This window comes from Rhinolophus ferrumequinum, chromosome 15 (genome assembly GCF_004115265.2).
Source record: "Rhinolophus ferrumequinum isolate MPI-CBG mRhiFer1 chromosome 15, mRhiFer1_v1.p, whole genome shotgun sequence".
In the NCBI taxonomy this organism is placed as follows: domain Eukaryota; kingdom Metazoa; phylum Chordata; class Mammalia; order Chiroptera; family Rhinolophidae; genus Rhinolophus; species Rhinolophus ferrumequinum.
Window position 1 is genome coordinate 46026250 of NC_046298.1, and position 70331 is coordinate 46096580.

At 45.3% G+C, this 70331-nt stretch overlaps 4 protein-coding genes and 1 non-coding gene across 10 annotated transcripts in view; 2 read left to right on the forward strand and 3 right to left on the reverse strand.

Annotated features, from left to right (window-relative positions):
- The first annotated feature begins 2668 nt into the window (after window positions 1–2668).
- On the forward strand, window positions 2669–14652 carry ZNF175 (zinc finger protein 175). Of its 2 annotated transcripts, none has more exons than XM_033127335.1 (5): window positions 2669–2865; window positions 4523–4777; window positions 5799–5940; window positions 6195–6290; window positions 11793–14652. In XM_033127335.1, exons 2-5 carry the CDS (start codon window positions 4628–4630, stop codon window positions 13619–13621), a joined length of 2217 nt encoding a protein of 738 aa, XP_032983226.1. In that variant the 5' UTR covers window positions 2669–2865; window positions 4523–4627; the 3' UTR covers window positions 13622–14652. The 2 variants fall into 2 exon arrangements, with proteins under 2 accessions (XP_032983226.1, XP_032983227.1); XM_033127336.1 differs by having other exon boundaries at window positions 5814–5940.
- Window positions 14653–25707: 11055 nt separating this feature from the next.
- LOC117035650 (U4 spliceosomal RNA) lies at window positions 25708–25850 on the reverse strand. Its single transcript, XR_004425223.1, has one exon. It is a non-coding gene; the product is annotated as a U4 spliceosomal RNA (small nuclear RNA).
- A 3644-nt stretch (window positions 25851–29494) lies between these two features.
- On the forward strand, window positions 29495–33777 carry LOC117034451 (cytoplasmic tRNA 2-thiolation protein 1). Of its 4 annotated transcripts, none has more exons than XM_033127351.1 (5): window positions 29496–29713; window positions 29811–30170; window positions 30355–30457; window positions 31141–31685; window positions 33163–33777. In XM_033127351.1, exons 4-5 carry the CDS (start codon window positions 31178–31180, stop codon window positions 33696–33698), a joined length of 1044 nt encoding a protein of 347 aa, XP_032983242.1. In that variant the 5' UTR covers window positions 29496–29713; window positions 29811–30170; window positions 30355–30457; window positions 31141–31177; the 3' UTR covers window positions 33699–33777. The 4 variants fall into 4 exon arrangements, with proteins under 4 accessions (XP_032983246.1, XP_032983242.1, XP_032983243.1 ...); XM_033127352.1 differs by having other exon boundaries at window positions 29814–30170; XM_033127354.1 differs by lacking the exon at window positions 29811–30170.
- A 19534-nt stretch (window positions 33778–53311) lies between these two features.
- On the reverse strand, window positions 53312–63253 carry LOC117034442 (sialic acid-binding Ig-like lectin 5). 2 transcript variants are annotated; one of them, XM_033127341.1, is made up of 11 exons: window positions 62885–63253; window positions 57851–57970; window positions 57535–57609; window positions 57072–57455; window positions 56578–56856; window positions 56265–56309; window positions 55787–56041; window positions 55416–55694; window positions 55123–55222; window positions 54225–54306; window positions 53312–53669 (listed from the first exon to the last, which is right to left on the reverse strand). In XM_033127341.1, exons 3-11 carry the CDS (start codon window positions 57569–57571, stop codon window positions 53475–53477), a joined length of 1656 nt encoding a protein of 551 aa, XP_032983232.1. In that variant the 5' UTR covers window positions 57572–57609; window positions 57851–57970; window positions 62885–63253; the 3' UTR covers window positions 53312–53474. The 2 variants fall into 2 exon arrangements, with proteins under 2 accessions (XP_032983232.1, XP_032983231.1); XM_033127340.1 differs by lacking the exons at window positions 57851–57970; window positions 62885–63253 and having other exon boundaries at window positions 57535–57807.
- A 5741-nt stretch (window positions 63254–68994) lies between these two features.
- The window catches only part of LOC117034446 (sialic acid-binding Ig-like lectin 14), a 3969-nt gene continuing 2632 nt past the window's right edge, over window positions 68995–70331 (reverse strand). The window contains exons 5-7 of the mRNA XM_033127347.1: window positions 70084–70331; window positions 69844–69979; window positions 68995–69708 (exon numbers count right to left, since the gene is read on the reverse strand). The exon at window positions 70084–70331 is cut by the window's right edge and continues 10 nt beyond it. Of these exons, the coding sequence (XP_032983238.1) occupies window positions 69672–69708; window positions 69844–69979; window positions 70084–70331 (421 nt within the window). The 3' untranslated portion in view covers window positions 68995–69671. The remainder of the gene's footprint in view (window positions 69709–69843; window positions 69980–70083) is intronic.

The window sequence follows — 70331 nt, forward strand, 5'->3', positions numbered from 1 at the left end:
GGTCCAGCTGCCTGCCACTTGAAAAAGTTAAAAATCGAGAGACATGGTTGGCGGAAAGAAAAGCAGGTTTATTCAGAATGCCGACATTCTGGGAAGATGGTGGACTCTTGTCCAAATGTGAGGGGAGTCTCGGTTTTTCTTGCTGACACAGTGAAGAATCAAAGGTCAGCAAGCTGATTAATATGCAAGCAGGGTTTATTAGTTATACATTCTCAGGGAAGAGAACGGGCCTAGCTGAGGTGGGGGAGAGGAGGAGAGAAAAAGAGAAAAGGGGGGAGAGAAAGGAAGAGAGAGAAAGGGGGAGAAAAAGCCGGCGAGAACAAGGGCAAGAGAGCTCAAGTGCCAGAGAGAGAGCTGGCGCAATAAAAAGCGAGAGAGCTCCTGTCTCTAGAACTTATAGTTTGCTGGGTGGGGTGAGAGTTCCATATTGATTTGGTGGGAAAAGGTGGTGTGACCTCCTAAGAAGAGTGGAGGTCTGTTGACTCAGATCCTTATCTTGCTCCCACTGCCTGCCATTTGTGGTTGTGAAAACAGTTCCGTGGCTGGAGGCAGTAAACCCTCCTTCCTACATTTTCCTACTCCCGCCCCTCCTCCTTCTCCTACATTTTCTACCTAACACAAAGGCCACCTCCCTGCTCCTTGACCAGTCAGAAGGTTGTATAGGTACACAAGAAGAACAAAGGAAAGGGGGAGTCGGTCAGGTAGGACCCACAGCTGACATCTAGGGTTTCCGGGAGGGAATTCCCGCCAGTTCTCGGGAATTTTTTTCACTTTTCCATTCCTGAATCCCAAGAAAAGTTGGTTAGGAAATCGGGAAAATCGGCTCCTTGAACACAGGTAGTTGGTAGTATCGGCCGTCACTTTGTGGAAACGATTCATCCATAATGGAGAACAGAAAACAGTTTATATCTCAGGATTCGAGAAGGGGAAAGCGAAAAAATTTCCTGAGAATGGGTGGGAATTCCCGCCCGGAAACCCTACTGACATCTTTCCCTGGGTCTGGTCTGTTTTAGGATAATGTTATCTCTGGACTCTGGTCTGGGACTGGCCACCATGGCCTGGGGCTTTGTGTGTATTCCGGTGTCCGGGTGCCTGAGGATTAAGAAATTGCCCTTTCCAAGTTAGGATTTTGTTGATTAAATAGATTAAGGAGGTATGGGTAGCCTTGAGAAAGGGAATAAAACAGAGTTCTTCAGTTAATCAGTGAAGGGAGAAACAAAGAGGATGTAGCTGAATATCAGGGTGGATCAAATTGCAAACTAAATCTAACTACAAGTGGCTAAATAGCGAGCTATGCGGGAAGTCAAACTGCAAACTAGCTAAGTCTAATTACATACTGATTTACCTAATTTCACCCTTACACAGCCAGGGGGAAGAGATGCACAGGGCAAGGTATGGGGAAAAGGTTCAGGGCTTCCATGAAGCACACTACTCTCCCAAACCTCCATGTGTTCGCCAACCTGGACGCTGTCAGAACCCAGTCCTTTTGGGTTTCTATGGAAGCTTTCTTACATAGGAGTGGTTGATTACGTCACTGGTCTCAGGCAACTGATTCAATCTCCAGCCCTTTTCCCCTCCCCAGAGGTGAGGGAGGGTGGTGTGGACTGAAAGTTCCAACCCTTTAATCACAAGGTTGGTTCCCCTGGCAACCAGCTCCCACCCACCCTTGCTTTCCCAAAGTCATTCATTAACATAATAAAAGATGCCTTTATCTTTCTCAACACTTAGGAAATTTCAAAGATTATGGGAACTCTGTGCCAGAAGACCAAATGTTTCATATTACGTTTCTTACTACAAATCATATTATCACAAACGTCTACCTTACTCAGTCTCTCTGTCTGTGATGCAAACCAATATAATGTGACTACAATGCAAAGAAATAACAGGCAAAATTGAAAATTTCTCAAGAGATTCAGGATTTCATGAAATCAAAGGTGAAAGGGATGTTTGGAAAATGTGCCATAATCATCGATTTGGAAGGATCCAGAAGAGTCAGACCCATTAATACAACAAGAAAAAATCACCAAGAATGATGGCATGATGATTCAAAAGAACAATCTGAACATCAAAGAATGACCAATGGTCCTTAGGAAAAATGTTGAAATCCTCAAAAACTTTTGCAAACAACGACCTTAAGCAATTTTTTCTTGAGCACATCATAGATAGGAACCTAATATTTGTTGAATGGATGAAACAGAATAAATATATTTCTCATGTAACAGCTGTTTTGATTATGTAACAGCTCTGTTTTAAACATTTTGCATGTGATAATTTACTCAATCACAACCTTAGGAAACTGAAATATACATATATATATACACACACACACAAGTATGTGTGTGTGTGTGTGTGTGTGTGTGTTTATACAAAACACACAAGTATATATACATAGGTATTTAATAGTTCCCCTGCCAACGTGGGACAACATGAACACTTCATTTGTGAGATTGCAAATTCAATCCCTGGCTGTACGGAATGGAAGTTTTTTGAAAATGGTGGCTTCCGTTGTCATAATCCCTACGGGCGCGGCCATGTCGTTTGCCTGACAATCTGAAGAAAAATGAACCGGGGAATAGAAATACACTGTAATACGCCATGATAACTATTGGCAGTTGTGGCTTCAAAGGTTCTAGTGAGCATGCGCACAGTTCAATCCAACCTGGAAGTGGCCCAGAGAGGCCATTTCGCCTACGTCGTCAATTGGTTCTTAGCTGTCTGTCGCATGCAAGATGTTGAGGTGATTTGGAATATTAGCAGTGGGGATTCTGTGGGGTTAGTGAGGTGAAATCAGCTTGGTGTGAGTGACACAGTGGTTAGAGGACCAGTGATAGCGGTCGGTGGAATGAATGATGTCGGATCTGCGGGGTAAGTGATGGGAGGGAACCTGTGGGGTGAATGACGGGGTTCTTAATGAGGGGGGCTGTGGGCTAAGTGGCGTTTTCTAACTTAAGTTGGGAGTTTGGCTCGTTAATTTTCACTCTATCTTTGCATATTTTCTGTATGTGTGTAAGTAGTTTTGTAGCTTAAATTACAAGTGTACTTTAATATCAGATTTTATATTGTTGGCCCATGAAACTTGCTCATTTGAGGACAACAAAGGTGCATCTTAAGAGAGACTTAGTAGATGGTACTGGGGGACAGTAGAAGGCAGTGATTGATTGGGAGCAGGAGCTTCAGGGATTGGAGGACACTGAGGGTCACATTGTAACACTTGAGTCTGGGGCCGATTGGGAAAGTGGGGTGCTAAGGGTAGCATATGGGAACCAGTCGATCAAAAGCCTAGAAGGTCAGTGATGGGGGCTTGTGAGGGTGCCTGCATTGTTTTCTGGGCATTGGGTGTTGGGGTCCTTCAGGAATGGATGGTTGGGTCAGTGTTGGCCTCTCCTTGGCTGCCTGTGGACATGGTAAAGGTCAGTGATTGGCAGTTGAGCAGATTGATGATGGTTTTCTATTGGGGTGCATTACTTTGAGCCCCAATTGTTGGGGACTATTTTGGGTCCTGTGGAAATCACACTTCCTGGGAAACATTTACTGGCTATCCAGATGCTAATGATTTCAGGAGCCTGGCCATGTCAGTGGCTAGGAGGCATTTTGTGACCTTCTGACAGTCCTATGGTCCACGCATTGGGGATTTCTGGAGGTCAGAGCTCAGTGACTACATTTGGGTGTGTTGGGGGCGGGGGGCGGGAGGAGAGGGGAGTGGTAATTCGTTGTGGACAGGCCAGAAATGGTAAGTGATTGGGGTCCTGGTGCGTGTCTGCAGGTTTTTCAGGTCAAGGTGAGGTTGAGTACAGTAAATTTAAATTTTATCTTTGTCAAAAAAGGCTGGGATGTCTCGGGTGTTATGGATGGGCATTGAAATGTCCAGAAGCTTGGACATACCAGATATGGCGAGTTCCAAATGGAAATCGTGTTTCTGGAAGCTGACCATATAGGGGACGACATTGGATAGTGGCAACGGTGTGCACTTCAGAATGAGGCAGACATGGGTCTGATTCCCTTTGCAGACTGAGTGACCGTAAAGCAGACTATGTAACAGCGTTCATTCCTCATCCACAAAATGAGTATAATAATTATACTCGTTAGCTGACAATAATTTTACTCTTTAGCTAATTATACTCTTTGTGTGAAAGTTAAACAAGGTACCTGATACCTGACTTGCAACCTGCTGATTTTTATTCAGTGTTTACCACATACCAGGAAGGTGCTGAAGGCTTAATAAAACCTCATGTCGTGTAAGTTGCCCAATGCCCAATCCCTATCTTCTTCCTTATTTTGGAAACTATAAAGTAATAGCGTCATATTCTCACAGCTAAAAGGTGGCAGGCAGAGCTGCAGTTAAACCTTCATTAAGTTTAGTCCAAACTCACGATCTTTCACTGATTAATAACTAGAGTTGGATTTTTCTGAACTATGCTTATTTCATAGTATCCTAGCATAGTGACCTTCACCTACGGGCCCTCAGAAATACTTGTGTGGAGCAAATGTTAGATGAGTGACCATGTGGTCTTTGCCCTTCCAGGGCTTCTTGGTGTCTCTGGTGGGTCAAGCCACATCCTCGAGGCTATAGGACCTCCCGTCATAGCCCAGCCTGCCTCTCCCCAGCAGCTCTGATTGGAGCCTCCAGATGCTCACGCAGCTTCAGGCTCCTGGGAAAAGTGGAGTTGTCTGCAAGAAAGACCACGAGTTGAAGCCCAGAGGGGACATGCCTGCTGATGTGAATTTGTCCCAGAAGCCCCAGATCCTGGGTCCAGAGGAGCAGGATGGATCATGTGAGGTAAGCAGGAGCCCCGGGACAGGTGTTTAGAACTTCTGGGCAGACACAGGAAGCAGCAGATTCTGGACTTCCTGTGCCTGACAGTGAAGGTGTGTCTTAAGAGGTCCTTAGTAGTTGGTACTGGTGGACATTTGGGGAAATGGTCCGTTGCTTGGGGGACTGTAGAAGGCAGTGATTGATTGGGAGCAGTCTGGATCTTCCAGTCACCTCATATTCACAGGCCTTCTGTGTTATAGAGGAAACAGAACTGACGATGAAAGAGGCAGCCAGTAAGTTAGAGAAGAGGGTCAGCCCTGGGGCAAATGAAGAAGAAAAGGTGGCCCCTGGTCTGGGTGGGAAGCCCCAGCCCCAGGCAGGGACGCGCTCACTCCGTCCTGCTCAGCACTGCACCGCTGGTCTTCGCATATGCTCTGCTGGTTCCCATCCGACTCCGGCTTACCTGCTCCGTCGGGTTGGCTCTTTCCCCTCTGTCCTCATAGTTTATCGAGTGACAGGATACTAAAGCAAGAACTGGTGCTTAAGGACTGGTGGGTTTTCCTATTTTAAAAGATGGATAAAAACGCCAGAGAACAGTGTTTCCAAATTATCCACAGATACTAATATTTGATACTTAGAATGAGAAAGCAGGATTCTTGGGTATACTCAAGATTTCCTGAAACTCTAAGGTACTCTGTGTATTTCATGACACTTGATTTGTGTGTTTTAAAATAATAATGAGTGGCCATAGTAACAAACAGTGCATCCTTGTCTTGCGATAGGTTTATACTCAAGTTACAGAGATGTTCTACTTCAAGAAGGTATAATAAATGCATGGCTTTTTACCATTGTGAACCCATATATTGTGAAAAGATTATCTATTTCAATTGTGTTTAAAAAATAATCTCAGCCTGACAGAAACATTTTATAATACAAAACATTAAGAGAAAGAAACATCAACACTATTAAAATAAAATTAAAAAATTAACAATAAGTCTCTGTAACTTCCCCATTAACCAGTGATGATTAATTCACATTGAGCTAGGGTATGTTGTTACAGGGACCAGTGTCATTTGAGGACGTGACCATACACTTTAGCAGGGAGGAGTGGCAGCATCTGGACCCTGCCCAGAGACGCCTGTACCAGGATGTGATGCTAGAGATCTATAGCCACCTCTTCTCCGTGGGTGAGCACACCTGCCCTGGGAGTCGTGGATGGGCCTCGTTGAGGAGAGTTCCTTCCTTCTTGTGGAATGCAGTGGGGCGTCTGCAGTATGTAATTGGTTTGTCTGCAATTGTTCATTCCTTTTGGGCATCTTGGAGTATTACTTTGTTCTTAGTGAAAGATGTTGACGTTTCTGATGAGCCCATGCAAAGCTTCACTGAATGGCCTCTACAGCCCAAGACCACATCCCAATCCGATATCCTTTCTCATTCACAGAGTATCACATTCCCAACCCAGAGGTCATTTTCAGGATGGAAAAAGAAAAGGAGCTGTGGCTGGGGGAGGCTGAACTCTCACATCAGAGGCATCCGGGTGAGTGACTGTTACCCTGGCAGGTGTGCATATCATTGAGGGGCCGTTATTCGACTGACCACACTCATCCATTCTCACAGTAGTGGACACTTAGGTCGCCTCCTAATCCCCGTTTCTACAACTAATGCCGCTGTACATTCTTGTACATGTCCCGTAAGGATGGGTGTCACAGTTTCTCACAGGTAGGTACTCTGGAGTGGGATTGCCTGGAGTGGATAGAAATGTACGTACTTTGACTAATAAACCGTATTCCTCTTCAGATGAACTGCACAGTCTCCAACCCCATGCGCTGTGCGCAGGATTCGCATTTGCACACCTTGCTGCCACCACTTAGCATGTACCACATTTGTCATGGATGGCCCATGTGATGGGTAAAAGGGCTATTTCATGTTTTAATTTCATTTTTCTAATAACTGAGCAGTTACAGGATTTCATCAGACCTGTTATCTGATTAGGTTTTCAATGTGTTCATTGCCTTTGTTTTATTACTTTACTCCTTTGTGTCCATGGAGTCTTCTCAAGGCCGTTTTTTCCTTTTTATTTGCCCCCTAAAGTTGTTGACTTTTCTTTTCTTTGCTGGATCTCCTTTCTCTTTTATCCTCTAATTGTGTTGTCACCAGCTTGAGGCCCTGTACTTCCCTCTGGTCATCGCTTCATGTAGGAATTGTCTCCGAGGGCCTTTGTATTCTGATCATTAGGCCTCATATTTTTCTGATGATCCTTTATCAACCCCTCCAGTCCTGGAGCCTAAACTGTTCTATTACCCTATTTAACTGTGTGGTGGACAGTTCCCGTGGGATGACTCACTTCCTTTATTTTAGGCAGATCAGAAATTGGAATTATCACACAAATCTGAAATTCTTTTCACCTTATACATTTTGTTAGGTTCTTCTGTCTTTCTTAGTAGCTCTTCCAGCTCAGTCTTCTAGTTTATTATTTTAGAAATCCCACCATTTTTTCTTTTTGCACGTATAATTCAGTTGCCCCTTTTTCTTAATTTCTTAATTCCGGAATTAAGGAAAACCTCCCTGTTTTCTCAGGCTTAGATTATTCTGTTCCTCATGTGATTTATGGATTCCCATCATGTATGAGTTTAGTCAAGACGCTATTGACCGATTTTATTACCACAAAGATTAATATTTTGTTTATTTTTTTTATCAAAACAGATTTTGGTGCAAAATACAGTTATGCAAAAATATGGTTATTTCCTACTGTGTAGGATTAACACTTTTCAGTGACATTTTCATCATGGCCACATAGTTCCAATTTAAAAACATACCTGGATAGTTTTCATCACTCATCCTCTACTTCATTGTTTTCATATATTCTTTAATATCTACTTTCTCTATATATATATATCTAATATATACAGACAGTATACGTTGTCTATAGGATGATCGTCTCTGCATATAGTCTGTTGATTATTTTGTACTCTCCTTACTTAATTTTCATTATGTCTGTGTTAAGCATGAGGAAACCATTCAGGATATAATAATTATAGAATTTTTTTTTTAAAGATTTTTTTATTGGGGAAGGGGAACAGGACTTTATTGGGGAACAATGTGTACTTCCAGGACTTTTTTCCAAGTCAAGTTGTTGTCCTTTCAATCTTAGTTGTGGAGGGTGCCGTTCAGCTTCAAGTTGTTGTCCTTTCAATCTTAGTTGTGGAGGGCGCAGCTCAGCTCCAGGGCCAGTTGGCCATTGCTAGTTGCAGGGGGCGCAGCCCACCATCCCTTGCGGGAGTCGAACCGACAACCTTGTGGTTGAGAGGACACGCTCCAACCGACTGAGCCATCTGGGAGCTCAGCGGCAGCTCAGCTCAAGGTGCTGTGTTCAATCTTAGTTGCAGGGGGCGGAGCCCACCATCCCTTGCGGGACTCGAGGAGTTGAACCGACAACCTTCTGGTTGAAAGCCCACTGGCCCATGTGGGAATCGAACCGGCAGCCTTCGGTTCAATTCCCACATGGGCCAGTGGGCTCTGAAAGCACAGAGCTCCAACCGCCTGAGCCACCGGGCCAGCCCCAAATTACTGAATTTTTGAAGATAGGCAGAAAATAATATTTTATTCTATTTTAGAAGGATAGTTTAAATATCTGCTGAGTTAAATTCAAAGGGAGGGAGATTATAATTGGATAGAGTGGGTAATAGTATGACATGTTAAAATCATCAGCCTGTTTGCATTAATCACGTCTAATAACTGGGGGGCATAGACAGTGACTGCTTTTGAAGATCAGAGAAAATGGTGTCACCTCACAGGTGCAGTGACGTAGGGCAATAATTTTAAGGGCACAGTATTTGGAAATGTTCCATGAAGCAATTTTGAATTGGAACGAAGGAGCAGGCAAAGTAAGCTTAATGGGGATAGAGGACATAAGTATATGGTTGGATTTGAGAATAAATTGGACTTTTTTTGAGTCAGCATTGTTAAGCTGTGTTGGGGAGTTACAGATAAGCTTTTCAGCACAATTCTGATATTTTACAGTGAACATATTTGGCAGTGATTTAAATATCAGGTTCAGCAAGAATTTTATGATCTAAATAAAGTGGAAGGTTAAAAACGTTCCAAATCTATACCTGGGAACCCACAGTGTGAGATCCTCAGAATAAATGAAAACCAATGGTTGGGTAAAATTACTACATAAGAATGAAAAATGAAACAGAAAACCAAATAACCAAATTAAAAAACAAGTAAAAGAATTGAATAGCCATTTCTCCAAAGATGATACACAAACAGTCAACAAGCATATGAAAAGCTGCCCAACATCACTAATTATTAGGGCAATGCAAATCAAAACCACAGTGTGGTATCACTTCACAACCATTAGAATAGCTACTATTGAAAAACAGAAAATAACAAGTGTTGGTGAGGATGTGGAGAAATTGGAACCCTTGTTCACTGCTGGTGGGAATGTAAAATGGTGCAGCCACTGTGGAAAATGTTATGGCGATTCCTCAAAAAATTAAACATAGATTTACCATATGATCCAGCAATTCTGTTTCTGGGTATATATCCAAGAGAACTCAAAGCAGAGAGATTTATTTGCATACCCATGTTCATAGAAGCACTATTCACAATAGCCAAGAAGTGGAAGCAACCCAGTTGTCCATTGATGGATGAACGGAAAAACAAAATGTGGTCTATATATACCGTGTAATATTATTAAGCCTTAAAAAGGAAAGAAATTCTGACACCTGCTACAAGATGTGTGAACCTTGAGAACGTTCTAAGTGAACTAAACCAGTCACAAAAGGATAAATACTGTGTGATTCCATTTATATTATCTAGAGTAGTCATATTCAGACAGACAGAAAGTAGAATGGTGGTTGTAAGAGACTCTGGGGAGAGGAAAAAGGGGAGTTGTGTTTAATGGGTGTGGAGTTTCAGTTTTGCAAGATGAAAAGGTTCTGGAGGTTGCTTATACAACAGTGTCAATGTACTTAACACTATTGAACTGTAGACTTAGAAGTGGTTAATTTTATATTGTGTTTTTAGTTAAAAATGTTAATGATAAAATTAAAGAGCATTCTCATTTTTAAAAAAGCAAAATATGGATGAGGTTTTTTTTTTTTAACATGACCAGGGTCTGGAATACAGTTTATCCAAGTGACTGAAAGACAAAAGAAACAACATATGGTCATATCATGCTCAGTGTTTAAATCTCTGGTGGGATAAAGTAATAGTAAAATTCAGCCACTTTTTTTTTTTTTTTTAATATGCTGTGTCTTGTGTTCTACACTAATAAATTGGACGATCTGTGACTCCCATTCTTGGCAAAAAAACCAAAAACAAAAACAGGAAATAGTAGGTAGCATAAAGCTGAAAGTTATAACAAAGAGAGCATGGTCTGATATAATAATTTCTCTCCTATAAGACAGTTCTAAAAGGCAGATCAGCAGGAAGCCTTACTTTCTCTATTCACTCGGGTTTTTCCCTTGTCATTGCTGCACTATCCTTTATGATATTGTTGAGGTGCATGATTGAATGTGCACTGCATCCAAAGCCAGGTTCTCCTAGGCAGAAGAGGGGTGGAGGGTATTGAGAAGCTGTGGTCTACCACCCTGGCCCAGCAGGTGTACATGATGTTGTATGCATGTTCCATCAGCAGGAATAGTCTCACTGTCACATCTGATTCCAAAGGAAATTGTGAACTGTTACGTAGCTTGGCAGCCATGTACCTGGCCACAATTAACTTCTATGGAAGAAGGGTGAAACATTCTAGGGGACAGTTTGCTTGTCCAGTCTTCCAGTATACCTTTCTTGGGGCATGCATATATTCCTAGGCTCAAGAAAACAAATTTCAGCTTCATGGAGAGTTGAGTTTGGGCATAGGTATTCTTTCACTGCTTGGTTACGTCAGGATTGACACTTGAACAGTTTTCCAGAAGATCTACAGAGCTGATGGATTTGGTATTTTTTCTAACAATTGGAAGAAAGCTGGGAGATTAGTGATAATTTAGATCTGAAAGCTAATGAAGATGATGTTTAAAATAAAACAGCCAGTTATTTTTACTAGCAAAAATTGGTTTATTTGGGACTAGCAAGGAATTGCAATTTGGGACAAGCCTGCTCTTGCAAAAAACTATAGGCAAGTCCAGCAAACAAAAGAGAGGAACCTTACTTAATAGAGAAAAAGGAGGAAGTTGAGAGGAGTGCTTTGATCAGAAGTCCATTGGAGGAAAGCAAGAGTTCAGGGTGGTGATGGCTTCTTGTTGGCAGAGTTGCAAAGGTTCCCACTGGCTGGGCTTGTTGCTGGGCAAGGAGAAAATCTTCCTCCTGCTGGGGTAGTAGAGACACTTCTTGTTGGGAACGCAAAGTACATCTCTTCTTGTTGGGGTCTCTTCCTGTTGGTGTCTATAATTTACACTTTCTCCTGTTGGGATGTGTAATAGACATTGAGTGGTAATGTGTGAAAGTGCCTCCTGGCCTGTCAACTCCACTTTAAATGAGATTTCCTTTATTCAGTTTCACAAAGACCTACACTCTGAGCCTCCTCCTTCAAGGCTTAACTATTCACAGATGTTGTCCTATAACACTTGTCTGTTTTATCTCTGATCCTTTAGTCATCCCACGAGGTCTAGGTATCGAGACTGCCTACATAAGTGGAGCCAAGATGCCTTTGTTCAAATCTAATTTTCCCCATGAAAAGTAGTTTTGGGTGAGCAAAGTAGTTTTGGCCAATCATTCAACCATTCTGTGCCTCCTTTTCTTTATCTATAAAACAGGGATAATGAGTGTAGTTACCTCATAGGTTGTTGTGAGGATTAAATGAGTTTATGTGTGTATCACATAGAACATTGCCTGGCAAATGATAAGTGCTATACAGATAAGTGATTGGCATTTAATAAGGGCTGTGTGACTGTTAACTCTCATCACCATCACCACCAGCATTGTCATAAGACTCAGTTATTTCCCTGTGCTCAATCTCAGTCAGACCACATGATTTCTCCTCTATCCTTTTCTAACTATTCATTGTGTCTATGGCATCTTTTTCTCCTTTTAGAAGAGGAGTCTGGGCTTGAAACCCAACAACAAGAAATTTCTGAAAAAGCTTCATTTCATAATGATATGGCGGGCAAAGTCACAAGAAATGGTTCTTGGTGTTCCATTTTAGAAGAACTGTGGAAAGATGCTGACCATACAGAGAGAGACCAGCAAAATCAAAATAAACCTTTGCATCGTAGGGCCTTCCTCAATAAGAAAAATTTAAATACAGAGAAAGACTATGAATATAAGGACCCTGGGGAAATCATTCATGTAAGGCCCCACCTTGTTTCTTCACAAAAAAGACCTCACAAACATTGTTTGTTTGCAAAAAGTTTGAAGTCTAACCTAGAAGTAAATCATCAAAATCAAAGCAATACCACAAAACACCTTGATGAGATTGTTGGATCTGGTCAGCTATTCACCCATGTCTCTCCCATTGCTAGCTGCAAGAATATTCACAGTGCTAGCTGCGAAGGTAATCAATATACAAAAGTCCTCAGCTATAAACAGTCACTCACACAAAATCAAATTCATACTCGGGAAAAACCAGATAAATGTACTGAATGTGGGAGGGACTTTACCCAGAAGTTACACCTCCTTAGGCAACAGAGATTCCATAGTGTAGAAAACCTCCAGGAATGCAGCAAATGTGGAAAAGCCTTCACTCCACAATCAAAACTCAGTGTACATATGACAGACCCTACAGTTAACATACCTTATATATGTAGGGAATGTGGAAAAGTCTTCATTCAGAGGTCAGAATTGATTACACACCAGAAAACTCACACTAGAAAGAAGCTCCACAAATGCCATGAATGTGGAAAAGCCTTTTTCCAGATGCTATCTCTATTGAGACATCAGAGAACTCATACTAGAGAAAAGCTCTACAAATGCAGTGAATGTGGGAAAGGCTTCTCCCAGAATTCGACCCTCATTACACATCAGAAAATTCATACTGGTGAGCGGCAGTACGCATGCAGCGAATGTGGGAAGGCCTTCACCCAGAAGTCAACACTCAGCTTACACCAGAGAATTCATTCAGGGGAGAAATCCTATGTGTGTATTGAATGTGGGCAAGCCTTCATCCAGAAGGCACACCTGATTGTGCATCAAAGAAGTCACACAGGAGAAAAACCTTATCAGTGCCACAGCTGTGGGAAATCTTTCATTTCCAAGTCACAACTCGATATACATCATCGAATTCATACTGGGGAGAAACCTTATGAATGTAGTTACTGTGGGAAAACTTTCACCCAAAAGTCACACCTCAATATACACCAGAAAATTCATACTGGAGAAAGACACCACGTGTGCAGTGAATGTGGGAAAGCCTTCAATCAGAAGTCAATACTCAGCATGCATCAGAGAATTCACACTGGAGAGAAGCCTTACAAATGCAGTGACTGTGGGAAAGCCTTCACTTCCAAGTCACAATTCAAAGAACATCAGCGAATTCACACTGGAGAGAAACCCTACATATGCACTGAATGTGGGAAGGCTTTCAACGGTAGGTCAAATTTCCATAAACATCAGATGACTCATACTAGAGAAAGAACTTTTGCCTGTTACACATGTGGGAATGCCTTCATCCAGAAATCAGAGTTGATTACACATCAGAGAACTCATATTGGAGAGAAACCTTATGAATGCTGTGTCTGTGGGAAATCCTTCAGTAAGAAACCACAACTCAAAGTGCATCAACGAATTCACACAGGAGAGAGACCCTATGTATGTTCTAAATGTGGGAAGGCCTTCAACAACAGGTCAAATTTTAACAAACACCAAACAACTCATACCAGAGACAAATCTTACAAAAGCAGTTATTCCGTGAACGACTTTACCTAGAAATGAATACCTAGTATGCATTCATGTATACATAAATGAAACAAACTCTGCATTTCTTGAAGAAAAAAATCTCTTAAGAGTCAGATTTAATTGTATATCATAGAATTCATGCTTTAGAAAAGCTCTAGGAATGTATTGCATATCACAAAGTTACACGTTGTTTTATGCGAGTAAAATCACTCAGAAAAAAACTTTCAAGGATGAGTGAAATTGTCCACATTTGTACTACCCTTGTAAAGGATTATAAAATTCATCTGGGGAAGAAACCCTGGCAAATATATTGAGAAAAGTGTTTGTATGGAAAGTGGTACAAAACAGATTGTTACCAGGTTATTTATAAGAAAGTTTGTAGGAAATTATATTAATGATAACCCCGTTTGATAGGGGAGATCAATATTTTTAAAGTGCCAGCAAACTGAATTATGACAGCACAATATTATGTATGTATAGATATTTATATGGTCAGGTCAATATATATAGTCCATATTTGTACTATAATATATATGTAATGTATATATGCGCACACACACACACACACACACACACACACACCCTCAGTTCTGTAGTGTTTGCTACAGAATCTACTGCAGAACAGGAGGTGTGGATTATATATTTTTAAAAGAATGTAATTGTATTTATCAAATTTATTCCCTACTACTTGATATTTAAATCCTAAGATTGCACAGTCAATAATTATTCATTTCTTTATGTATACAGACACATGAATGTACATTTCTGGTAAATGCATAAATGTTACTCTGTAGTGTATACTGGTCTTCATGGTGTAGTTTTTGTTGTTGTTTTTTCCTTTGTTCATGATTAGCTTAGCCCTACCCACCCCTTTTCTTTTCACCTCCACCATCTATGGTGAGCCTCTCCGTAAATAAATAACCAGTGTCAACCTTTTAGTATGGATTCTTTCTTATTTTTAAGTAGGTTCCTGTCATATACACCAAGAGTCAGCAAACTGTGGCCTTCAGCCCAATCTGATCGGCCATCTGTTTTCTTAAATAAAGTTTTATCGGAACATATTCATTTGTTTATGTGTTGTCTGTTGCTGGTTTTGTGCTCCAGTGGCAGAGTCGAGTAATTGTGGCAAAGACCATGTGGCCTACAAGCCAAAAATATTTATTTTCTGGCCCTTTACAGAAGTTTACCAACTTGTTATCCACACACACTCATCACTATGCTCATAATCACACACCTGTGAAGGACCAACCTCTCCTCTTTGTTTTGTAAATATTGAGTCCTCATACACGTGTGTGCATCTTGTTCTTTTCACACTGCAATACCGCTGTTCAGCGGCTGCATGGTGTTCTGTTATGTGGACATGCTGTAATTTATTCAACCATCCTCACATTTTGTATTCATTCTTTCCTCCCACTGTTTTTCTCTTTTTTTTCCCACAAGAAGCAGAATACCATAGTCTTTAAGTGGACAGGCCCCAGAGCCAGGTTCCTGTATTTGATTCTGCATCAATTGGGCAAGTTAGTTAACTCATCTGTACTGGTTTTCAAAAGGAAGATTATAATGTGCCTACACCCCACGAGTCATGAAAAGTAAGTGTGTGTAAAGTACTTGGAACCGCGTGGAGAGAACCAGTGCTTGGTGGGCTTGAGTGGGACCCTGAATGAATGGAAATGACAGGATGGGGATTAGGGATGGCAGAGAGAAGAAGCGAGCAAAATAAACCAATAAGAAATTCCCAGGGATTCCATTCTAGCCTCCAGGTACCCCTCAACTTGGCAGCGGGGCTCCTGGGGCTGAGAAGTTGATGTCCACCGTGACGTTGGTGTAGAGGAGCTGCAGCTCCTCCGAGAGCAGTCTGTAGCCCACTGACTTCATGCCATTGTGCCACCACCTTCGTTGGGTGGGGGCCAGGGGGGAAGGGTAGGAGGGGCAGCCATGTGAGCCCAGGTCTCCAGGACTGTCCAGGACCAGACACCCCTCCTCCAACCTGGACTCACCTCTGGGGGTTCTGCTTGTGTCTGGAGTCCTGCCCCTCCTCCAGCATCTGGTGGCAGCCAAAGAGCAGGTGGGGCTGTGAGAGGAGCATCCCATTTAGTTTAAACCTTAAAGGGGAGAGGTAAGGAGGCCAGAGGCCTGTCTCCTCTGATAGTGTGCCCATCCCACAGCCCAGCCTCTCAGGCCAGGGCAGCCTCTCTGCCACTCCATGGAGGGACCTCCAGCTCCCTGTGCCAGGCTCCCTAGAGCAGGGCCCCCCACCTGGCAGCAATGTCGTCCTCATGATGCCAGCCCCAGGATGTGTTGGGGAAGCCATTTATCCTCGGGTAGTAAATGGCGCAGGGCAAACACCCTTCCAAGGTGGCCTCAGTAGGGCAGTCTGGAGAGGCAGAGAGAGTTGGAAACACAAGGAATTTCAAGCAACTGGCCCTGGCCCTCTGGCTAGGATCTTCAAGGTTAATTTCTGGGTTCGCCCTTCTCCACTCACCCCTGTGATAACCTCTCACCTGACCCCTAGGGTGTCCCCTTGTCTAATCCTGGGGTAGCCCTTTCCCTGACCCTTAAGATAACCCCCCACTTGCCCCTGGACTATCCACTCCCTGAGTCATCTGACAGGCCCATCTTGTGACGCCATTGATGGCCCATTCCGGACCCCTAGTCAGTCGCTCCTGTCGCGCGTTCCCCTTTGCTGACCCCCATTAACCTCTCTGCCCACCACGTCACTAAGCGCATCCTGACTCCCTCATTATTAACCAAACCACCCCCACCTGACACCTACATCCAAGAGGATGATTCTTCACTGTCTACGAGACCTTCGCCCAGGCCCCTTCGTCCCCTTCCTGCCTCAGCCCCAGGGACCGGGGTCTGCACCATACAAATGGACAGGTACAGGGAAGGGCAGGACCTGGCCAACGGTCCCTCTCCCTCCACTTGTAGTTGAACGTCTACGGCCACAGACACATGGGCGGGAAAGATGTCACAGATGTAGAGGTTGCAGTCGTCCTCTGGGAGTAGGTTCACCTCATGGAAGAAGACAGTCCTAGTCCTCCTCCTGCATCGCCTCCCAGAACCCCACGTTGCGTAGCTTGCCCCGGTGAAGTGTTGTTCACCTGGGTGGATGGAGATATTCCGGGCTGTCCTCACCAGCAGGCAGTAGTGTTCTCCCACCTGCCAGGCCAGTCCGCTCTCACCTTTTCAAGTGCCATTCTCTCACCTGGAACCCCTTCTTATACCCACTGTGGAGCTGCAAAACCACACTTGTCCAGAAAGGTTCAGTTCAAAGGTTACTTCCTCCTGGGAAACTTTTCTTGGATCCCCACCCCCATCCTAGGCTGAGTCAGTAGCTTCAGCTTCTCAGCTCTCCCTCTTCAGCCACCTTCTAGGTTCTCAAGGAACATCACCTTCAAGAGGCCAACGGAGGGAGGAAGAGGTTAGGAGTGATCAGGGACCAGCTGTGTTGCTGTTTCTGCTCCTACTAGATAATGACTAGGTCTGATGCCCAGGAACCAGGCTTGCCTGTCTTCCTCCTCTTCTTCTTCCTCTACCATCATCATCTTCATCACCACCACCTTAATCATTACCATCATCACTTATTATCATCACGTTCATCATATTTGTATTACCATCGTATTTATCATCATCTTCAACACCATCAACATAATCACCTCACCTCCATCATCACTGCTACCAACATCACCATCATCACCATCACCATCATCACCACGCCCACTATCATCATCACATCACCACTGTCATTATCGGCAGCAGCATCTTATTTATCACTGTCACTACTGGAATCATCACTATCAAAACCATCACCACCATCACCATAATTATCATCATCATTTTACCACTTATTGAGCACTTACTATGTGCCAGGCATTAGTCTCGCTGCTTTATATTCATTAACTCAATTAATTTTCCCCACAATCCAATGATAGAGGTGTTATCATCATTCCTATCTCATAAATGAGAAAACAATGGCACAGAGGATAAGTTGTTCCCCAAGTTTATACAGAGTTATTTTGAGTAACTGTGTTGGATGGATGGATGGATGGATGGATGGATGGATGGATGGATGGATGGATGGATGGATGGATGATTGATCCAAAATTCTGACCACACAGATAGTAATGGGCAAGGCCGGGACTCAACAAGCGTCTAACTGACCCCAAACTCCTTTAATTTACCCCTTAGCTTTATTGTCCAATCGGGTAATCCTGGGTCTCAGAGAGGCCCAGACTCCGTGAGACTAAGCCTTTCCTTCAGACAGACATTCAAGCTGATCCTAGACTCAGCCAGTCTAGACCAAACCTATAGCCCTTCGTTCTGATTTCCCCTAATTCAAATTGACTCATAAATCCAGACCCCCAGATGTTCTCTGGCCCAGACACTGTCAGCTTAGAGAGTGACAACTTCAGAGGGCTCAAGCTCTCTGCCCTTTTGTGCTTGCCACACCTGGTTCACCACAGAGATGGCACAGTGCAGTTGCTGGTGCTGAAGGGAGGGGTGTAAGTGGAAGAGCAGGTGCTGGAGGTGCTGGGCTTGCCCATAGTAGGGCACCACTACTGCCATGTGGTGCTGTGTCCAGCAGTAGGGTGGCTGGTATTGGCCTCCCAGCTCCACCAGTGAGTTCTTTTCCACCAGCTGCTCCATTGTCAGATTCTCTGGGATCATCACCTTCAAGGGGCCATCTGAGAGTGGCAGAGGACAGAAATGATCGGGGACCTACCCCGGGAACCCCATAACTCAGTTGTATTGGGTTGAATCATGCCCCCCCCAAATTCATGTCCACCCAAAACTTGAGAATGTGACCTTATTTGGAAATAGGGTCTTCACTGATATAATCGGTTAAAATGTGGTCATACTGGATTAGGGTGGGCCTAATAAGAAGGCCATGTGAAGCCCCAGGGAGAAGGCAGCCATGGAGGCATAAATCCTTGGCCAACAAGCCAAGGATTGCCAAGGATTGCCAGCAGCCACCAGAAGCTAGGAGAGAGGCATAGGATGGCTTCTTTCTCAGTCTCCAGGACTGAGGAACCAACCCTTGCCAAACACCTTGATTTTGGACTTCTGGCCCCCAGAACTGTGAGAGAATAAATTTGTTTTAAGCCACCCAGTTTGTGGCACTTTGTTATGGCAGACCTAGGAAACTAATATACCAGCACAAAGGGTTCTGAGCTGCCCCAGTTGGCTGAAAAACACCCCGCCCTCCTGGTTTTCCCTCCCCCTCTCAGTACCTCTGCCTCTGGTCCTTCCCTCATCTCTCCCCTGGCTCCCATGTTTCTTTCTTCCCCCCTCAGCAAGCTCCTCACCTCCTGTGGCTTCTCTTCCAATGGACCCTAATAGTCCTACATCTGCCTCCGGAGCTCTAATTCCAACCTGCCTCCACACGTCTCCTCCTGGATGGTTCTCATGCCACGCACTCTCCCTACATCTCAGAATACCCTCCTTACAGTTCCCTCTCTCCCTGAGAGCTGCACTGTCCACCCACTCACCCTCTTCTCTTTCTGTGCCTCCTCTCTTTCTATGGTGGACAGTGTTTTTTTTCCAAAGATGGCCACAATAATATCTCTTACCCAACATGCCCTTCTTACAACGTGACTTTGAATTAGTACTATTGAGAGGTGAGTCTATGTCCCCACCCCTTCAAATCAGGTAGGCTTTTGTGACTGTTTCAATGAAGGGAGTATGGCAGAAGTGACACTATATGGCTTTTGAGGCTAGATCATAAAAGGCCATATGGCTTCTACTTTGTTTACACAAATGCTTGCTCTTGAAGCCATCAGCCCCCATGGAAGCTCTAGGCCACCACGCTGTGAGGAAGCCCAAACCAGCCCACTGCAGAGACATCACAGAGGGCCCTTGAGATCACATGAAGAGATTGAGGTGCCTCGCCAGGTCCTGCCACATCTGCCCCCTGCTATTCGAGCTCCAGCCATATCTCACTGCAACTGCATGAAAAACCTGGACCATAACTGCCAAACTGAGCCCTTCCCAAAACTCCTGACCCATATTAACTTTGAGAGTTAATGATTGTTTAAAGACACTTAAGTTTGGGGGTGATTCATTCTGAGGCAGCAATAGATTATCAGCATCGGTCCATCACCTCCAGCTACCAGGCCCACTGCCTTCTGCTTCCAGGTTCTGGCCTCTCCTCAGGGATTCCTGCCATCTCTACAAAGCCCAAGGTGGGGCTGGAGGCATAGGAGGCCCCTACAAGCTTACTGGTGTAGGGTGAGGAGATGGGCCAGTTGGGCAGATATGCCTCTCTGATGTCCAGGGAGTGGATGAGCCTGAGGTTGGAGAATATGTCCTACTGAGGGATGTGTGGAGAGGAGACCTGGACCACAAAGGGCAGCTGTTCTCCCACCTCTGGCTTGTCTTGTATGAGGAAGTGCAAGAAGGTAGTGACACCATGGTGGTGGTGGTGCTGGTAGAGGAATAACCCAACAATCAGCAGTTGTACCCTAGAAATAGTAACAGGAGCCCCCTCTGATCTTCCATTCTGGGAAAGGAAACAGAAGGTCATTCCTCCCATTTTTCAAACCCCTCAATTTTGTGCCACGGGGCTCAGTCCCAGTGTCTTGCACCCATCCTTCCCCGACTGGCTTTGCACACCCCACAGAGGGGAGACAAGAGTGAGAGGTTTGCCAAGGCTGCTTAAGGCCACGTGACCCGTGCAAAAAGGCTGCCTTGTGCAAACCTCCTGCCTCATCTCTTTCAGCCTGATCCAACCCTCTGGTCACAGTGGAGACCAGCTGGGCTGCTCCCTTGGCCAAGCAACTCAATCTTCCTAAGGCGCGATGTCCTTGTCTGTAAAATGGGGCTTATCACTGGATCAGCCTCATTGGGTTGTTGTGCTATGACATGCAATATGCATAGGTCAAGGTGTGACACAAACTCAGCATTATTCCAGAACGAGGCTAGGTTCTTTCATATCTCCAGCATCGTGTATGGAAAGGACCTATCCCACTCCTGATCATTCTGGGTGCCCTTCCCTTCCTTGCCCCTAGTGGCTTCCACAGACTGTATCTCCCTCCACCACAGTCTGAACGTCCTGGATTGTGACTGTCTGTGTCAGCCTCCCCCATCAAACTAGGGGCTTGCAGAGAGCAAGATTCAGGGTTAACTCTTCTCTGGGTCCCTGGCATTTCTCAGCACAGGAGACCCCAGAAATGGATGATGAATGAATGAATGAATGAATGAATGAATGCAGATAGATGCTAGTCTCCACCTGATCAACTCCTACTCATCTTTCAAGAGCCGTCACAAGCACTCCTTGTCTTCTCTAAGTCCTTCGCTCTCGTCTACACTCTGGGCTCTCCTGGTCCCTGGTATTTCTGCTGTCACAGCTCTGGTCACCAGAATGGAAATGGTCTGTGTCCAGGGGCTCTCTCACCTACCAGCCTTGGGCATGACTCATCTCTGGGTCCCCAGCATCACCCACAACAGTCTTATTTATTCATCTATAGTTACTAAGTACTACACCTTGTGCCAGGCATTATGGTGTGAACTAAGGAAATAGACAAAAACAAAATCAACAAAAACCTCTGCCGCCATGAAACCTACATTCTGGTGGAGAAGACAGGCAAGAAAATAGATCATTTCAGACAGTGGTAAAAACCTACAAATGAAAAGGATAGAGGAGGAAAGGGAGTAGAAAGTAGAGACAGAGGGAGGCTATTTCTGCTAGGGTGGTTGGGGAGGGAACATTTATACCGAGCCCTGGAGGACACGGAGAAGCCAGCTGAGGGAAATGTTTTTGGCAGAGGGAACACAGCAAGTATAAAGGCACTGAGGTAGGACAGGGGGGAATACTGGAAAAAGTGGTAAGAAAAGAGGTCACAGTGGCAACGACGCTAGATCAGAAAGAGTCTTCTGGGTCACCGTGAGTGAGTAGGAGAGTGATGCGATCAGACCCACATATTTCAAAGATTGCTCTAGAGTGGTGACTCCCAACTAGGGCAGATTGTGTCCTCCTACCCTCAGAACATCTGCCAATGTCTAGACATTTTTGTCTTAACTGGTGGCGGCGAGAAATGTTGCTGGCATCTGGTGGGTTGAACATCCTACAGTGTACATGCCAGCCCACCCACACCCCACCAAACCAAAGGATGTGCTGAGGTTGAGAAAATGCTCTACAGGCAATGTGGTTCTTCACCCATGGAGAGTGCCTCTGTCTCTGTCTCTCCCTTCCCCTCTTCTCCTTCCTCCTCTTCCCCTCTCCCCTTCCTCATCCCCTTCTCTCTCCAAAGAAACTTCTTGGCCTTGAGGACTGAAGTGGTGTCAGCATTGCTCCTAAAGAAGGACCGGGGAGGGTTCTGAATTCTTGCTCTTCCAAGGATCCATTGAAGACAGGGACTGATTCATGGACCCTAGAGGTTCCCCTCTGGCTGTAGCATGAAGAACGGAATCCTGGGATCTTTTCCGGTGCTTCAAGGGCTCCTACCTGATGCATGAGTCCTGTTTTGAATTTATGCTAGAGAGAAGGTGCTATATTTACAGTGGAAACTGGTGATCGTGGGAAAAGATGGTAGAGAGTGGAGTGGGTTCAAAAGAACCTCTCTACTCTCTAGGCTCATCCCAGGAGACGTCTTTAAGCTGGAAGCACATGAGTCCCATGAACAGAAATGAGTAGGATTTGCACTGGTCCACGCTGGTCCCAATGATCATCCTGAAGCCAAAAGTGAAGAATATCAATAGATGAATAAATGAGCTTTTTAAATGGCACTGAAAAGTTACATACAGGCTGGCGTCCTTGTCCTTAAATCAGAGAGTGTATTTTTAGATGAACTAGAAATTATCTCATTACAGAAGCAGGCGGGGGATCAAATCTCAAATGTGGGGCAGGACAGAATGCGATCCAGGATAGAAAATCCTTCAAGTTTGGAGCGTTGAGGAAACAAGAATCCAATTTCAGTAGCAGATTCTGTTGTGGGACAAGCGTAAGGAAGAACTATCTGCTGGCAGAATCTCTCCCAGCTTTTCAGCTAGAAAGGCAGCTCACATACCATGTTTCCCCAAAAATAAGACCTAGCCAGACCATCAGCTTTAAAGTATCTTTTAGAGCAAATATTAATATAAGACCCAGTCTTATTTTAATATAATATAAAACCAGGTCTTATATAAGACCGGGTCTTATATTGATTTTGCTACAAAAGACACATTAGAGCTGATAGTCTGGCTAGGCCTTATTTTCGGGGAAACAGTAGGAGAGCTGTTTCAGAAAACATCATCCAGGCGTTTGAGTGGCACTCCTAGATTCAGATAACCGTCCTTCAAGCAAAATGAGAAGGAACTAGACCCCATAGATAGGGTGGAGAAGCACACCATTCACACACAGAAGACAACTGGCAAGAACATCTCAGGAATTTTAGCTGGATTTGGTGCACCAGCTTTTGAAATACCCTGGTAGAGTTGACCCAGCAGCAATTTATGGATGTGTTTGCTGGGCTGAAAATAGCACGGCTAATAATAATTTGTTTCCCAGCTGTGAATGCTACAGGTGTGGACCGTGCCTGAGTCACACCACACTGGCCAGTCACAGGAGTTGGATGCATCTGGTCGTTTCCATGGAGCCACTAACAGAGTGTGCTGGTCACACATCATCCAGTGTGAGAATGCCCAGGCTCACATTTCCCCAATTCTCCTCGCACTAGGACAGGAAAGTCTACTGCTATAGAAAGTGTGGCTTGTCTCCTGGAGAGTCCAGTTAAAAATGACCCAACTCCACAGGAAACACGTCAGAGGCATTTTAGAGCCTGAGCATTTTGTAGATTTTAACCAATGCTTGTTTTCTTATTCTTCATTTTGTAATTCCAATCACAATGATAAGGATTATGATTTAAGACACATTGCTACTGTATTTTGGGCTCTTAATGATGAAAATTCAGTTACAACTAATGATCTTGTAAAAAAGAATCTGGTAGCATAATTGTAAGTAGGTGTGGAAGCATAAGGATATATTCTTGTTACCTCCTCAAAAACCATAACAGACTCCATGTCACTACTGTAGAAAAGTTAACCAAGTATAATAAAATCAATTATATATATATTTTTTTGTTCCTAAAGTTACATAAGATTTCAAGAAAAAACTTCTGATGTCCTAAACTAGCAGCAACTTTCGTGCATGTTATGGGATTCAAATTAGTAGAGCATATGCCCACATTTTGCAAGTGATATGGTTCCGTTTTGTTTAGTAAGTCGTATCTTCATTTGTACAAAGAAAGCTGTCTGGCTGCCCCGGGCGTGCTTCTACATCCCTTAGGAGACGACCATGGTCTGGGAGACCCAGGAGGGTCTCCCGCAAGGAGTCTGGACTCCCTGGTTCCCTTCCTCCTCGGCAGGTTCCTAACCATACTCCCATCCCAGCTGTTTTCTGAGCCAGACTAAAGGAGTCAGTAGTTAGTGGGTGACAATGCCTAGCACTCCCTGTCCCAACCCAGGCTTATCAGGCCCTTTTTTTCAATGAAAAGGGAGAGGTCAAGGCAGAGGGGGCCTTTGACTGACCAAAGTCACACACTGTAGACTCTCCAAGGCCCACACTATCCCGAAAACACTTCATAGACAAGAGGGAAAGGGTGAAAATCAAACCATCCAGAAGCCCCTCTTTCCAAATAAAATCTCACGTTAGAAAACTAAGTTCTTCTTTAAGAATGAAACCCATTTTTTTCCATCAGGAAACTATCTTTCTGGCTGGATCTGTTAGGCTTAGAAACACATGCCCCAGATCAGATTGTACTTTTGCTCTAAGGCAATCCCTAAATTTCCTGACCTCCGGAAGGTCATAAATGTCTTGGGATACAGAGCCTGTTTTACCTAATAAAACAGGTACTCCCTACAGGTGTGTATTTCTCTTCCACTCATCTAAGGTGCAGCTTGGCTGATGTTGGGACATTCTGTGTTCAGAAAAACCAAAGCATTACAGGTTAGCGAAGATTTTTTTTTTTTAAATTAACTGGAATGTTTTCAGGGACAAATTGTTTGAGTTACACTGAACAAAACATCCAGGTAAAAATTAATGATCTCTATTAGAGTTGGTGTGTATTATTCTCTAAGGTAACTAAAACCTATTTGAGTCATGTCATGAAATATTTATTCCACTAACAGTCAATCCTCATGTCACCTTATAAGATGTATGTTTTCTACCTCTGAGTAACAACAAAAACCTAATGAAAAATTTCAAGTGTCAATTTAAATGAGGTGGTGATACAAAGTTTTTCAAAATGGTTTTGGGGTGCCGGAAGCAAAAGTGTTTTAAGATGACTATAGTATATATCTAAACACACACACACACACACACACACACACACACCACACACACCCCTTACGTCTTAGCTAGCTTCAAGATTTATGAAAAATTCTTTCAAGAATTTTCTAAATCATAAACAGAGACTAATGGGAAAATTCGTTTATTGGATCAGAAGTACTTTTAAGTACTTCCCATTAGGCCTCTCAGTTAAGGTCCCTTGTCCTGCCCAGGGAGTGGGGCAGGGTGACTTGGCTATTTGCTGAGACTTGTGTTCTAGAGCAGGGTTCTCCAATTTAATGCAAGTTATAGATGTAATTTTAATTTTCTTTTAGCCACATTTTTTAAATTAATTTATTTTTTAATTTATTGGGGTGACGATTGTTAGTAAATAGCCACATTTGTAAAGTAAAAAAAGGTACAATTAATTTTAATGTTACACTTAACCCAACATATCAAAAATATTACCACTTTGACAAGTAATCAAGATAAAATTTATTAGTGAGATAGTTTACATTTTTTTCACATGAAGTCTTCTAACCTGGCATGATTTTGCATTCACAGCTCAGTTCAGACTAGCCAGTTCAAATGTTCACCACCCACGTGTGACCAGGGGGCACCATATTGAACAGCTACGCCTAGGACATCTGTGCAGATTTCATGTGTGTCTGGCAAAAACCTGTATTCTCACACCACTGGATAAGGGGTTCCATTCCTGTCCATTAGTTCAAGCTTGTTGGTGGTCTTGTTCAAATTTCCCATAGCTTTATAGTTTTTTGTCTACTTAATTAATTACTGAGAGGTATATTAAAATGCCACAGTGCTTCTGGAACGTGTCGATTTCTTGTCATCCTCTTCACTTCAGTTTTATTTCTTTTGAGACTATGCTGTTAGGTGTATCCAGGTTTGGAATTGTTTTCTCATCCTGGTTATTCCTTTCTCATTTGTTTCAATTAGCAATAATCGTGCCTCGAATAAACCTCATTGGCTACGATACTGCCACTGTGCTAAGCTTCCTTTCTCATTTGTGATGACCCTCTTTATTAGATAGTGCTTTTTGACTCAAAATCTACTTTGGTGACTAATGTAGCTAAACTTAGGTTTCTCTGGGTTATTTTCCTGGTATACTTTTTCCCACCTTTTTACTTTCCCACTTTCTTAGTCAGTACATGTGGGTCTCATGTAAATAACACGTAACAACCTTTTTCTTCTTAACTCTCCTGGTGATAAATTTTTTTAGTTCCTATTCTTTCCACAGCAAGTCTTATTAAAAATTTCTTCTTAACAACTTCCTCAATCATAACCAATAAGCTTTTTAGGGCTCCAAAAAGGAGTCTGACACTAAACACTTACCTGGTGCTGGCCCATTTCGTCTTTAAAGCTACCCTTTGATAAGGACACTGAGTCACAGAGAAATCATTTGTCCAAAGTCACTCCGGTGTAAGAGCCTGAATTTGTGTGTGTGACTTTTTTCCACTACCAGGTGGAGAGTGTCTCGGGGGACAAGGGTGGTAGAGGTCAGGGAAGGCTTCCCCAAAGAGGTGGGTTTCTGGGTAGGTCCTAAAGAAGGCATTCAACCCCCATGCCAAGTGGGGGAAGGGCATTCTGGGCAGAGAGATGGAGACACCAGAAAGCTTGGTGAGCTCAAGTAACGAAGGTAATGGTAACTAGTATCTACAGAGCACGCACTATGAGTGAGTGCTGTTCTAAGCACTCAACGAGTATCATCTGTTCTCAAACTCAGCACTACTAACATTTCGAGCAGGTTAGTTCTTAGCTGTGGGGGGCTGTCCTATGTGTTAGAGATTAGTAACATTCCTGGCCTTTACCTACTGGATGCCAGACCCTCCAACCCAGTTGTGACAACCAAAAATGTCTCTGTCCAAAGTCCCCTGGGGGTCAAAATCATCCCAAGTTGAGAACCACTGTTCCATCCCTACAATGGCTATATTATTATCACCTCCACCTTACAGGGGAGGAAATGTAACATGTCCACAGTTACACCACTAGAAAGGTAGTCCCAGGATCTGAACCAGGCCACCTCTATCCTTAGCCAACACATCCCACAGCAAGCCTTCTGCCTGAGCTTTGTGGTCACTGGGGTGCAGATGACAGTGGGCGACAAGGAGAGGTTAAGCTAGGAGCAGCTCAGAATGGGCCTTGAATACCTTGTCTGCTCTATACCTGGCCTTGTGCCCAGCGGTGCTAGGGACCCAGATTCGAATCTGCCCAAGCCCCTCACTCGAGATGCTCCCAACCCAAAAAGACAGTGAAACAGACACAGCCAGCCAAAGCCCAAGGTGACAGGGCCTCTGACAAAATAAGGGACCAGGAGTACGGGAGCCTTCAAGTGGCTTGTTAATCCAGTGCAGGGGAGAAGGGGCCCTGTGGGCTTCCTGAAGTACATGCAAGTGGCTACCTGGGTGAGAAACAGAAATGAGTGTAGTAGCGGAGGAAGGGTGAAGGCGAGAGAGTCTTCAGGAAGAAGAGACAACATGTGCGAACACCTAGCAGAAAAAGTTATTTCACCGGCAAACGTGGGGATGTTAGGTTCAGTGGTGAGAGATGAGGCTTGTCAGCGGCCAGGTCCCAAACACCAGACTGAGGGATTCAACCATTACTCTGTAATTGATGAGACTGTACAGTCAGTCAACCGCCCTCACCAGAAGTAAGACGCCAACTCAGTCTTTCCCCCTAGAATATTAAGTTAATGTCTTGCAACAAATGTAACATAAAATGTTTGCAAAGCATCCATGAGAAACCTCTGCCCCAACTGTGCCAACTGGTTGAGGAACATGGTTACTTATGACAAGAGGAAGTGGTCCAGTTCTCAGTGATTCTACTGATTCTAACCCAAATAACTGACGTAAGGAACCAGAACATTGCCCCTTGCATACACACACTTTTGACAGCACTGAAGTGCCAAGTACTTTACATACATTAACTCATTTACTTCTCCCAATAGTTGCTATTACCACGGAACAGATGACACGGAAGCACAGAAAGGTTAAGCCACTTACTCAAGGTCACACAACTAACCAAGTGGCACTTAGCCACGTGGGCAGGCCAGCTCTCATATCGTCTCTTCTTCACTGAGACCCAGTTTGAGGTTAACTTTCTTTTTACTAACCTCTCATGCAAAAGTATGAGTGGTGTTGAGACCTGCTTAAATGTCTAAAGACACTTTCAAAGCAGGAGACTAAAACCAACAGAAACACCTGAATTTGTATACTAGTTTTGGGGGTGAAAACCAAGGTACAGCACAATACCACTTAGGCCAGGGTCCCCCAGCCATGGCACTATTATTTGGGGTTGGGTAACTCTTTGTTATGGGAGGTCACCCTGTGCAGTTTAGTGGCATCTCTGGCCTCTACCTATCACATACGAGTCACACCCTTCCACTTGCCCTCTAAGTTGTTGCAACCAAAAATGTCCCTTGACACTGCCAAATGTCCTCTGGAGGGACAAAATCACCAACTGAGAACTGACCTAGACTCTGTTTAGATTGCCTGAGGTTTTGAAATCCCCAAATCACTACCTGCTTTAAAAGAAAATTTGGGCCTGGCTCAGAAGAGGAAGCCATCACTGATTATGAGAATTAAATGGGATGAAAATTCATTGTTTGGTCAATAAACACTTTCCACAGTAACTCATCTATCTTCACAAACACTCTGCCAGGCAGGTACTATTAGCATTCTCCACTTGACAGAAAAGGACCTTGAGATGCTTCTTGGGAAGTGCTGAGCAGTGTCTGGCACACGCTGATGGCTCAAGTGCTGCTGCCCACCCCCCCCCACAATGACCTGATTAGCAGCACGTGTAACCTCCGGGCTCCTGCATCCCCTGACATGTGGTACCTCTACATCAAGCTTTACCACCCCTATCTCCCTGACCAGGCCTGATACACCTGTGTCTCACCGAACGTGCCTGGCAAAAAAGGGAGTCTCAGTAACTGATTAACGAATGAACCTGATGGTTCAACCCTTGCCAGATTCAGATACTGAAATGCCTCCCGCCGCCCATTACCTTCACTCAGAATCCTATCAAGGACCTCACAGGGGTACAGACAAGAGGAACTCAGAATAGAGGAAGGCGGCTGAGGGCTTGGACTTGGAGAGGTGCTCTGTTTTTCGGTTTTGGGGGGTTGTGCCCGGGGGAACCCTCAGCCTCACAGGTCTCACCTCCCGTCCATCCCAAGCTCCGCCTTCAATTCCACCAGGCAGGAAGCGTGGGCATTTGTCACCGACCCACGCCTGAGCATAACTGCTCACCGAATCCACGCCCGGAGCCCACATGACGCATCGAGATCCGCAAACCGCCACTATCCGCTCCGCGCACGCACCACGCCCGCAGCCAACACCGCCACGGCCCTCGGCCTGAGCGCGCCCCCGTTCCCAAGCCTGCGGGGGCGCGCGCAAAGGCCCACCCTGTCTCCCTGCGGAATTTATCCGGCGCACGCGCTACCTCTCCCTTTCGTACCCCACTCCTTTCTCCCCACCCCAAAAACGGTCTAATAGCACCACAAAATCTAGAAAACATCCAGTCCATCTTTGGAACACAATGCAACGCACAGCGAAGCAGCACACACAGAAACCAGACACCGCGCTAGTTGCCGCGCAGGCGCAGACGGGCAACAGGCCGGCCTGGCCTGGAGCATTCTGGGAGCCGTGGGTGGAGCGCGTGACGCCTCCACGAGGATCGCAGGGAGTTGTAGGCCTGTCTTGTCCGAAAGCTGTGAGCTCGCTCTTCGGGGGAACCGCTACACCTGCGAATCGGAGGCGAATGACTCGAAGCGGGTAGACTTCTGGGAGTCGTAGTCTTTTTCCCCGCTTCCGCGTTCCTCGCGGCTTGGCCCTTCCAGCACGGGTTCTGCTTTGGTGAGTGCCTTCTCCCCCCGCGGGCTGATGTCGTGGCCTTTGTCGCGGTGCCGTCTAGTACTTGATGGCTTCCGTATTTTTCTCCCACGCCTTCCAGTAGGCGTCCCAGGAGACATGGCACTCCTCTCCGGGATCCCCCCACGCATGTCTCCCGGCGGCCCGCGCCCGTCAGGACTGCCCTAAGCAGCCAGGGTCCCTGCTGACCGGCTTTGGACTCTGCGGCGCAGTCTGACTCCTCGGTCTCACCCGCAAAGCTGGGTGCAGTGCGAGCCCACCCTCCTCTGTCCTGGTTACAACCTAGAGCGGTCAGGGCTGGCCTGGAGGGATACTGAAGGCGGCCTTGGGAGCTCAGAGGCGGCGCCGGCAGGGTTCAGGAAAGATTTCCAGAACAAAGGACCTCATGCCCAAATGAATTTCATGCCCAAATGAAATTCCAGATTCTCTGCCCTTGATAAACGTGCGCCTCTCACAGTATCTCCCCATTCTTCCCTATCCTCCACGTCCTCCCCACTAAATGGTCCCACGTTCTTCCAACTGTTCAAGCCCAAATCTCGGAGTTGTCCCTTGTCCCCTGTTCCTCTCATCCACTGCCCTCCCCCAACTGAGTCTTGTGTGGTGAGTCCCTTCTGCTCTATTTCCAGAAGAGATCCAGAATCCGACCACTTCTCTCTACTTACACTGCCTCCACTCTGCTCCGAGCCACCATTATTGCTCACCTGGATCATTGCAGGAGCCTCCTCACAGGTCTGCCCTCGCCACTTTCCATCCTCCTCGCGCACGTGGCAGCCTGAGGGATCCTGTTAAGATATAAATTAGACCCTATCACTCCACAGCCTAAAATCATCCAGTGGTTCCTATCTCATCCAGAATAAAGCCCAGGCTCCTCACCCTGCCAACCTCCATATCCCAACCTTCTCCCATCTTCAGCCACAACACACATTCCAACCAACTGAACACAGACAGGCCCCGCCCTTTAGGTCCTTTGCATTTGCTATTAACTCTGTCTGGAACATTCTTCCTACCCTGATCTACTGCTTGACTCCTTGTCCTGCTGGCCTCCTCTCAGAGGATGATTCCCTCATATTACTCCTCATGTTTGTGAAGTGTCTTGGTTACTTCTTACTTTCCCATGGGTTGGTTCCTCCACTAGGACTTAGTGCCTGCAGCCTTTTCTGTTTTGTTCACTGCTGTGTCCCCAGTGCCTGGGATCCCCTGGGTTGGTATTTGTTGAATGAATGAATAAATGAATGAATGAGTGAATGAATGGAGCTTAACTTGAGACTTGAAGGTGCCAGGCCTGCACAGTGCTGGGGAAAGAGTGTCCCAGGCAATGGGTTTACTCTGGGCGCTATGCAGGCAGCCTCCCCGGAGGCAACGCCCCGCAGCCGGAATCCACTGTAACCCGCCTTTCCTCCCTACCCGTCTAGGAGTAGCTGACCCTTCCCACCCCTCCTGGACCCCGCGATGCCCGCGCCGCAGTGCGCCTCCTGCCACAAGGCGCGCGCCGCCCTCCGCCGTCCACGCTCCGGCCAAGCGCTGTGCGGCACCTGCTTCTGCGCTGCTTTTGAAGCCGAGGTGCTGCACACGGTGGTCGCGGGCCGCCTGCTGCCCCCCGGCGCCGTGGTGGCCGTGGGTGCCTCGGGAGGCAAGGACTCAACAGTACTGGCCCACGTGCTGCGCGAGCTGGCACCGCGCCTGGGCATCTCGCTGCAGCTGGTGGCCGTGGACGAGGGCATCGGCGGCTACCGGGATGCGGCGCTAGCTGCCGTGCGGCGCCAGGCGGCCCGCTGGGAGCTGCCGCTCACCGTCGTGGCCTACGAGGACCTCTTTGGGGGCTGGACGATGGACGCAGTGGCCCGCAGCACAGCGGGCTCCGGCCGTAGCCGCTCCTGCTGCACCTTCTGCGGGGTGCTGCGGCGTCGGGCGCTGGAGGAAGGGGCGCGCCTCGTGGGAGCCACGCATGTCGTGACAGGTGAGCACAGGCGCAGCACCCCGGGGCGCTGTGGGAGAGAGGACCGTGCTCATACACGGGTGAGGGCGGTTATTGAAAGGGGAATGAGGCGCATGCCCAAAAAGGGAAAAGGAGACCGTGGGTGTGAGCTGGTGGAGGACCTCAATAAGGAGATCTGCATGCCCACCGAAGGTTCAGGGGCGTGGTGTGTGCGTGTCCCTGAGATGGGCGGGGCGGGCTTTCCAGTCACTGCCATCATCTAGATACACACACATTGGAAAATACAGGTTGAGGGGTTCTCTCTAGGGGCTAGGGCTGTGATTCTCCTCATTAAAAAAAAAAAAAAAAAGACATTCTTTGTATCTCCTTTCACAAAAGGACGGGGTGGCAGCACTATCTCCTGTCAGACGACATCTGTAGTCTGAAACGCAACTGTCTTTTCATTCCTTTTCCCTGTTGGCTTCTCTGATAACTCGCTTATTCTCTCCCAGTCATTACTTCAATAAATAATTATTGACCACTTACTATGTACCAGATACAAGCTATGTAACCTAGAACAAATCTCCTAACCGCGGTTTCCTCTTTTGTAAAATGGGGAGGGATATCCATAGTATCTGGGGCCTAGCTTGTCCAGAATTGGGTGAGTTGTGTGTGAAGCACTTAGACTAGAGACTGAAAAGCAGGGAGCATCATGTAAACATCTGCTGTTGTGATACACAAGACAGTCTGCTCCTGCCGGATTCTCACACACATACTTATAACCTGACAAGTACTAGTACTCAGGAAAAGTACACAGACTCTGCGAGTTTGCAACAGGAGGAACTGGTGGAGGGAGAAAGGTGGGGATTAAGAAGCGTTTCCTGAGTGAGCCAAGACCTGAAGGCCGGTGGTAACCAGGTGAGGAGGAGGAGGGGTGGGGCGAGGTGCTCTGAGCAGAGGCTACAGCTTATGCGGAGCCCTGAGGAGAGGAAGTAGGGCCAATTTGAGAAGCCCTGAAAAGACCAGTTTTACTGTATAGACTCAAATATAAGATGATAAAACGCAGGGTAAGATTTCGCTTAAATTTGACAGTGACTGTTATGTAGTCTCCTTCTCCTTGGTCTTTCCATGATCTGCATTTCCAGAGGCCCTTGTGTCAACAGCTCTCCTGAGGATCTGCGTGAAATGCATTTTGACTTCTGGGCAGTCAAGTACCCTTTAACTGAGACAGAAATGATATTGTAGCATAAAGGACGTTCGCTCCCTCCGGGAAAGGGCATCTAGCACAGGGCCCGTTTTGCAGTAAGCCGGTGGCAAATGAGGGCCCCCCAAGTTGCTCCACTGGAGCCTGTGTGTCCCCCCCCCCGTTTCTCGTGTCCACCTTGCACCTCCACTCGGCTGCCCCACGCTCCCGGGGGGTCTCCGTGGCCTGCACCTCTTGCCGCTACCTGCCCCGTCTCTCTGGGTCCAGGCTGCCCCACGGTGCCCCCTCCTGACCTGCTCCCCATCTCTGCCCCAGGCCACAACGCGGACGACATGGCGGAGACCGTGCTCATGAACTTCCTGCGGGGCGACGCCGGCCGGCTGGCCCGGGGCGGGGGCCTGGGCTCGCCGGGCGAGGGGGGCGCCCTGCCGCGCTGCCGCCCGCTGCAGCTGGCGTCGCAGAAGGAGGTGGTGCTGTACGCGCACTTCCGCCGCCTGGACTACTTCTCGGAGGAGTGCGTCTATGCGCCCGAGGCCTTCCGCGGCCACGCGCGCCACCTGCTCAAGCTGCTGGAGGCGGCGCGGCCGTCGGCGGTGCTGGACCTCGTGCATTCGGCCGAGCGCCTGGCGCTGGCCCCGGCCGCGCGGCCCCCGCCCCCCGGCGCCTGCTCCCGCTGCGGGGCGCTGGCCAGCCGCGCGCTCTGCCAGGCCTGTGCCCTCCTGGACGGCCTGGACCGCGGCCGGCCCCGCCTCGCCATCGGCAAGGGACGCAGGGGGCGGGACGAGGGGGGGACCCCGCGGGAGCCGGGGCGGGTCCGAACGCCGGTCCCTGAGGCGGTCCCCACTTTCTAGGACCCCCAGTGCTCCTCTGGGATCCCACCAGGGAGCACGGGGCGCCTGTAAATGACTGTGAATAAACCTGAGTTACCTTTGCTTCCCTGTGAGGTTGGGAGGGGGATGGAACCGGTTACCTGAGACCCTGCGGAAGCTGCAGCCTGGGTTCTGGGTCTCGGGAGGGAACTCAGTTTTCCCCTCCTGAGCAAGAGGGAATTAGGGGGCTGCTTTCCCGTACCTCTGCCAGGTTCTGGGCGTGCTCAAACAGCCCTGACCCTTTTTGAGCACCTACTACCGCATGTGTCTGGTGTGCCATGTGTGCCTGTAGTGGGATAAGCAAAGCCACATGACTCGATGGCGCACGTCATTCCCGGTAATCGTGACGCTTCCTGAGCACTGCGCACACTGCGGGCGCTGCACCATCTCGTTTCGTCCACACCAGGACCTCACCGACTGCAGCCTGAGGCCCAGGTAATGGCCTGAAGGCCCTGGCTGGAGAGGGCGGAATGAGCCTTGATACCGGATCTGCCTGGGGCTCTTAAAGACAGTGAATTTGCGGCCCGCCCCCCCACACACACACACACCTGAATCTCCCTCTGGTGTCTCTGTGTGAAGGGTGAGAGCTGCTGGGTGGGCTCCCCAGACCTCCGATTCTGGAGGCAGAGCTGGGTGAGCCTGGGCCCGTGACTTAACCCCTCTGGTCTTCAGTTTCCTCCTCTGAAAATGGAATCAAAGCTCCCCATCAAGGCACTATTGTGAGGATTTGGTCAAGTGCTCAGTAAATGGTGCCCACTTGGTTGTCCACATTAAGCTTTGGCTCCTGGGGCCTCTGGATGTCAGGGGTACTGCCCTGCCCGCCCAGGCAGGTGTGAGGCCCAGAAGCTTCCTGCGCGGCTCCTGGGGTGACATGGTGTTTTCAGTCCCACCTCCAAGCTTTGCTGGGCTGGTCCCTTGTCAGTAATGCCCTCCCTTTCCCATGTTCCTGCCCCTCCAGGGTCCTCCGAGAAGCTTCCCTGATTCTCAACTCCCAACCCACCCAGCCTAGGACATAGGACTCTCCCAGCCCCTGGGTCCTGCCCTCATGTGTGGCCATCCACACTCTTTGGGTTTTGTTTTACCTAATTGGACTGAGCTTTGAGGGCAGAGACCAGGCCTCCCTTCCCACCAGATAATACAGCATCATTCTTCATCTAACATTTATTGAGCCCCTAATGTATGCAGGGGCGTTTCTAGACATTGGTGGGGGGAAAAGACAAAACCTTTCACTCATGGAGCTTACAATCTTGTGGGAGAGGGACAACAAAGAAAGAAATATGTACTAAGTGGTCTGATGATGAGTGCGATGAATAGGAAATAAAGCAACATGAGGGGAAGGTGGTGAGGGTTACTATTTTAGTTTGGGAGGTCAGGGCTTCTTTGAGAAGGTGGTTTGGGCAGAGACCAAAAGCAAGGGAGGTTTCTAGCCATGATGGAATATCGTGTCAGAACAACACTTCCACTGAGACCAAATGGAAAAAAAAAAATACAACAGACACACAGATGTAAAATAGAATCTATCCCTATGCAAAGCAAAATAAGTCAGAAAAGGTCAAGAACCATATGACTTCACTGGTATGTGGGATATAAAATGAAGCAACAAAGGAACAAGACAAAGGAACAAAAACTCAGACACAGACAATAGCTTAGTGGTTACCAGAGGGTAAGAAGGGAGGGAGATTGTAGAAGAGGTTAAAGGGGGTCAAATATATGGTGATGGAAGGAGAACTAACTGTGTGGTGAGCACACAGTGTGATATACAGATAATGTATTACAGAATTGTACACTTGAAACGTCTGTAAGTTTACTAACCATTGTCACCCCAATAAATTTTAATTAAAAATAATAGAATCTATGTGAAGACATCAAAGAGCTACCAAGGCACCCAAAGTCCCAGAGGAAAGAGAAGCTCATTCTGTTGGAGGGGCCAGAAGACTAAGGAAGCAACCGGAAAGCGTAGGCTGAGGCTGGGAACCTGAGCTGAGTGTTCAGCAGAGTCGTGGGGCTGGAGGCGGGAGTGGAGTTGGGGGCCACTGAGGCAGGCAGGACTTGGGCCAAAATCCTGGAAAGAAGGAATGAGCCTTGAGGTGAGCCCAATACTGTGCTCATGTTTTCCCCTAGTGTTCGATGTTCAGGGTCTTGTAAGAAGGAGAGGCCCCGGAAACACTTTAGGACCCAAGCAGGGTTACAAATTAGAAGTAAGTCACCTGCAAGTCGACCCCCCCACAAGAAGACCGGAACCCAGCTTCCAACCCAGTCCATCCCACACTCAATTAAGAAGACCCCTACTCTGTCTGCTTGCCAGAAAGCAAGAGTAGGGTAGCCCTGGCCACACAAGCCTGTTTACATTTAAATTGGTTAAAGTTAAATTTAAAACCCAGTTCTTCAGTCACACTAAACACACTTCGAGTGCTTCTTAGCCACACTTGGCTAGTGGCTACCATATTAAACAGCACAGATAGAGAATGTTTCCATCAACATGGAAAATTCCATTGTGCAGTGCTGTTCTAGACTGTTCTAGAATCCAGAGGAAAATTTTCTCCACTGGAGCCTCAGAAAATCTCTACAGTTTTTCAGACAAAATACCTGATGTTCAATAAAAAAATTTTTTTACAAGCATGCCAGGCGAAAGGGCAAAATGACTGAACACCAAGTGGAAAACAGAGCAGACGTGCTCACTGGTGATCCACGTGTAGGAGTTTCAGGCACAGATTTTAACTGTCACCAACATGTTTAAGAAGATAGATGCTAAAATGGAGACTTTCACTGTTGAACGGAAATACATAACGAAGAACCAAGCAGGACGGAATGACTAGTACCAGACTTACCCTCCTGCTGTAAACAACTGCTATAAATCAAACCAGACATAACGTGACACTTTGCTCTGTGTCGCTCCACATGCAGCTCGCCCTCCCAACTGCCAACCCTGATGACCACCACCAACCTCATGTTCACCACCAACCATCTGGCCCTGGCCCTGTGCCCACAGAGGCAGTAGCTACACGCAGGCAACAGCTTCCCCTGGAACTCTCTGTGAGCTTCCCCTTTGGGCTCCCATGTTGGCAGCTGTATATCTCGGCTTTTCACGTTCTCTGCCGGCTCTGCCGTGTCCACCCCCACAGGCGAGCGGCTTCATGATGCTCTCTCTTACCCTCCTGCCCCTTCCAGAGCTTCACTTCCTGGCTCCTCTGACACTGTGTACAGTCTGGGTTTTCTACCCCCTTCTCACGGTTCCCTCGGTGGCTGTTTCCATGACCACAGCCTGTCCGATACAGCTATGACAAATTACAGAGACAATTTCAGACTCTGGGTAGTATTCTCTTCCTCCAGACATATTTACGGTTGTCTCTAGCAGATGTGTCACTTCAATCTGATCAAGGGTTGAGGGGATTTGAAACCTGGCTTCAAGCCTTCTAGGATCCCATCTATTTCCAATCTCCCCTCGATCCTTAGGGTCACAGCAACCACACTGCTGTGTTTACCAGGGCCCCTATTCCTTGGCAAGCTCTTAACTCTCTTACCCTCTGGCCCCATGAGACTGGTGAATGTTCTGCCTAGCTTCTCAGCGTCTTTTCAGAATCAGCAATCTATTTGAGGGAAAAAATGGTTTCAAATACGTGGCTCATCTCTTTTGACTTCCTCCTTCCATCTTCACTGTGCAAATTTTCTCTCCATTGACTCCAAACATTTAAAAAAATTTATTCAGCTTTTCTAGTTCTTTTTTTCTTTTCCTTGAGTAGTGTTTGAAATAACACGGCAAGGCACTGTCAGAATCATGTCACCTGAACTAGAGAATTTACTGAACCTTCCTCCATACTCTGAATGCCTTTTCCCTTAAGCTTCTAGGATGCCACCCACTGAGGGTCTCCCACACAAGCCTTGTTTCTCCCAGGACCAATTAGCCTGCCTTCAAATCGTGAGCCACACCACGGGATAATTTTCTCTATGACTGCACCAGCTCTGGGTCAAGTCGTCCAACAGGTGAGTAGGAGTCTCCATGCCCTCCCTGCTCTGGGCCTTACACACCCCATGTCCCCACACACCCCATCCCCTGTGTCCTCTTCTAGAGCCAGTCCCAGCGAGTACCTGTCGTACTCACAGAGAGTTAGGATGTCCCTGTGTCCCACATCTGGACACCTCTCATGCTTGGTGAGCAGTTGCTGGTCTGGGCATCTCAAAGGAGGTGGATTTGCCCTGATCCTCTTTTACACATTTTAGATTCTGTTACGTGTGGTCTCTGGGGCACTAGGCCAGGATGGCTGCATCCCAGGACCAGCAGCCATGAACTAGATTTGAGTTCACCTGGGGATCCTGGGGTGGAGAAGGAGCAGAGATGCAGACAGACCCTTCTGCTTCATTACAACCATAAGATGTGTGTTGGGCGGAGGGCGACTCAGGTTGGCCCCTTGCCAGTGAAAGTTGTTGGGTGTCCTATTCCCTCACCCAGCCCTGCATTGGAGGTCAAGATCCCCTTGTGGCCAGACTTTGGGTCCCAAGAATGTGCATGTCATATATCTGGATTAGCAATGGAGAGGAGAGGAAGAGACTTAGAGCTCAGAGAAGTGTGACACCAGAAGGGTCATCATGCCAACCCAACCCCTAAGCTGAGCCTTCTACTCTACCTGTCACATTCAGAGACTGTGTTTTCTATCTGTGACGGTGTCTCCCCAGAAGTCTTCTTCTGAAGGAACAATGTCCACCTCTCCCCATCCCTGCATCTGTGTTTCTCAGGGAGCAGTTGGAGATGGAGTTTCCCAAGGAGGTGGAATTGGGCAAAGATCCTTGGCCTTCTGCAGCTTTTATTTTGGTCTGTTTGGGCAGAGACAGATCCTGGTATATGTTGGCCTCTCCCTTAAATCAAAAGATGTAGACTATTCTACAGTAAACCCATAAATTTCAGAATGAGAGAAGGCCAGAGCGTGAAGATACACAGGCACTTTGTCCTATATCATGTCCCCAATTAGCATGTCTGCAGCCTCTACCCTGCATGCTTCTACAAGTTTTGCCCCAGTGGAGACCAAGGACCGTGTCCTGAAGCCTTCTTACCCCTAAACACACACCAGGGGCAGCAGCAGCTTGGGCTTGGAAGGGGCACGTCTGGGGCCCCTGACATTACTACACTAGTCCCTTCTATCTGAAGATCAGGAGTAGCTGCAGGAACAACAGACATCTAGGACTCTCTGGATTGGGCTGCCCCTGATCCTCCCTCTCTCAGGAGCTCCCTTCTCCCCAGTGATGACCAGGGAGGTGAAGGCTGAGCTCTTCTCACCCCAGGTCTTCTGATAACCTGTCAAGGTGGCCCCTTCAATCCGACACCCCACTCATGTCACCTGTCCCAACTGCCCCCCCCCGACACCCCTCAGAAATGGATGGTTTGGTCTCTCTGTTCACTGAATCCTCTCTCTGCTTTGGCCCTCGGCCCAGGCCTGGTCACACAACAAGTCTCAAGAAGGGATGGCTGGGAGCAGCCTGATGACTCAGTTGTTTAGAGCGTGAGCTCTCAACAACAAGGTTGCCGGTTCAATTCCTACATGGGATGGTGGGCTGCGCCCCCTGCAACTAAAGATTCAAAATGGCAACTGAACTTGGAGCTGAGCTGCGCCCTCCATAACTAGATTGCAGGACAACGATTTAGAGCTGATGGGCTCTGGAGAAACACACTGTTCCCCAATATTCCCCAATAAAAAGTTAAAACAAAACAAAACAAAAAGGAAAGGGCTGAACTCATAGTCATCTGCAAGGGGCCCCTTGTAGTCAGAGGCTAGAACTGAGAATGGTGACGGTGGCTCCAGCCCCACATGGGAGTGTGATGTTTGTAGGTTTCTGGTGTCAGTTTCAGTTCAGAAACCCACCAGACTTGTGTGTGGCTCTCAGCCCATTCTCACGGTTCCCATAAGCCTCGCACTCATATCCTTAGAATGACTTCTAACGTCTAAACAGTTCCTCCAGCCCCCAAAGGCATCTCCTTTTTCCGGCATCTATGGAATCTCCCACTCTTAACCCCACCATCATTTTTCTCTGACCTTGCCTGATTTGCTCTGCCCTTGTGACAACTTCCAATGCTGTGGCCCACTGAGGACACAGGATCCGTTCCCAAATCTGAGTTTCTACCCTTCATGTAGAATGAAGTAAACCTTAGAATTTATTTCTGTGACCCATCAGCTCCAAACATCTCAACAGACTTCTGATACTTCATTCCTTCATTTGAGCTTTATCAGGACTTGACATAGCACCAGGAACAGAAAAGGATCACAGACCATGTTTTCTGTTGTCCAGAGCTCTGTGACAGTAGAAGGAAGAGATTAAAAGTAAAAGCAAAATATCAACCTGTTGGAAAGTGAGGCTAGGAAGGGCAGGAGCCTGACACAGAAGGTTTTCTGGAGGGGGTGAGGGTAGAGTCAGCCCTGAGGGGGCAAGAAACCCAGTGACCTCTGAGAAATGCACTGTGTCTCTGAAGCTAAGTCTCCTCTTCCTTAGGATGAGGGGAGACTGAGGAGGAGTTTGGCTGCACCTCTGTCCTATAGGACAGAATGTCACCAGACTCTTTCCCCACCATTTGTTACCTCTGGTGAGACAGGGGAGAGCTCTGCCTCCAGTGGACGCTCCATCCACCATGCCAGACCTGGGGAGCTCTTCACCAAAAGGGTTGGCGCTGTCTGTGGTTCTGGAGAATGCCTGGGCTCAACCCTGCCGAGCACCCCAATTTACCTGCACAATGTCTGAGCCTTAGGCCAGCAAGGCAGCTAAGTCGGAGGAGTTTGGAAAGGCTGGGTTCCTCTTGGGAAGGAGGAGTCAGAAGAAGGGGTGGGAGTGGGCTGGGCTCATCTCTGTGCTTTTCCTCTCACCCCTCTAGCTGCCTTGTTCTTTTAAACTTGTGGTGCCAGAAACATGCTCACTATTACTGAAGGGGTGGATTCCACTTAACATTTGCCACTGAAATGTCCCTAAAAGAGGAAGTTCCCCTATGAATTGCTCCATGTCTTAGGGGATTGACCAAGCTAGTCAGGCCAGCACTAAGAATTAAGACTCAAGGTGACCTACAAAAAGAGTAGTTTGGGCACAGTGTTAGGCCAGCAGGGGCCTGGGAAGAAACGTGGGTATAAAGGGGAAGAATGTGCAGAGATGTTGATAATGATAATAAGAAATAATGGCCAAATGTGTTTACTGAATATGGGCGAAAGACGTCATCAAAATAGCAGCGTGAGGGGAGCCTCTGTAAAGCTCCCCTGGAATTTACAACTAATCAAACAACAATAACTGCACAAAGGACTCCCTGCACAGCAGACAGGCAAGACGAAGAGGCCCACTACTGAATTCACCAAAAGGTGGGCGAATTGCGACTGGGGGAGGAGGGAAGGGAGAAGTGCGGAGACGGAGGCCCGCAGGGCGCAGGACGCAGACCTGGCTCAGTGCTCCGAGCTCGCTGCATCCCGGAGCTACCGCAGCTGCAGGAGAGGGAAGAACTCAGACTGCTAGGGCCCCGCTTATGGCCCACAGGGCTGAGGGGGTGGCATATAACACTGCTGAACCCAACGCTCACGGCAAAGACCTCGGAACAAAGACTGAGGGAAGAAGGCTGAAAACAGTGGTTTAAGCCCCTCACTGTGGAGCAGAGAACGGAAGCCTTAGGCATGGAGACTAGCCGCCCCCTCCCCACCCTCCCAGAGCTCGCCCCACCCCCACCTGCCCAGTGCTAGAAGCAGAACAGTAGCAGTGTCAGATCAAAAGAACAGAATATTTGCTGTTCTGAGAACTGTGGACCACAGACATAGATTCGCAGCCCAACTAGTTCCGGCAGAGGGGAGGGAGCTGTGGAAGCAGGACCGGCTGTGGTGGTGGTCGCTGCCATTGCTCTGGGCCACCTCTCACAACTCACCCCGCCCCTGGCCCCACCTATCTGGGCGGATCCCTGCAGGAGTAAACAGAACTGCTGAAACATACGGGCTCCGAATCTGGTGCAGGAAGAGCTTTGGAACTTCAAAAGCTCTCCGCATACCCACCGGGAGACTGCGCCCTGTAACCCAGGTGAACTATTAACAGAGGAGAAGCCCATCTCCCAGGGAATCTCCCCCATGGTGTGAGAAGCTGGACTAGTGCAGAGAAAACATAGCACTACTGTGTGAGAGAGAGAAAAAAAAGGCTGCAGTCGGAGAGAAAATAAAACATTCTACCAACAAGTACTGGAAAACAAAAGAAAGACCTCTTCCTATCAACCTGTTGCAGAAGCCACTCCTGTAGATGTCTAGGAAGCGAAATAATAAATCAATAATTGCCATGAGTAACCAAGGCAACAAGACAGCTCAGAAAGAGAAAAGTCTCCAGAAAAGGAACTTAAAGATATGGAAATATGTGACTTAAATGACAGAGAATTCAAGATAGCAGTTCTGAAAAAACTCAATGAGATGCAAGAAAACACAGAAAGGCAGTTTAATGAACTCAGAAACACAATCAAAGAACAACATGAGCATTTTACGAAAGAGATTAAAATTTTAAAAAAGAACCAAATAAAATTTCTGGAGATTAAGAACTCAATAGAAGAAATGAAGAATGAAATAACCAGCTTAGGCAGTGGAGTTGACCATTTGGAAGAAAGAATCAGTGACATCGAAGATAGAAACCTGGAAATTACACAGATGGCAGAAGAAAGAGACTTGAGACTTAAAAGAAATGAAAGAACTCTACAAGAACTTTCTGACTCCATCAGAAAGAGCAATATAAGAATAATGGGCATACCAGAAGGAGAAGAAAGAGAGAAGGGAACAGAGAATATATTCAAACAAATTGTCGATGAGAACTTCCCAAACTTGTGGACAGAACTGGATCCTCGACTCCAAGAAGCAAATAGAACACCTAATTACCTCAATCCCAACAGGCCTTCTCCAAGGCACATTGTATTGAAGCTGTCTAAAATCAACGACAAAGAAAGAATCCTCAAGGCAGCCAGGGAAAAGAAGACGGTAACCTACAAAGGAAAGCCCATTAGATTATCATCAGATTTTTCAGCAGAAACTCTACAAGCCAGGAGGGAGTGGAACCAAATATTCAAACTATTGAAAGAGAGAAATTATGAGCCAAGAATAATATATCCAGCAAAGATATCCTTTAGATATGAAGGAGGAATAAAGACCTTTCCAGACATACAGAAGCTGAGGGAATTTTCTAATACACGACCTGCACTACAAGATATACTAAAGGAGACTATTCGACCACCATCAACAGGGACAATTTGTGGCAACCAAAACATAAAAAGGGGGAGAGTAAAGGCCTGAACCAGAATATGGGAATGGAGAAAGTAAGCGTGCTGAAGAAAATGGAATACTCTAAACATCAAACTTTCTTTTACATAAACTTAAGGGTAACCTCTCACAAAAAAAAAATCCAGAACTGAAATATATACTGTAATAAAAGAAGAAACAGAGGGAAACATCATAGAATATCACCACACAGAAATAATAGACAACAACAAAAAGGCAAAGAAACAATGGAGACACAGCCTTACCAGAAAACTAAAGATAGAATGACAGGAAATCCTCACATATCTATAATCACCCTAAATGTAAATGGACTGAACTCACCAATAAAAAGGCACAGAGTAGCAGATTGGATCAAAAAACTAAACCCAACCATATGCTGTCTCTAAGAGACACATCTCAGCTACAAGGACAAGTATAGACTCAAAGTGAAAGGGTGGAAATTGACACTCCAAGCAAATGGTACCCAGAGAAAATCAGGTGTAGCCATAATGATATCAGATGAAACAGACTTCAGGGTGAAAAAGATAACAAGAGACAAAGATGGACATTTCATAATGGTAAAGGGGACTATACAACAAGAAGACATAACAGTCATCAATATTTATGCCCCCAATTAGGGAGCACTGAAATATACCAAGCAACTACTCACAGAGCTAAAGGGAGAAATTGACCAAAACACAATTATACTAGGGGACTTAAATACATCATTGACAGCTATGGATAGATCATCCAAACAGAAAATAAATAATGAAATAGCAGCCCTAAATGACACATTAGATGAAATGGACATAATTGACATATATAGAGCACTTCATCCTAAAACATCAGACATTCTTTTCTAGTGTACATGGAACATTCTCAAGGATAGACCATATATTGGGACATAAAATCAGCTTCAGCAAATTTAAGAAGATTGAAATCATACCAAGCATATTCTCTGATCACAAGGCTTTGAAATTGGATATCAACTGCAAAAAGAAAGCAGGAAAAAACACAAATACATGGAAATTAAACAACATACTTTTAAAAAATGACTGGGTCAAAGAAAAAATTAGAGGAGAGATCAAAAGATACATAGAAACAAATGACAATGAAAATACATCCTACTAAAATTTTTGGGATGCAGCAAAAGAAATTTTAAGAGGGAAATTTATATCATTACAGGCCTATCTCAAGAAACAAGAAAAATCCCAAATAAATAACCTCATGTTACACCTTAAAGAACTAGAAAAAGAAGAAGAAGTGAAACCCATGATCAGCAGAAGAAAGAAAATAACAAAAATCAGAGCAGAACTAAATGAAATAGAGAACAAAAAGACAATAGAAAAAATTAATGTGATAAAGAGCTGGTTCTTTGAAAAGATTAACAAAATTGACAAACCCTTGGCTAGGCTCACTAAGATAAAAAGAGAGAAGACACTAATTAACAAAGTCAGAAATGAAAAAGGGGAAGTGATCACGGACACCACAGAAATACAAAGGATCATCCAAGAATACTATGAAGGACTATATGCCACCAAATTCAATAACCTAGAAGAAATGGACAAGTTCTTAGAAACATATAGCCTTCCAAGGCGGAACCATGAAGAACTGGAAAATCTAAACAGACCGATCACCAGTAACGAAATTGAATCAGTCATCCAAAACCTTCCCAAAAGCAAAAGTCCGGGACCAGATGGCTTCACTAGTGAATTCTACCAAATCTTCAAAGAGGATCTAATACCAATCCTGCTCAAACTCTTCCAAAAAATTAAAGAAGAGACAGTACTCCCTAACTCATTTTTATGAGACCAACGTTACCCTGATACTAAAACCTGGTAAGGACAACACAAAAAAAGAAAACTACAGACCAATATCTCTGATGAATACAGATGCAAAAGTCCTAAACAAAATTCTAGCAAATCGAATACAACAATGCATTAAAAAGATCATTCATCACGACCAAGTGGGGTTCATCCCCGGGGCACAAGGATGTTTCAACATCTGCAAATCCATCAATGTGATACATCACATACACAAAATAAAGGACAAAAATCATATGATTATATCAATTGATGCAGAAAAAGCATTTGACGAGATACAACATCCATTTCTGATTAAAACATTTAATAAAATAGGTATAGAAGGAAAATACCTTAACATAATAAAGGCCATATATGACAAGTCCTCAGCTAATCTCATAATTAATGGTGAAAACCTGAAGCCCTTTGCTCTATGTTCAGGAACACAACAGAGCTGTCCCCTATCACCTCTGCTTTTCAACATAGTGTTGGAAGTCCTTGCCAGAGCAATCAGGCAAGAGAAAGAAATAAAAGGCATCCAAATTGGGATTGAAGAAGTTAAATTATCACTCTTTGCAGATGACGTGATGCTATATATAGAAAACCCTAAAGACTCCACCAAAAAGCTATTAGAAACAATCAACAAATACAGTAAAGTTGCTGGCTACAAAATCAATGTACAAAAGTCCATTGCATTCCTATATACTAACAATGAAATCTCAGAAAAAGAAATAAAAAAACAATTCCCTTTGCAACTGCAGCAAAAAGAATAAAATACCTAGGAATAAACTTAACCAAGGATGTGAAAACTATAAGACATTTTTGAAAGAAATTGAAGAAGACACAAAGAAATGGAAAGACATTCCGTACTCATGGATTGGAAGAATCAACATAGTTAAAATGGCCATATTACCCAAAGCAACATACAGATTTAATGCAATCCCCATCAAAATCCCAATGGCATTTTTTAAAGAAATAGAACAAAAAATCATCAGATTTGTTTGGAACCACAAAAGACCCTGAATAGCCAAAGCAATCTTAAGAAAAAAGAACAATACTGGAGGTATCACACTCCCTCACTTTAGCTTGTACTACAGGGCAACAATAATCAAAACAGCATGGTATTGGCAGAAAAACAGACACATAGACCAATGGAATAGACTTGAGAACCCAGAAATAAAACCACATAAATATGGACAGATAATTTTTGACAAAGAAGCTAAAAACATAAAATGGAGGAAAGACAGCCTCTTCAATAAATGGTGCTGGGAGAATTGGATAGCCACGTGCAAAAGAATGAAACTGGCCTGCTATCTACCACCATGTACCAAAATTAATTCAAAATGGATCAAAGACTTAAGCATAAGACCTGACACAATAAACTGCATAGAAGAAAACATAGGTACTAAACTTATGGACCTTGGGTTCAAAGAGCATTTTATGAATTTGACTCCAAAGGCAATGGAAGTAAAATCTAAAATAAAAGAATGGGACTATGTGAAACTTAAAAGCTTCTGCACAGCAAAAGAAACCATCGACAAATTAAAGAGGCAACCAACTGAATGGGAGAAGATTTTTGCAAACAGTGCTTCCAATAGGGGCTAATATCCAAAATATACAAGGAACTCATGAAACTCAACAACAAAAACACAAACAACCCAATTGAAAAATGGGCAGAGGACCTGAAGAGATATTTCTCCAAAGAGGACATACAAATGGCAAATAGACATATGAAAAAATGCTCAACATCATTAATCATCAGAGAAATGCAAATAAAAACCACAATGAGATATCACCTCACCCCAGTAAGAATGGCTATCATCAACAAGACAAATAGTAACAAGTGTTGGAGAGGCTGTGGAGAAAAAGGAACCCTCATACACTGTTGGTGGGAATGCAGACTGGTGCATCCTGATCGATGTTGGATCAGGACATCCCAATGGTACAACCACTATTAATGGTTCATTTGTTCAACCATTAAAATCCTACGTGATCTGAGTTCAGACCGGAGTAATCCAGGTCGGTTTCTATCTGTTCTAGGCCTCTCCCAGTACGAAAGGACAAGAGAAGCAAGGCCCACTTCACTAAAGCGCCTTCAAGCTAATAGATGATTTAATCTTAATCTAGTAACCACAAATAACCCTGCCCAAGAAACAGGGCCCGTTAGAGTGGCAGAGCCCGGTAATTGCATAAAACTTAAACCTTTATAGCCAGAGGTTCAACTCCTCTCTCTAACAACATGTTTATAATTAACCTCCTACTGCTAATCGTCCCCATCCTCCTAGCCGTGGCATTCCTCACCCTTATTGAACGAAAAGTATTAGGCTATATCCAATTCCGCAAAGGACCAAACGTTGTAGGCCCCTACGGACTCCTCCAACCAATCGCTGACGCCGTCAAACTGTTCACCAAGGACCCCCTACGTCCCCTAACATCGTCAGTCTCCATATTTATTATCGCACCAGTCCTAGCCCTCACTCTAGCCCTAACAATATGAACCCCCCTCCCCATACCACACCCACTAATCAACCTCAACTTAGGCGTCCTATTTATACTAGCCATATCAAGCCTAGCCGTCTACTCTATCCTATGATCTGGCTGAGCCTCAAACTCCAAATACGCCCTAATCGGAGCCCTACGAGCAGTAGCACAAACCATCTCCTACGAGGTTACCCTTGCAATTATCCTACTATCCGTACTACTACTAAGAGGATCCTTCTCACTATCAACCCTAATTACCACAGAAGAACACGCATGATTAATTTTCCCAGTATGGAGTTTCCTCAAAAAATTACGACTAGAATTACCATACGACTCAGCAATCCCTCTCCTGGGTATCTACCCAAAAAATCTGAAAACATTTATCCATAAAGACACGTGTGCTCCAATGTTCACTGCAGCTTTGTTTACGGTGGCCAAGACATGGAAACAACCAAAATGTCCTTCGATAGATGAATGGATAAAGAAGTTGTGGTATATATACAGAATGGAATACTATTTGGCAATAAGAAAAGATGATATAGGAACATTTGTGACAACATGGATGGATCTTGAGAGCATAATGCTAAGCGAAATAAGTCAGACAGAAAAAGCAGAGAACCATATGATTTCACTGATATGTGGTATATGAACCAAAAACAACAAAAGAACAAGACAAATGAGAAACAAAAACTCATAGACACAGGCAATAGTTTAGTGGTTACCAGAGGGTAAGGGGGTGGGGGGTGGGAGATGAGGGTAAGGGGGATCAAATATATGGTGATGGAAGGAGAACTGACTCTGGGTGGTGAACACACAATGGGATTTATAGATGATGTAATACAGAATTGTACACCTGAAATCTATGTAATTTTAGTGACAATTGTCACCCCAATAAATTTAAAAAAAATGTATTTACTGCCCACAGGCTGGAATCTGTGTTAGCTGTTTGCATGTTGCATATTTTCTCACTGGCACTTGCAATATAGGAGTTCACCTTATGAAATAAATATTTGGAGGGAGGCCAAGCTACTTGAAACATTCATAAATAAATGTTGTGCATTTGCACTGTGCTAGCTGCTAGCGATTCAAAAGTGAACAAAGCAGATTTGACACAGACTTCAGAGTGAACCAGGACATTCTGTGGAGCCTCAGTTTTCTTATCTATATAATGGGGCAGGACACCATTGCCCTGAGGAGCCCTTGGGGCTGTTGTGAGGAAGGGGAGGGGCTTTGGGGACCTGGGCCGCCCCACTTCTGCCAGGAATAACTTCTCTCCAACATTTACCAACCCTAGCCGCAGCTCCCCTTGCAATTTCAGGACTAGGCAGGCAGCGCCAGGTCTCCTGGCCCGTACTCAGACAGGTCCTTCCAACTGGCAAGCCCTTCCCTCTTCCCCACAGCCCGATTCTCTCTCCTCGGTGTTATACCTCGCCGATATCTCCTTCCAGCCTGTCACTATTAACTGCGCCTAAAGGGTCTTTTATCGCAATGTTTTCAATTTTGGTGTTGTCACATCCATCAAGATTTCTGGCAAGAAGGCTGAGTTTTCTAAATTAACTTTTACTCATCATTTTTATAATAATGTTATTCTTCCTTCACATTTTTCTACAAAAGATGACCATCAGAAAATAAGACATTTCCTAGCTTGAAATATTTTTACACATATTTGGTATGAAAAATATATTTATAGTTTACATTGTGTAAACTATATGTTTATAGTTTATATTATATAAATATATAAAATATACATATAATTAATATATAAAATTATACATATAATATTAACTATATATAATTAATATATAGTTCCAATAATACATTATATTTATGTATCAATGTTATAAATATAATGCATGGTAATATATTAGAAATACATAACATGTACTTTATATTATATGTAACATATGTATTTATAGTTTACACTGTGTGATCATCTCTCAAGTCAAGAACTAGAACCGGGAGGCTCCCCAGGAACCTCAGAATTTCTCTTTGTTTCCCATCCTATCCCAGCCTTTCAGGAGTTACCACCATATCACCATTTGGGGCCATCTTTTTTCGTGCCTTTGCCGCGAAGCATAACTTCTGAGTATTCTGTTTTTAAATAAATTTTATTGGGGAATATTGGGGAACAGTGTGTTTCTCCAGGGCCCATCAGCTCCAAGTCGTTGTCCTTCAGTCTAGTTGTGGAGGGCGCAGCTCAGCTCCAAGTCCAGTGGCTGTTTTCCATTTTAGTTGCAGGGGGCGCAGCCCACCATCCCATGGAGGGGAATTGAACTGGCAACCTTGTTGAGAGCTCGCGCTCTAACCAACTGAGCCATCCTGCCGCCCCCTGAGTATTATTCTTGACCAAGACAGTTGCTTTAGAACTTTACTTAAATGGAACGATGTAGTAAATGTGTTTTTGTATGACCTTAATAGGACTACACCAGGTTTCCTATCATTAATGTTGGAATAGTATATAATTTTGTCTCCTTTGATTTTTAAATTCTCTATCCTTATAATTTAGATGCATATGTTATAAGGCGCGTATACTTGGAATACTAATCCAAGCTGATTCTCTGTTTTTAACTGAAGCATTTATCCATTATACTCAATGTGAGTATCCCATGTTATATTTTATTTTCTATATGTGCCACCAATTCCACATTACTTTGTCTCTCCATTCTTGTCTTCTTTTGATTTACTAAGTTTTTCACAGTATACTTTTAACCACTACTAGTTCGTAAGTTATACACTCTGATTCTATTCTTGAGTGAGTACCACAAAAATTACTCCGTGCATAATTAACTTGCCTAAGTCTTTAGTAAATTAAAACCTCTCTCTCCTCCTAGGCAATATGTAGATATTAGAAAATGTAAAATACATATATCCTCCCCCCAACCTTGGACTTAGCTGTTATTATTGTCAGGAATTTTAAAACTATCTTTTATGTTTATTCTATAGGCAATGATTGCCTCCATTTATTTTTTCCAAAAGATCTGTATTGCTGCCTCAATTTTGAATTATCTCTACTGAGTATAGATTATAAAGTGATATTTAAAGATAGGGTTTGCTTTCTTCGTCTTTGCATGGTTGCTACTGATAATTCAATTAAACTGCTCTTTTTTTCTTTTTCTTATTCTTTTTTTTTTTGTGAAGGCAGTTTTTTTCTACAGTTGCTGTTCAGATTTTCTCCTTGTCTTTGGTTTTCTTTGACTCACCCCTGCCCTGATACAAACTCCATATGGGGGTGATCTCCTATGAAACTTCCCACCTGGGGCAGGGGTCTTGACTTTCATTTCCAGACCACACAAAGCCATAGAACCAAAGCTCACATGATCAATAAGGTAAATGCCATTGGGAATTTTGGTATGTTGGCTTCGCTATTCTGCCTAATTCTCTGGATTCAGGATTTCCCCCAAATTCTGGTCTAATATGTTCCCATTTAATTTTATTTTCTGGTATTTTATACTTTTAAAATGAAGAATTTTATTTCTTCTCTTTATTTTTGTTTCCCAAAGAATTTTGTTATTGTCAGCACAAGTCTTGATCAGAATGATCTAACCTGTCATTACCAACACAAGAGTCACAACTCAACTTCCTGTCACACTAAAGGGGGTTTGGGTAGTGGATGTGGGGAATTGGTGTTCTCCTACTTCCACACTGTGATTGTCCCCTTCTGTCCTAAGGCCCACTTTCTAAAGTTTAGGAAATAACTTATCCAGATTTGGGTGCTTGTTTTGTGTCACTGAGACACTCACCTAGGCCCATACTATATGTGGCCACGACATTTCCCCCACTGGAGCCAACGTTGTGGCTGAACCAGCCCTTGTGGTTCTTAGTATAAGACACACTTCAGCAACAACCATCAGAGAACTTTGAAAAAACAGGTTTATTGCAGTAGTCCTCCTGGACCTGTGATTTCGTTTTCCATGTTTTTGGTCAGCCATGGTCAACCACAGCCCCAAAATATTAAATGCAAAATTGCAGAAATAAACAATTCATACGTTTTAGGTGTCATGACATTCTGAGTAGCGTGATGAATCTCGTGCTGTTCTGGTCCGTCCTGCCTGGGCTGTGAACCGTCCCTCTGTGTCTCCTTGTCATATATGCTTCCAGCCCATTAGTCACATTGACTATCAGATCGACTGCCACAGTATCGCAGTGCTTATGTTCAAGTAAGCCTTACAGGAACCTAATGTTAAGCCATAATGCCTGCACCATTCACCTCACTGCATCTCCTCAGGTAGGCACGTGTCGTCTCACATCATCACAAGAAGAAGGATACGGACAGTACAATAAGATATTTTGAGAGAGAGACACCGTGTTCACATACTCTTTATCGCAGTATTTTGTTATAATTGTTCTCTTTTATTATTAGTTATTGGTGTTTATCTCTTACTGTGCCTAATTCATAAATTATCATAGGTATGTATGTATAGGAAAAGTCATAATACATATAAGGTCGGTACCATCCATGGTTTCAAGCAGCCACCGGAGGTCCCACGGATAAGTGGGGATGTCTGCACTCACAAGTCCTGGAGGACACACAGCACGCCCGAGGACCACTCAGCAAGGGCACAGGGAGTGAGAGAGAGCGAAAGAGAGAGAGAGAACCGGGGGTTCTGCCTTTACTGGGATGGAGGGTGGGGTGCCTTGGGTTTCATGGGCTCTCTACTGGCAAATTTAAAATATAAGAGTGGGAATTAAAGTTTGGGAAGGGAAAAGTGGGGTCACTCAAGAGGTCGGTTATCTAGGTCACCCAGGGCTTTCTAAAAGGTAGACGTCATGGGTCGGGTAGACGGGCTCTTCAGCTGGTTGTGTAGCTGACAAGATGTTTATTGCAGATGGATGCTCTAGAAATAGATGGATGCCTTGGCAATCAATAGCTTAGTATCAGGCACTTGCAATGAAAAAAGTTAGACACTTACGCTGTAGTACTGCTGGTAAATTTTTGGCTGTTTTGGTTTTAGTGCTCTCTTTTAAAAAATTAAATTAGTTTAACTCTAGGAGATGGAGAGTATGAGCTCTTTTTTCAGTCCACTGAGTCCACAGTTCTCATCCCAAATCTGTCCCTGAACTCAGGTTTGAAGGATAGGATGGTGTAAGCCAGAAGAAAATAAGGTGGTGTGACCTCTAGTAGATGGAATCTCGAATTGCAAAAACTTCAGTATGAAACAGCATGGAAGGCTGAAGGAACAAAGGCCAAGAGGAGAGGGTGGGTGAGTAGATAAATGCCAGGGGAAAATGCTTATTATGTATTGTCGAAGGCCAGAGAATTGTGAATGGATTTGTGCGGGAGACAGTCAGGGTCAGCTCTCTGGCTTGTCCAAATTTGCCACAGAGACCTTAACCCAGACAGGAATCAGAAGGGCCTATGAGTGAGCTCTCACAGCCCACGTGGTCCCAAGAGCTACAGGAAAACTTCTATAGTTACAACAGAGCTCTGTGGTCGTAACAGCACCCCCTTCCTCTTCCACTCTAAAGGGCTTCTGCTTCTTGTGCAGTGTGTGCATATGGCCCGCTATGGCTGTACATACACCTTGCAACACTTTCTTTTCCCCTGAATGAATCATCTTTACGAGGTATTTACAAAATACCTCGTTGACATTTGTTTTCGGTCAGCAGACTTGCAAACAACCTTATGCAGCTCGTAAACGAGATAGGGAGGAGATTGGAAGTCAGGCGGAATGTGCTGGAAAATTTGACAGGTAAAAATGTGGTGAGGAGATGACACCAGAGAGACTATAAGATACCATATTATGCAACGCGTGTGAGGCTGAGGGGCTGGTCTTTCCCTGGGGAGGCTTTGAAGAGTTCTGGGAGGGACAGTGACACCACCAAGTTGCCACCCGGCCCTCTGCGCCTGGTCACCCCTGGCCTCAGGAGAACTTACAAGCAGGACTTTTCTGTTCAAAAAAAGAGAGAGACCAGCAAGCCCTGAGCACACGCCATGTGACAGGACTTCTGTTGGTTGATTTCTGTGTTAATTTCTTTAATGCTCACAACCACCCTCGCAGGAGGCTGCGTGATATCTGATGCACAGAACGGGCAACTGAGGAACAGAGGAAAACAGGGAATCGCTGGATAACTAGGCCTTAGGAAGCGCTAAAGCCTGCAGTGGAGCCCAAGTCTTTCTAGGCCTGTCACCTGTCTGTTAATGTTGCCACAGGGGCTCCTCATGCGACCACAATTCGTCCCTGGTTTCTTTCCCTGAGAGGGGCTGTGATCCCTGCGGCCAAGACTGAGCTCTGGGTGGGTCCTCATCTTGTCGTATTGATCTCTGAGTACTCGCCGGTGCTGGCGGCCGCCGGGTCCTGAGGTTCCCGCAACTGTACCCCGTGAAAGCTGAGGTTTGCATAGTAGAGCTCCTCCTGTTGCTCCCCTGAGGAAGGGACACCCCCGGCAGGTAGTGCTTGCTCTGGGGGGCTCTCTGGCTGCGGCTTTTGCTTTGAACCCTGAGTGAAGGGGAGAGAAGAGAGTCAGGGAAGAAGTAAGGCGGGCATGGTCCCAAGGGCAAGTTGGGCTGATGGGACAGTTGTTCATTGATCTTATTCTACACACATTTCTTATGAACTCAACTGTTTCCTCGTTCATTTAAATTTTTGTAACACTGCAATTGATTAAACCATATCGGGGGGCTTACTAATACATTTAGTCATCACAAAACCCCAGTATAAAGGATACTCTTATTATCCCCATTTGCAGACAGGGAAACTGAGGTGGGACAGGTGAAGTAACACGCCCAGAATGGGTAGAAAGTAATAGTTTGGAGGAAATGGTCTGGCAGCCTGTATCTGGCAAAGAGGTGAGGTGGGCTCAGTGGTCGGCAGGCGTAGGGCAGGGGGCTGACCATTGGCTCCGAGCGAGGAAGGGGAAGGACCCGAAGAAAGTCAACTCCCGGCTGCCTGCCCAGCTGACCACAGAGCAGGGGGTTTGGGGGAAATGCTAAGGAGCTGTCTGGACTCGTTGAATGGACGTTCACACGGCGTGAAGAGACCCACGTCACTCACCAAGGCCATGGTACCCATGACAGCGTCTTCATCATCCATGCCCTTTAGTCTCCTGGACGCTTGTTTCCTGCGGGCTTTCACTCTAAGGGGAGAAATGAAAACACTGCAGCCAGAATGGCCCCGGCGCAGGTGGACACGCTGCCCTCACTCCCTGGTAACAACTGAGGCATCCAGGCCCTGAAACCAGACTCACAACCCTCCTGACATGCAAGTGAGTACTCTGTCCCCCTGGATGACCAGGCATTTGGCCAAGATTGAATTTCTATCACTGAAGACCCCGCTTACACACAAAAACTCGTACACGAGTGATCATAGCAGTGTTATTCGTGATAGTCAAAATGTAGAAACAACCCAAATGTCCGTCAACACATGAATGGACAAATACAATGTGCCCCATCCTTTAAATGGAATATTATTTAGAAATAAAAATGAATAAAGTACTGACACATGCATGAACCTTGAAAATATGCTACATGAAAGAAGTCAGTCATGAAGGATCACATATTATATAATTCCATTTGTATGAGATGTCTAGAATGGGAAAATCTAGAGAAACAGACAATAGACTAGTGGTTGCCTAGGGCTGGGGGAAGATGGGGACAGGATCACAATTAAGGGGCGTGGGACTTCTCTTTGCTTCTTTTTCATTTTGGCCTAATGAAAAAGTTCTAAAATTGGTTGTAGTAATGGGTACACAACCTGTGTGAATGAACTAAAAGCGGTTGAATTGTACACTTTAACCATATGGGGATTGTATCTCAATAAAGCTGTTACCCCCACCCACCTCCCAAAGTCGGCCCCTCTGGACGCACTCAGCTCTGCTTTCCTGGGATTCAGTGACACCTGTCATCGCCGCCTACCACACACCTCCCTGTTCCTCCCCAGGACAAAGGCTTACATGCAAAAGAAGATGAGACACGAGCATAGGGACAGCAGGGCCATGACACCAGCGCCTCCAAGAGCCCCAGGAACCACTCCCGCCAGGGACACTGACTTCCCTACAGAGAAAAGGGCATGAGGTGACCAAGTCCCCTGTTTTCCCACCTCCTTACAGAACTGGCTGTTCAGACACGAGCTGGAGGGCCCTGTCCTAGCAATCACCTCCCGTCCAGGCCCCAGCCCCTCACCCCCGGCTTCATCTCCAATCCACTCCTTTCTCCCTCAGCCTCAGTCCCCAGCAGACCCCCTGACCTGGCAGCAGCAGGACAGTGACACTCTGGGCCCCGTGGACATTCCCAGCCTCGCAGCTGAGGATGGAGCTGAGCCCCTCGCTGAGGCTTAGGGAGCTGTTGGTCCAGGGACCCCCTGAGCTGAAGGTGACCTTGAAGGAGGTGTTGCTGAAGTTCCCCTCCAGCAGCCTCTCTCCCAGCTGCCAGCGCACGGAGGGGGCCGGCTGGGCTCGGGAGGAGCAGGTGCAGTGCAGACCCTCCTCCTCCCAGGAGCAGGAGGGTCCCAGCAGCTGTGGGGGGTCTGTGGGGAGGGAGGAAAACGGTCAGCGGTGCCTCTCCCCTCCCCAGCACCCAGGTGTCCTGCCCCCAGGGGTCCCCCACCCCCTCACTCACAGTGCACAGAGAGGCTCAGAGAGACATACTGGGAGCCCAGCAGGTTCCGAGCATGGCAAGTGAACTCTCCCTCTTCACTCCCCACTTGAAGCAGCTCCAGGATCCCGGTGCTGGAGATGGGGGTGATGTTCAGGGCTGGGGACCCCCGGAACCAGCTCAGTTCTGCAGGGGGGTTGCTGTCAGCAGCACAGAGCAGCCGCAGAGCCTGGCCCTCCAGTATGGGAAGGGGCGAAGTGGTTTGCAGAATCTCGAAGGCTTTGGGGAGAGAAGTGCAAAGAGAGGGTGACAGAGAGAGAGAGACAGAGAGAGAGAGAGAGACAGGTAGAATGAGCAGGTGCAGGGATGTAAGGCAGGGAGGGTGGTGACTTTTATCCTTGCCCTTCCCATATCTGATCCCATTCAAGCTCTGATTGCCCCTCTGGTCCATGATGGCCCCAGGGACACGTCCTACCTCCAGAGAGACGAGGCTTTTTCCTACCTGTGACATTTCTGAAGATGCGTATGGTGAGGTTCCATGGGGCATCTGGGATAGAAACATAAGTCCCACTCAGAGGCGAGGAGCAGGATGGAAGCTCACCCCACACCCAAAGGGTGGTGGGACCCCGGAAGCTGGAATTCCTGTCCTGGCCGACTCCTCACCTAGACTCAGATGCATGAGAGTCTTTTCAGGTCAGCCTATCCTCTCCCTCTCCCACCCCTACACACACACACACACACACACACACACACACACACACACACACACAGAACTGCTACTACCCACAGGGACCCAGCCACCCCTCCAAACTCACAGGACACATTGAGCAGGATGGTTCTCTCCGTAATCACTGTATATCCTTCCTGTTTCACCTGACAGGTGAGGTTGGTGCCGTGGTCCTGGGGCCTCAGGGTGAGGTTTAGCACTGAGGAGCGAAGGGCCTGGGGGCTCAGCGAGTCAAGAGCGGCCCCCACCCAGGAGAAGGTCAGAGGTCTTCCCCCTTCGCAGGACCCTGGCAGGTTGCAGGTCACGCGTGTGGGGCGGCCAGACTCCAGAGGCTCCGGAATGTGGATGTCGGGTTCCTCTGTGAGGGCTGAGGAGAGAGGTGGTGCCTGGGCCCCAGGGTGTGGGGACCCAGAGTGTGACCCTGAGAGGGACCCATGCCTCGGGGCCTGAGCTCACCCCAGGTCCTGTGTCTCTTCCCACAACAACAGCCCCTAGGCCCTGAGAGGGAGCATTCCAGTGTCCTGTTCCTGTCCTAAGACAGGGGTCCCATGTCCCAGGTCCTCTTCTGGGCCCCTGTCATACCTGTCACCTGCAAATGCAACTTTTTATCTGTGTAACTATATTTCACATCATATCCTCTCTCCACTCGGAAGAAGTAGCTTCCTGTGTCGCTCCTCCTGGCATTGCTGATGTTCAGGGAACAGCTGTTGGTCCTGGGGTCCTCAAGGAGGCGGAATCGGTTGGCAGTCTCAGTCCTCGCTGGTTTATATGGGTTGTTTGAGGCCACAGGATAATCGTATGTTATGCTGTCCCCACTCCGGTACCAGTAGATGTGGAGTACACCAGAGGAATACTGCGGATTCCAGGGGTAGGAGAAGGAGCAGGGCACGTGGACACACAGACCCTCCTGTACTGTCACCGATTCCTTCAGTCTGAGCTCGTACCCTGGCTTCTCCTGCAGGGACCCTGAGGGGACACAGAGCCTCAGCTGCAGCTGCAGCCCCTCCCCAACCTGTGCTGGCTTCCAGGACCCTCGGCCACTCACCTCCCCACAGCAGGGGCAGCAGCAGCAGAGGCACCATGTCTGCATCTGACAGGGCAGAGCCGGGGTCCAGGTCCTCTGTAGGGAAGGAAATGCCCATAGTGTGGGGTGTGGCCTAGGACGCCCCAGCAGGAAGCCGAGGCTCAGAGAGCTGTGGCCACGCCTGGAAGGGGAACTGGGCTCCACAGGCCTGTGGGGTGAGCGGGGGCTGAGAAATCACCCTGTCCTACCCTCTGCCCCCACCCGACCCTGCAGGAGGATATGCCGAGGTCCCCAGAGGTTGAGAAACTTGTCCAGATGTGAATCTGGCAGTGATCACCTTGCACATCATGTTTAAGTCACGAGGGGCGTCACTGAAGGGGGCCGACATGGTTGGAAGAAACAGGGCTGGTCCTGGGGACTCAGGAGGAGCCACCTCCAGCGGAAACCACTGCATGCTCTGGAAAAAAATAATTTTAAAATTTCTGAAGATCGTTCAAGTGCTGGCAAGAAAGAAGGGAATTTAGACACAAATCCAGTGGCCGGTGGAATCCAGGGGAAAGCTGAGCAGCAAAGCCCCTTTGCACTGGGGCTTTGGGGACGTGGGATGCCGAGTGTTGGTCTCCATGAGTTTAAGGTCAGTGGCACAGATGGAGCAAGGCCTGCTCCAAACGGGACGTGGAAAGGGAGACACTCGCCCCGTTCAGCGGGGACTCGGAAGGCTAGACCTCAGCACAGAAGCAAATTTGCTGCCTGAAAGCTCAGGAAGCTCCATCTTCAGGGTCCTTCACATGCTTGGTCCCTTTTTCAAAGCCTGACAAGGGCTCAAGTGATAGGAGGAAGTGACCTGTAATCCTACTGCTCTTTTATGAAGGAAACTTGATACACGTTTTCCCAAATGTGACAATGATCTTAAACCTTTTAGACATTCCCAGTAACAAGTTTTGGGATTGAAAGAAAGTTTCTTAAAGCATACAAGAGTAAAAGAAATGTCAATCAATCGTGCTGGAGAAATTATTGAATTCTCTTTCTATTCTCTGTATTATATAAACATACTACTTATAACAATAAATAATATTTACTAATATATTAATATTTATTACTATCTGGCAATTATTCTCATAAAAAGAGGCAACCAAAGAGCATCAGCCATAAATGTGGGGAACATGTGTTAGGCAGGAGTGCCAGACAGGTATGCTGTACCACTACTAAAGATAATCTGTAATTTTCTTGGATTGTCTTATATTTTGGTTTTGAGCATTTTAGTTTTCATGACTTGATGCAATGTGTTTTACCATTTCAGAAAAATTCACATGTGTGCCACATTTTGTATTTTCTTTCTGAAGGAGTGAGCTCCACATGCGAATAAATGTCAGGCTCCACAAAACCTGGGTCTGCCCCTGCCCACGGGGTCCACGTGAACAAGAGGTAACCAGCCCTATTCCGCACCCACCCCTGACTCTGCATGTATTGCAGAGAAGATTGTCATGTGCAAGCAAAGGACTAAAGAAAGCAGGACCCCCATGCTTGTGTCCCCACAATGCACATCACTGAGTGGCCTAGCAAATGTCTAGCTGAGATTATCAAAAAGAGAAGAAACCACAAGTGTCGGCAAGGATGTGGCGAAAGGGCCGCCCTCTTGCACTGTTGGTGGGAATGTAAACTGGTGCAGCCACTACGCTCCCATATGATCCAGCAATTCCACTTCTGGGTATTTATTTCTGGGTATTTATTCAGAAGAAATTAAGACATGTAACTTGAAAAGATACATGCACCCCTCTGTTCATTGCAGTAGTATTTACAATAGCCAAAATATAGAGGCAACCGAGAGTCCATTGACAAATGAATGGATGAAGAACATGTGGTACACATACAATAGCATATTTTTTATTGTTCAGTCATAAAAAAGGAGGAAATCCACTTGCAACAACATGGATGGACCGTGAGCTCATTATGCTGAGTGAAATAAGTCAGACAGAGAAAGACACATACTGTATGATCTCACTTATATGTGGGAACTTTAAAAAAAAATAGAACTCATACGTATGGAGAACAGATTGGTGGTTGCCAGAGACAGAGGGTAGGCGGTGGGCAAAAAGCACAATCATACAGTTATAAAATAATTATATCATGGGGATATAATGTATAGCTTGATGACTATAATTAATGATATTAGACAATGATAATATTAACTATAATAATGTAGTTAACACTGTTGTATATTTGAAAATTGATAAGAGAGTAAATTGCTAAGAGAGAAAACTGTTAAAAGTTTTGATCACAAGAAAAAAATGTGTAACTATATGCGGTGATGGAGGTTAACTTGACATATTGTGGCGAGCAGTTCACAATATATACATATGTCAAATCATGATGTTGGACACCTGAAACTAACATAATGTTATCTGTCAACTGTATCTCAACAAAATATATACATAAGAAAACTAGTTTAAAACAAAAACAAAGAAAACCTCCATCTGAGCACAGAGACTAGAGTGGTGCAAGACTTCCAGGCTGTTCTTCCTTTGTGCTGCATTAGTGTTCAACATCTGCATAACAAATCCCTTTTATTAAATTACCACTGCTGAAATACATGGTGTGTCTTATATTTTCATGATCGGCCCTTGACTGATTCAGTTTCAAGAGATAAAAAAAGTGAGCATTGGGTGATTTCAAATGCCTTCCTGATAAAACTCACCAAGTAGGAATAAAAGAGAATTTCCCTAACAAGATCAAGTGTGTCTTCAGCAAACATCATACCTAATGCAGTAGCATCAGGTACTAGTCTAGAAAGGTAATAACACCAAGTAAAAGGTATGAAAATTGAAAAGAAAACAAAAAGGTCTTTCTTCATAAATGAGTATATATATATAAAAAATGCAAAAGTATATACAGATACATTTGGGGGTTTAATAAGAGAGCAAGATTCCTAGAGACAAAATCGAATTACAAAATCAAACGCGTTTCTGTACCACAGTAATAAACAAAAATGGGATGTGATAAACGGTGCCATTGACAACAGCATCAAACATTTTATTATAAATGTAATATAAAAAGAAATATAAATTGATAGTTAATACAGTATGGGGAATATAATCAACAATGTTGTAAAGATCATGTAAGGTGCCAGATGGGCACTGGACTTATCAGGGGGATCACGTCATAGACTGTGTAGATGCCTGACCAATGTGCTGTACACCTGAAGCTGAAGTAGAATAATACTGACTGTCAACTATAACTAAATATGTAGGTATATATAGTCATGGGATGTGGAGTACAACATAGGGAAGGTAGTCGATGGTATTGTAACAGCTATAAAGTTGTCAGAGGAGTAGTAGCTTGGGGGGAGGGTTATCACTTTATACGGGGTTTAAACATCTAACTATTACGTTACTTTGTACACCTGAAACTTAAAAAAAATTCATTAAAAAAAAGTTGACTTTAAATTTGAAACATACATTTTTAACTAATCTAAGTCCACCTTCAAATAACATTATGCTGCTTCATGTTTGGTGCTGGAACCTATAAGAAAGTCTTCCCGGTTCCTGCCTCCCCTCTCTTATAACATTGCTGTTATTCATTTCATGTGCCTATATACTAGAATTACCTAATACAATTTTATTATTAAACAGTTATATTTTAGATTAAGAAAAGTAAAAGTCGTTATTTTACCTTCAAAAAAAGAGAAATTTTGTTATACTTGGAACATGTCTCATTCTTTAAAGATGTACATAACAAAAGTATAATCTGCACTTCCTCGATAGAGGAAATTACAAATCTGTACTGAAGGACAGCAAAGATGTAAATAAATGGAAAAAATATGCATGTTAATGGATTTGAAACCCGTATTCTATAAATGTCAATTCTATCCTAATTGATCTGCAGAATAAAGCAATATGTCTGTCACCCAATCTCCCAATTGACTTTTCTGGAACTTGATACGCTGTTGTAAAATTTACATTGAAGTAGAAATTTCCAAGGAAAGCCACTACAATCATGAAGAAGAACATTGTGTGAGGACTGGCTCTGTAAGATATCAAGATGGATTACAACGTTACAGAGAATAAGACAGTGTTGTACTGACACAGGGATAGACCACAGGAACAGAGTAGGGGCACCCAAAAATACGGTAGACCTCAACCACAGGAAACATCATGCACGATAGAGGAGGTGATACAAAGAAGTGACAAAAAGATAGACAATTCAATAATATGTGGGCTACTAGGGACCCGAATGCAGTCGAATGAAATTCCACCCCTAGCTCATAAGATGTACTAAACTCAAGGGCGGATGGACTGAAGACCTATTGCTTTCTGTGAGACAAAACAATAGAGCTATTAGAAGACAATATGACAGGATAGCTCCATGAACTTAAGGTAGGGAAGGTTTCCTGAACAAGACATAAATAGCACTCTTTATAAAGAGAAACATTGAAAATACAGACTGTGTTAAAATTAAGGACTCTTCATAAAACACACCATGGAGAGTGCTCAGTCATCTGTATTCTGGTATGAGAAGATGTTTACAACACGATAAGTATCAAAGTATCAGCCTCCAGAACTGAAGAAGAATTTCTATAAATACATAAGAAAAAGAACATACAGAAAATGGGCTCACTTGAGCAGGCGCCGGCCTCGTAAAGGACAGCATACGACAACCAGTAAACAAGTACAAAGCTGCTCCACACCATCACAACCAGGAAAGTGCACGTGAAAACCATAGCAAGATACTGTTATACTTGCTCCAAGTTGGCAAATATTAAAATGTCTGAAAACACCCAGTGTTAGTGAAAGTGTGGGACAATGGTTGTTGGAATATAAATGTGTACAAGCATGTCAGAGAAAAATAGTGTCATCTAATAAACTGAGGCTGGGCTTATATCACGACCAGCAAAACTGCTCCCCTAGACTTTTGTTCTAGAGCAGTGCTGTCCGATGTGCTGGCCAGTCGCCACAGGTGGCGGCTAACCCCTGGAAAGGTGACTATAAGGATGTGGGCTGTAAGGAGCCAGGAGACGTGCTCTGAGGGTAACACACGCCGGACTTAGAAATCTTACTACAAGACAATGATTGAACTATTTATTCTGAGGTCAATTTAAATAGGAGTCAGGGGGACGTTTCTCCCACATCCCCAGTAAGCAGCAATGCTTCTCAATTCTGACGCTCTCTGCCTGGAGACAGTGTCAGATTCCAGGGGTTAAGGGTTCAGTTCTTACCCTGCCCCCCAACCCTACATCAGATGTCAGTCACGAGTCCAGGTTGCCTCCTGTGCTTCTGAACAACTGGCTATACATCAGAGGTTCCCAAGACCTCCGCCCTTCGGACTTATTAATTTCTAAGAGCGGCTCACAGAACTCACAGCACGTTTTACTTACCAGGTCACTGGTTTCACTTAAAAGCATGTAATTCGGGAACAGCCAGACAGAAGAGATACACAGGGCCAGGTAGGAAGTAAGGGGCGTGGAGCTTCCGTTGCCTCTGTGAGGTCGCCACTCCCCCAGCAACTGGACGCTCTCTGAACCCTGTCGTTGTGGGTTTTATAGAGGCTTCCGTACACAGTCCGATGATTAACTAACTCATCGGACGCTGGCGATTGATACAACCTCCAGCCCCTCTCTCCACTCCTGCTTCCCCCCCATTGATACTCGTGGCACCTGTGAGGCTGGAGATTCCACGTGTTGTTCCAAGGCACCCTCCTTCCCCCAACGCCATACTCTGTCCTGTCTCTTAGGAGTGAGGAACAGATGCGGCGGGTGAGAGGAAAGGAAGTTGCATCCGGAAGCCATAAGGTATAGACTGAAGGGCAGCAGAGGAAATTGCCCATAACCTGCACCAGGCAGGAGGGGCCCCAAGGGCAGAGAACAGGCCAGGCCCGCCCACCTCCGGAGCGCAGGCCCATCCTAATAAAAAGAAAGTAACCCAGACCAGTGAATTGGGGGAAAGAAGCAACCATTTTCACAGGCAAGAAGGGCTAGAGTTCACCTCATAGTTAGGAGTGTGTGTGTGTGTGTGTGTGTGTGTGTGTGTGTGTGTGTGTTTTCAAAACTAATAGTACAACTTTTGGTTGAGGTGAAAGTCACATGACATAAAATTACTACTAATGATTTTGGATGTACAATCTTTTGGCGCTGTTCATCACTACACTTTCTCCATCATTTTCTTTACACCATGCCTTTACCATACCTGCCTTACCCTTGTAGGAATGTAATTTGGGGGTTCCTAGAGAGATTAATGCACTGATGCACCAAACGAAAACCCCACAGGCCAAGTGTGTCTCTAATTCAGCTTCTCAGCAAAGGTCTGGCTCACCCAAGGCCTGGATGGAAACCCAAGGTCAAGTCCCCCTGCTGGACAAGGTACATCAGCATACACATGGTCCAGAATACTTCTGACAGGAGGCCCTTCCTCTCTGTGGGAAGCAAGTACCTCCTGGTTCCCCTACTCTAACAATCTGAGCGAGTCTAGTCGTCAGGGGGCATTTGGTGGTCCTTAAGGAACTAAAACTGCCTTGGATTGTGTTTTGTGCATTTCTATCTAGAGTCCGTGATAGCCCCTACAGGAGAAGACTGAACTCATTGCTCACACTCATTACAGGTGTGGCCCAGAACCATTAGCTTAATCACAGTCAGTCTCGGAATCCCCGGGGTAGGAGAAGGTATAGAGCTTGAGGCCATGCAGGCCCCCCTGTACCCCTTTCCTGGGGGGCAGAGGCAGCAGGCAACCCCACCTCAGCCCCCGTGTGAACGCCTCACCCTCATCCCTTTGCCCAAGTCCACTCCATAGCAGGAATTTTTGTCAAAAGACAATATGAAAACTTTTAAAGCAGCCAAATATTTTGAATAATACAAATAGTTGCCTTCCATGGAGAGACAATAATAAAAAAGAGACTTCGCACAAGAAACTGTGAACCAGAACATGATGGGGTGATGTCTTTAAAGGGATTTTAAAAACACGTCACCCAGAATTTCACACCCCAGACAAAATACAATCAAAATTTAAATTGAAATAATATTTCACGATAAAATAAGCAAACATCCTTGAAGTCCAATAGATTTTTGTTATACAAATACTAAAGTAACTTCTTCAGGCTAAAGGGAAATGTGGGTTTTTTTTTTGATCTATTTAATAATGGCAACATATATATAACATAAAATTTACCATCTTTCGGTATTTTACCATGTTCTACCATTTAAGTAATTGACGATTGTTAATTACACAGGTCAGTAGGGTTAAGAATACTCACATTGTTGTGTGACAGATCTCCAGGACTTCTCCTTCTTCTGAAACCGAAACTCTTTACCCATTAAACACTGACTCCTCATTTTCCCACCCCCACCCCTGGTACCCACCATTCTGCTTTCTGTTCCTATGAACTTGACTGCTTACCTCATGGAAGTGGAAGCATAGAGCATTTGTAGTTTATGACCAGCTTATTTCGCTGAGCACAACGGTCTCAAGGTTGTAGCATGAAATAGGACCTCTGTTCATTTAAGACTGAATAATATTCCATTGTATGTGCTATAGGTTGAACTTTGGCGGGTCAGGGGTGGAATGCTATAGGCTGAATGTTCATGCCCCCCAAATAAAGACATTGATATCTTACCCCCCTAAGGGGCTAGGATAAGCAGGTGGGGCCTCTGGGAGGCCTGAGATAGCCCCTCCCCTCCAACCATGTGCAAATACAGCAAGAAGGAGGCCATCTGCAACGTGGAAGAGGGGCCTCACCAGAACCCAGCCGTGCTGGCACCCTGATCTTGGACTTCCAGCCTCCAGTCTTGTGAGCGATACATGTCTGCTATTTATAAGCCACCCAGTCTAGGGTATTTTGTTAAAACATCCTGATCAGACTAAGACATATCACATTTTGTTTATCCCTTTATCCATCAATTGACATTGGGGTTGCTTACACCTCTTGACTCTTGGGAATAATGCTGTTGTAAATGTGGGTGTGCAAATACCTCTTTGAGATTCTGTTTTCAATTCTTTTGAATATATACTCAGAGGTGGGACTGTTAGACCTCATTTTGACTTTTTGAGGAACTGCCATATTGTTCTCCATAGCAACTGTACCATTTTGCAACCCCACCAAATGAACACAGAGGTTCCAAATTTTCTGGTGCATCCTCACCAGCACTTGTTATTTTCTGTTTGTTTGTTTGTTTATACTAACCACCCTAGAGAGTGTTAGGTGATACCTCATTATAGTTTTGATTTGCATTTCTCTAAAGATTACTGATATTGAATATCCTTTCATAAATTTGATGGCCATTTGTATATCATCTTGTGAGAAATGTCTACTCAAGTCCTTTGCCCATCTTAAATTGTGTTGTTTGGCATTTTCATGTTGATTTGTGGGTGTTCTTTATGTATTCTGGATATTAACACCTTATTGGTACATTTGGGCTCCCATTCCTTAGGTCGTCTTTGCGATCTGTTGATTTTGTCCTTTTGTGCATAGAAAATTTTGTTTGCTATAGCCCAATTTTTCTATTTTTGTTTTTGTTGTCTGTGCTTTTGGTATAAACATCCAGAAAGTAAGTGCCAAAACCAATGTCATGAGGTTTTTTCCCCCACGTTTTCTTCTAAGAGTGTCAGTTTTTGGTCTGTAGGTCTTTAATAGATTTTGAATTAATTTTGTGTAGAGGAAAATGATTTTGTGATGAAAACCTAGAATTGTGTGAAAGAAACATAACTGTGGAGGTAATATTTCAAAATATTCATTATTTAAATGTATGCTCTCACTTATGTGTGGAATCTAAAATAGCTAAACTCATAGAAATGAAGAGCAGAACGGTAGGTGTCAGGGACTAGAGGTAAGGAAACAGGGAGATGTTGGTCAGGGTAGAAACTTCCAGCTCTGAGATGAATCAATTCTGGGGATCTAATGTACAGCGTGATGACTATAGTTAATCGTCTCATTTTAGAGTATATCTTTAATGTTATAACCATTTACAAATGCAAATTATGTGAGAGGATGGTAGTGTTACCTAACCTTATCGTGGTAATAATTTCACAATCTATGTGTGTAACAAATAATCACATTGTCCAACTTAAATTTACATGAGATATTCAATAATGTCTCAATAAATCTTGGAAACACTCATTTTTAAAATTAAAAGTATTATAACGTTCTGTGACGTTTATCACATTTATAGGTGCAAGATATGTGACAATAATAATCCAAGTAGTGAGAGGATGGTTATACGTGTCTGAAGTGTTGACATTTTTTTCATTATTCAAGAATAGATAAAATTAGCAATAGAAACACAATTGCAATATAACAAGGATGTATGCTTTAATAAGTAGGCGACCGTAAACAAAAACTAATAGAGAAGATTAATAAAAGTCATGTGAGTAATCCAATAAGGCAAAGAAAGATTTTTTTAAAAAAAAGAAAGATACAGGACAAATGGACTACAACTATAAATAGGATTGACTTACCTCCAGCTATATCAGTAATTACATTGTCTAATAAAGCCAAACAATCTAAATAGAAGACAGATTTTGCCAGACTTGATTTTCAAAAAGAACATAAGCTATTGGAGAGACATACTTCAATCATAAGAGTGCAAGATGAGACAGAAAGACTGCAAAGGATGTGACACATAAAAGGTACCCAAAAATATTTACAATGATATCTGCAAGAAGTATTTCTAAAGAGAAAGTTCAGTTCAACAAGAATGTATAATAATTCTACATTTATACGCACCTAATAACATAGTTTCAAAACATGCAATTACAAGTTGGTGGATCTCCCTCTGTCGGTAACTAGAAGAACAAGCAAAAAAATAAAATAAAATAAAATAAAATCAGCTGGGACAGAAAAGATCTGAACACAGTAATGCAACTTGACCTAAGTTACAGATAGAAAACACTACACCCAAGACTGCAAGATATACTTTATTCTCAAGCAAGCAGAAGGACGGAATAACAAGGATAAAGCAGAAATCACTAAAACTGAAAACAGAAAAGTAGTTTCAAAACAATGAATGCAAATACTGGGATTTTAAAAATACCAATCAATGGGGGCGGCCGGTGCTCTTAACAACAAGGTTGCTGCTTCGATCCCCACATGGGCGCCTGTGAGCTGTGCCCTCCAAACCAGACTGAAACAACTACTTGACTTGGATGGGTCCTGGTAAAAACACACTTAAAAATAAATAAAAGTTAAAAAAAAATACCAGTGAAGTTGCCAAATGTCTAACAAGGTTTATAAGATTAAGAAAAAGTGAGAAGATACAAACTGTCAATACCCTGCATGAAAAAGGTGATATCACTGCCCACCCAACACATATTGGAAGGACAATAAAAGGTTCCTCTGAGCACCTCCGTGCACAAAAATTGGACAACTTAAATAAATGGAGCAATTCCAGGAAAAGCACACACTGCAGTTTGACCGTTTCTTATAAAGTTAAATATAAGCTTGCCATATGGCCCAGTAATCCCACTCCGAGGAATCTCTCCAAGGGAAATGACAACATATGTCCACACAAAGCCTTGTCCATGGATGTTTGTAGCAGCATTTTTCACAATCGTCCAAAACTGAAAACAACAAATGAACTTCACGGGTGAATGGATAAAGACGTGGTGCTTCTCTGCAATGGAAGGCTGCTGGGCAATGAAAAGAAAGGAACTGTGCTCAATCTCAAAGCCATTGTGTCGAGTTAAACAAGCCGGTCTCAAAACACTACACAGCACATGACCCATTTATATGACGTTCTTGAAAAGAAATAATTATTGTTACACAGGACAGATCAGTGGTTGCCAGGGGTTAAGGTTGCTTGGAAGGTGGAACTAAAAAGGACTAGCACGAAGGGAACATTTGGGGTGACGGAATTACTCTGTGTTCTAATTTTGGTGGTGTTGATTAAGCAAACCTACATATTTTTAAAATTTACTCAGTTCTACAGCAAAAATAAATAAATGGTACTATATGATTAGTTAAAAACAAAATTAATCAATTCATATATTTGATAAGATCTTTAAGATAGTGGAACATGCAAAGATTTCATAATTGGGACAGCAAGAACGCCACACATAAATGGTCTGACCTTGCCTTTCCCCACCATCAGCATGTCTGGTGCTCCCTATGTCGGTGCAGACGTCCCTGCATTTCCCCTCACCTGCCCGACTGCCTCCGTTATTGACACATCACCTGAGCTGCCCGTCCACTTCTCATACATCCAACCTCAGCTCGGCCTCCTTCTTTCTTTCTGGTAGCTTAACCGACCAGCAGGGGTAGGTGGACAGAGCCTGTTTGTTGAGCTTGGTGGTGGAAGCCGGGTGTGTACATACAGAAATGTTCATCTAGTCAAACTCGTTAGCTTAGTATATCTTACTTAATTTAAGATAGGCTTCAAAAAACAACGAGTAAACAAAAAACTTACTTGAAACAGGTTTAACAAAAAGGAATAGAGGATTCAGATATCATTTGGCGCAAGAAACTCCCACAGACACTACATAGTAAAATCGATTTGTACTTGTATGTTGTATTATTTAATAAAACTTTTATTTATAATTAAATGTTGAGGTATTTTAAAACAATCATTATGAGGTAGGCATCTTTACACCAGGAGGGAGACCTGAGCTCCTGACCCTCCTGTGTATCGATGTCTACGTTGACAGGCGAGTTTGGGAGACCAGAAACTCAGGCGTTAACCAGATAACGTCTGGGCAATGGGAGCATAAGGCCCCAAGTTCATTACCTTCCTGAGCCTGAGGATGGAGAGAGAAGAACTGGAGTGGTGGGGATGAGTGGAGCTGGACCCAAACGGAGACAGAAGGTAACTGAAATGGGAGAGGCACGGGCAGAAACAAGGGGACAGTCATTGGGGTGTGTATTGCTTGTTTTCTATTTTCTGTATCTTATGATGTTTTGGGAGGGAATGGAAAGAAAGAAGGAAGGGAAAGGAAAGGAAGGAAGGAAGGAAGGAAGGAAGGAAGGAAGGAAGGAAGGAAGGAAGGAAGGAAGGAAACGTAAGGAAGAAAAATCCTCTTTCAATAGCACTGACTCTCCGTGTAATCACTTGGTCACCTCCACAAATCAAAATCCCATGGGTCCGACTGAGACAAGGTGGGAGTCAAGAGTTTCCAGGGAGCAGCTGACATTGATGTCCCACGTCTGTCCATCTTGGCTCCGTCTTGAGGAGGAGGGAGGCTCAGTCAGGACCTCGGCCTTGTTCTCTGGGGGCCTCCATACCTGCAGAGTCAACGCAGTCTCAGCGCAGAGAGCCGGCCACTTGAACTCTAATTCCAGGCAGCGAGGGACAGCTCAGGCCCATGAGGAATTCGGGCCAATCGCCAGACATCCCTGTGCAGGGACGGGTCTGCTCACCTGGTATAGTAGATCCAGGTGAGGCCATAGGTAAGGAGGAAGCCAGCTCCCATGAGGGCCCCCCTGATTAGGGTGAGGACCAGGGGCCAGGAGCCCTGTTGCTCCTCAGCCACACATTTGCAGGAACGGGGGCTTCCTGGGGAAGACAAGAGGGGGTGAAGCTGTGTCCCAGCCACACGTGCCCCCCACAGCCCCGATACCAGCAGGCTGCCAGCCCCCTGCACCTGTCTTGCAACTCACTCTGCACAGAGAGGCTGAAGGAAACGTTCTGGGAGCCCAGTGGGTGCTGAGCCTGGCAGGTGAACACCCCTCCATCTGCAGCCCCTACGTGGGGCAGCTCCAGAACCCCAGGTGCTGAGCGCTGGGAGGGGCTCAGGGCTTTTCCCTCCTGGGACCAGCTCAGCGTGGCAGGGGGGTTGCTGTCAGCCTCGCAGACCAGGAGCAGGAACTGGCCCTCGAGGACAGACAGTGACATGTGGTTGCTCAGG

Excerpts from the sequence above, each read along its gene's own strand:
- LOC117034442 (XM_033127340.1), bottom strand. The coding sequence starts at position 57,631 with ATGGGCATTTCCTTCCCTACAGAGGACCTGGACCCCGGCTCTGCCCTG. Across the intron at positions 56,042-56,264 it reads CATCTTCAGAAATGTCACAG|CCTTCGAGATTCTGCAAACC; the intron begins GTAGGAAAAAGC and ends CTCTCCCCAAAG. Across the intron at positions 55,695-55,786 it reads TCTGAGCCTCTCTGTGCACT|ACCCCCCACAGCTGCTGGGA; the intron begins GTGAGTGAGGGG and ends CCCTCCCCACAG.
- LOC117034451 (XM_033127355.1), top strand. The coding sequence starts at position 31,178 with ATGCCCGCGCCGCAGTGCGCCTCCTGCCACAAGGCGCGCGCCGCCCTC. Across the intron at positions 31,686-33,162 it reads AGCCACGCATGTCGTGACAG|GCCACAACGCGGACGACATG; the intron begins GTGAGCACAGGC and ends TCTCTGCCCCAG.
- ZNF175 (XM_033127335.1), top strand. The coding sequence starts at position 4,628 with ATGCTCACGCAGCTTCAGGCTCCTGGGAAAAGTGGAGTTGTCTGCAAG. Across the intron at positions 4,778-5,798 it reads AGCAGGATGGATCATGTGAG|GGTATGTTGTTACAGGGACC; the intron begins GTAAGCAGGAGC and ends ACATTGAGCTAG. Across the intron at positions 5,941-6,194 it reads TAGCCACCTCTTCTCCGTGG|AGTATCACATTCCCAACCCA; the intron begins GTGAGCACACCT and ends TCTCATTCACAG.